The following is a 66,617-nucleotide window of genomic DNA, read 5'->3' as shown; positions in this document are numbered from 1 at the left end:
AACCTAGTTTGCTAACATTAAGAATAGGCTTTAATTTTGAAAAGACATTAACACAATAGTTTAAGTTATAGATACAATGGATAAGAGTTGATTCATGAAAAACAAACCATTCGCCCTCCGGCTCATGGTTTCTTTTTCAAGAATCAACGCTTATCCATTGTATCTATATAACATAACTTACAGGTTAAATTGTTTATGTATTTAAAATATCGCTTGTAGAATTATAAAGAACAATAGCATATATACTTGCAAAATTGTGTGTTGGTAAATAAGAAATTAAAAAAATAGACACATTTAATAACATTTAATACAAAAGAACACTTTTGAGTACTTGCAAAATTTTATTGTTCTAATTATGAAATACATGTAACATACTTAGGATGATCTAAAAAAAAAAATAAAGGAAAACCCCATTTATTTGATCATTTTTCTTGTTGAAAAAGATGTGTTCACTTGTTGACATGTTGCTGAGCCTTGGGCTAGATAGTAATCCAAATCTGATTCACTTTCTATAGTAAATGTTAACATTGCTTCATCGTTTTTTTGTAATAATGTATATATGTGAATGCTGGCTTTTTACTATTTGTTACAGAGCTAGAGGGTATTTCTCTTATTTACAATTTATACGTAGAATCATATTCAAAACAGTGTAGCTGTGGCCATTGATTGACAACCTTAAATTATCCCATTGACTGGGGCAGATTATGTGAAAGTTTGTCTGTAATGACCACGGCTCACTACTTACTTATTATAGAATTTAAGCTGTGGGTCACCAAAGGTCCTTAACGCCTTTAATATTAGAATAATTCGAAAAATTATTCAGGAATAACTTAATGTTTTGATTTATATTATTGATGCAAATCAAAACATCGTGTTATTCCTGATTAGTTTTTCTAATTACTTTATTTAGGTGTTGAGAACCTTTTGTGACCCCACAGTTTAAGTGTCTTTAACAAGTACATAGTGAGCAGCGAGCGTTACAGACAAACATTCACCTAATCTGCCCCAGTCAATGGGATAAATTAAGGTCGTCAATCAATGGCCACAGCTACACTGTTTTGAATATGATTCTATTAGAAACATATTAAACACTTTGTTGAAATTGACAATAATTCAGAAAAAAAATGATACACATATTATGTTTATTTCTTAGGTCAGATATTAAAATTGTACTTTCCAGAATAAGAGATATTCGTAACAAATAATATATCCGTTTATAATATGTGCGTTGATCTCTTCGGCTAACATATAATACGTTGTTCGGCTGTGTCTTTGTTATATGCTGATTTGGGTTGTTTTACGTATTCGTTTTTATTCTGTAGTTAGTCACCACTTCGGTGTTAACATGTATATCTATTATATAGTCATTTTTATAAATTGACTGTTTGCAAAAGTATGAATTATTCTAAATACTAAGGATTTTTTTTTATCCCTGGCACATGACCTTAATGTATTGGGCACAACTTTTTGGAACTTTTGGTCCTCAATGCTCTTTAACTTTGTACTTGTTTTGGCTTTCGGACTTTTTTTTATCTAAGCGTCACTGATGAGTCTTATGTAGAAGAAACGCGCGTCTGGCGTATTAAATTATAAGCCTGGTACCTTTTGATCGCTATTATTTGCGCGTGTCTCCGTCTTGTATGTTCTCCCATTTATTTATTTTTTAGTCCTGTCATGTAATGTTGTTATTTTAATGTCATATTTAACATTTCTATAAAAGCGGGAGGTTTGGCTAGCCACAAAACCAGGTTCAACCCACCATTTTTTCTTAAAATGTCCTGTACCAAGTCAGGAAAATGGCCATTGTTATATTATAGTTCGTTTATGTGTGTCTTGCATTTTAGTATTGTGTTTCTGTTGTGTCGTTGTTATCCTCTTATATTTGATGTGTTTCCATCAGTTTTAGTTTGTAACCCGGATTTCTTTTTCCTCAATCGATTTATGAATTCCGAACAGCGGTATACTGCTGTTGCCTTTAATTTTCAGATTATATATGAAAATACAGGAGGTTTAAGTAATAGATCAATTCACAATAAGTTCACAGTATTTAAAAAAAACTTTTCACTTCAGCAGGAGATTAGCATCGAATTAATTAACTTACCTTCCCTTCATGTTTCTAAACACCTGTAATAAAGATAGTTTTGGGTATACAGAAAATATTGAAATACATAATATACCATTCAACATGATAGTGCTATCAGATGCTCTAGAAGGGTAAGCATATCCTGATTCCATTAAAAAAAATTAGTCATATTGGCTTTCAGACGAAAAAAAATATACATCAACTGCGCTAAGTCCTAATAGACTTTTAAAAAGAGGAAAATTATATTCTTTCCCATGTTCAGTTTTTCTACAAGTAGTTTGATCAAAATCAAGATATTTTTTTTGCATTTTGAGATGATTAGATGGCTGAAATTCGTGTATAATAAAGTTTTTTTTCGACCACATTTGATTGGGAAATCTCATCGACAAAATGGGAAATATTTATTTTTTTAATTCCAAATTCTTGAATTTCAAAAGAACGTCTGGAATATTTTGATTTTCATCTCATAATATTTAGACGGAGGTAAACAAAATCTCTCAATTTTGGGGGTAAATAAACAGATTTATAACACTAGCCGAAATATTTAAAGTTTCAATATATCTACAAAAAAGAAGCGAAAGATACCAAAGTATCAACTCATAAGTCGAAAATATAACTAACAATGCCATGGTTTGAATCGAATAGACTAGAAGTACACAAAAAAAAAAAAACATAGAAAATTAAAGACAGAGCAACACATACCCCAAAAACTGGGGATGAGTTCATCCGATCTACCAGCACTCTCATGTTTCTTTTGGTGTCTTTCACCTCTGCTAACATTTGAAAATAAATATTAAACATATGCCAAAAAACAGTTCACAATAGGTGTTGCTAAGACAATTAAGAATACATTACCGATGAAATACAGTCCGGTTTTATAAGCATTTAAAACAACTACTCCAGCCAGACCTGTAAAATTAAAAGAATTATTACATACTTGCAAATTAGGTTTGGGTAAATATGACGTTTAAAATATAAACCCAAACAATACAAAAGAACACTTTTAAATACTTGCAAACTTTTTGTGATCTCAATATGAAATAACATGCTTAGAATGATCTAAAAAAAGGGAGGGAAAACCCCATTGTTTTTAATAATTTCTATATGTACAAGATGTTTTAACTTGTTGACATGTTGTGGAGCCTTGAGCTAGGTAGTAATCCAAATCTGATTCACTTTCTTCATTAAATGTTAACGTTACTTCATCATTTTTTGTAATACTACATATATATGCATGTTGGCTTTTTATTATGTGTTACAGAGCTAAAGGGTATGTCTTTAATTTACGTACACGTAGAACGATTTCTACGTATTAGAAACATATTAAACACTGTTGAAATTGACAATATTTAAGACAGAAAAATAATGGTATACAATTATATTTCAAAAAAATGGTCCAGAGGTCCACTCAACATATATCCTGAATTAAAATATGCAAAAGACGAATGAGTCTAAATATAGTCGTTTAATGTATATAATATGTATGTTTGTGCATATGTCAGACCCCTTCAGAAATTTTCAAATCTTGAAAGGTCAGATATGACTATTTTATTTTCCAGAATATGAGATATGCATAACAAATAATACATCCGTTTATCAGAGTATACATATGTTTTATATGAAAATACAGGTGGTTTGAGTAATATACCAATTCACAAAAAAAAACAAAAAAAAAACAAACAGTTTTCCTACAGCAGGAGAACAACATCAAATCAACTTGCATTTATTTGTCTTACTAGTACCTGTAATAAAGATAGTTTTGAATATACTTTAACGCTTAGTTTAAACTGGTTATGAATTTTGTTGGCCTCTAATTACTTATGTAATTACAACACAAAATCTGTTATATTCACTTAACCTGTTAGAACGCATCCAATTTCCAACCTAAATCTGAAAATATTGGCATATGTTGAATGGACCTTTCTTGCTACAGATAAATGTGGACCAATACATTCCAAGAGACAATATACAATTGAAACATATACAGACTACAAAGTAAAATACATGTATACAGACATTAAGATCTTTTCGGAATACGCAATATAGCATTCAATATGGTAGGACTAGCAGATGTTGTAGAAGGGTGAACATATCCTGATTCCATTCAAAAAAGTCGTATTGCCTAATGACGAAACAAAATTATACATTCAATTCATTAAGGACCAATATTGTTAAAAGAACAAATTATTCCATATTGTCCTTATATAGACTTTTTGAAAAAGTGAATATAACAACACTCCCCCCCCCCCCCCCCCCCCCCCCCCCATGTTCAGCCTTTCTACAAGAAAAAAAAAATGCATTTAGAGATGATTTATTTAGATAGCTGAAAATCGTGTATAATAAATTTCAATTAAGCAGTTTGTTTTTAAACCAATTTTGATTGGGAAATGTCTCCCTAACGAGATGGGTAAAAGGAACTTAATGATATAGTGCTAATGGGTGACTCAGAAATCGAAATATTGTAACATTTTATAGTTTTCCTACCAGCAGTAAATTCTTGGCAAAGGGGAGCATCCGTTTTGATTATGTTGGATGCATAAATACACTGCTACGTCCTGTCAGAATGGGCACATGAAGTACAACACCTCGTGTAGAGATAGTGATTCGATCTCGTCATGTTAAGAACCTTTTGCTGCAACTTTTTAAATGGTCCGTATAGATGATGTAATTTTTGTCCATCTGATGAGTTAAGCCTTTTTCAACTGATTTTTATAGTTCGTCCTTATGTTGAACTGTGATACCACTGTCCCAGGTTAGGGGAGAGGGTTGGGATCCCGCTAACATGTTTAACCCCGCCACATTATTTATGTATGTGCCTGTCCCAAGTCAGGAGTCTGTAATCCAGTGGTTGTCGTTTGTTTATGTGATACAAATTTGTTTTTCGTTCATTTTTTTTTTAAATAAATAGGGCCGTTAGTTTTCTCGTTTGAATTGTTTTACATTGTCTTATCGGGGCCTTTTATGCCTGACTATGCGGTATGGGCTTTGCTCATTGTTGAAGGCAGTACGGTGACCTATAGTTGTTAATGTCTGTGTCATTTTGGTATTTTGTGGATAGTTGTCTCATTGGCAATCATACTACATCTTTTTTTTTATATGTTGCAAAATTGTGACTCGTCCAATATAGTCTTGATTTCTGCTATAGTCCATATCCCTCCGTTATCTAAGTCGTTTCTTTTTGCATTATTGGGAACATGTTCTGAACATGCATGAAATATTTTCCCACTGCACGTTAAGCAAACACAAATAAATCTTAATTACATTACAATTTTATATTATTCAAATGTATATTTGCTTCTCTATTCAATGTATTTGTTTTACCAGAATCTTGTTATTTTGATAACAATACCGGACAAAAGTGAACGATATCATATGAGCCAAAAAATGTTCTTTGGAACCATATTATTTGTTTAAACAGTTTTGATGCTTTATCAAACTCCAATGCTTATGTATATTTCCTTTGACAAAATATATTTTAGAATTTTGTTCTAAAAGTTTGAAACACAGAAGGATTCTTATTTTTTGCAAAATAAACAGAATTTTTTTTTCTATGTATTATTGGCAATATTCAAATTGTCAATATTCAAGACAACATGACAATGTTGAAATCTGCCTTGAGATCCCTTTTTTATCAAATGATTTTTTTTTTCTCTCTACAATTTTTTATCAAGTCGCAATTAAATGTGTATTGTTTAATTGTTAACTTTACATCTAATCTTGAATATGTATGAAATATAAAACTTTAAAGTATTAAACAAAACCTAAAAAAAACTACGTCTTGTCGTACAACTTTAAAAAAATTTTGAGAAATATTTACATGTGTTTGTAATATGACTAATATCCGTCATTAATTCACGTACTTGGATCTCAATGAGACACAAGTCCTTAAATGCAAATGAGCAACAACAAAAAGTATATCAAAAGCCAAAATAATTCCATTTGTAGATAAAATTAATTTCTTTTCCTTTTTTAGACAAGTTTGTCCAAATTACTCTGTCAAAAAAAGAAATTAATAAACAATAATAAAGACAATATGAATTTGACACAATCTTGTCGCATTGCCTGGGGGTAAATGTAAAAGGTGCATCAATCTTATGTTCTTACATCTGATAGGACGGGATAGTGTTAAAGTTAGTACACGATAAGACGTCTGTGACATAATTTGAGAGGAAATCTGAGAACTTTATCTTATATTAATGAAGATGGTGGTGATATGAAAACACCTAACGGTAAGATTGATATTTAATTAACTTTATTTGATCTTGGCTTATCATGTAACAATCAAACTAAGTATTGGCAAATGTTGAGCAGCTTCAAATTTGGCCATACACAGTGTGGCAAGGTTTGTAGCAAACGCCGGTATTGATCATAATTAAAAATACAAACATTTTGCTGAAATCTCAGTTTATGAAATTTCCCATTGAAAAAACGATTTCACGCTGAAAAAAAATCCGGCAGAGTCGTCCAAAGATAGCTCTGACCTTAATCGTTTTACTTAAAGCCATTTTGAAAGGCCTATATGTATCTGCTCTCTAAACTCCACTTCAGTTTAAGCGTGCTCGTTTGATCGGATTTGTTGAAAGAAGCATTTAGAAGGAACCAATTGCAATTGCGATATCTGTCTTTTCATAAGAATTCTATTAACAATAAATACGATCACATTATTTATTTGAGGAAGCATGGATGGTAGAAGCATATTTGCCATGCAATATGGCGTGCAATTTTAGACAATAACTATAAATATCGTTTTTAATGATTTTTGGAGTAGCTGTAGGTTTTGCTTTTATGCACCTTTATTCCACTAATCCAGTAAAATAAGGGGGGGATTGGTTCTCCAAATTTTAGTTTAACAACGCCATTTATGAATGTGTCTGTCCTTCATATATCAGACACCTCGTTAGTGGTTGTCCTATGACATATCTCAATGATTTTCGTTATTAAGAGTTTCGTGTTGGTTGCGAATAAATGATAGCATCCATAATTGTACAAACAACTTTATACTTTAAAAGATTACAGGTTGCCCTATTAATGCTTTTTGTTACTTCTGTCGTGCGTATTATTTAGATTTCGACAGTGAACCAAGGTAAAACGTTTCCTGTTGTTGCGTTTAATGGAATTCCTATATTTGCGTAACAAGCAAGACTTAGAGTGCAAATGGAATTACCACAGTTAATGAAGTTTGTGCGTCCGAAGAACATTTTTGTATTAACGTTACTTCATTACAAAAGCTCAAAAACACAACAACAAAAAACACAATGATGTAAACTAGTCAAGAGCTTTGTTACCAAAAACGACAGAACTAAATATAGTTACCTTTGCCTGGGGGATTTTGAACCCTAACTAATTTTGTAATTTGTCAACGGAGAATTTATGAAAAATTTTTATTAATCATATCAGCACAGAAGTACTAAGATAACCTCGGGGACTACCAGTCCGCCAGCAGTGGTTGGAGGGGTTTTATGTTCTTAAATATAAATCGAACTTAGCAAATCGTGATTTATGCCGAATAATAGTTAAAGAGCAGATAATACGTATGGGACTGTCTGTCAAACAGCTGTTTTATCAGCTCAATACAGAACATCATTATAAAAGATACAGAACATGGTCGCAATAAGTTTTAACTAATCCCCAAAACAGATTCTACTAAACAGGGGGTATATATTATGTCTCCAAGTCCTGTGTCGGAGAGAGATCCTAGAAAGCAGGATTCGAAATATAATACTCTTACGTTGTTCAACTACTATGCTCAATTCGATTACAATATTGGAAACAAATACATACTCCTTCGTTATGCTCCATCCATATAAGTACTGTTATTTGTTAATAATCTTAAATCAACCAAAAATGGATCAAAAACTGTTTTTAGTGTCCCTTATCTGTCGTATGCCTCTTTTTAAATACCCATTTAAAGTGCCTCAAAATTGAAACAAAAATGGACACCTAAAAAACTTGAATGTATTTAAAGCATACCAATACATGCTTGGATAAGACAACATAATATATCAAAAAACCGTTGTCTTTGACATCCGAGTGACATTTGAATTGTTTACAGTCAGTACTTAATCCATCATATAACTTCATTGTATTGTTAAGTCATGTACATCATACATGTCATTTGGGAAAAACACATGTCGAGGACATCTCCAAAAAGACTTTTTACTACCATTTAACAAAATGGTTTCAATTACACCGTTATCTCACAAGGTAAATGGGTTGATTCCATACCACGTCTCTGTGTTTTATTGACCATTTCTTGTTATATTTGACATAATGTTCTTTGGAAATAGATATTTTTTCTGTTTTGAAAACTCTAACGGTAGTTTGTTTCTACCGAAATAAAAACGGAGGTTAAAGGTGTGTAGGGATCTAAATATTGATATCCCAAAAGACAAAAATAAGTGTAAATAATGGCGTTCTAACTTACATTTATGTGTAGAACATACTGATTCATTGTTCTTTATGATTTTAATGAATTCACTTTCTAATCGTATTACCTAGTTTATTTGATGTAGTATTTAAAGTATCTTAAAAGTAATTTTCAAAATACCCAGTCTTTTTTATTGAACATTGCCTTTTATTTTTTACGCATTCTATTCCTGTTCTTTATATAAAAGCGAGCAACTGTGAAATAAATTTCGATCGGTTTTAACAAGAAAGTATAATACCAAATTAAATGTCTCAGATTTATCATTCTTTAATCAAAGATTCAAACTGGCTGTCATGAGACCTCACTGTGACTTTGAGATGAGGAACAGCTATATAAGCACTGTTCCTTTGCTTTTAGTTTTAGCATGTGTGTGTGGGACGTTTATCATGAATTGAATACACAATGTTCTTTATTTTCCATGACGCAGATGTTTCATGTACGAAAGCCTATATCCAGGCTTTACTTTTAATTACTTTTGTATCGTCAAAGGGAAAAAAAGTTTATGGAAGGATATTACAGTATGAATTTTTGTATAGACGAATAAACCACTGCATCACTATTTTTGGCAACTGCTGTGTAATTGATTTGCGATAAAAGCTACTTTTTTCTAAGTTCATTGCAAAATAGAGGTATCATATTAAAAATAAGCTCATTGTTTGACACCATTTTTTAAGCAAAATACACACAACATGAGTACAACCAAATCCTTCCAAATGTTTAGTATGCCTGACAGCACTGTAAATATATGTGTATGGAGAAGATATGATCAGGTCAATGTTGTTGTCCCTTTAATTCAGTATCATCAAAAGGAAGTATGAGTCACTTGATACCAATGTTTTGTACATATCTTAGTCCCTTTTGGTTTTTGCCTCTAAAGAAAAGCAACTAAAAAGAAGTCTAAAATAACCTTTTTAAAGACCATGATTGTCTTTAGCTTTAATTGAAATATCGTTGAATTCCGTGTCTATCTTTTAGATTTTGCTACATATGAGGACTAAAATTTACACTTTTGCGAAATTTGTAGTTTCTTTCAGTTCGAATTCCATTTCTCAAGTGAGTTAATTTATTTTTAAACCATTTGTGATTAAAGAGGCCACAAATCTCTAAAGGAGTAGTAGGTCCGGTAAGGGTCGATTATGGCCTCAAATTTCAGGTTCATCTAATGAAAGATTTTGGACACTTTTTAAACACTTGAGTGTCTATTTCAATTGATTCAATTAGTGTATGTGAAAGATTTTAACTGATTAAGTCATTAAAAACGCTCCGATTCAAGCTTAAAAATGAAAAATCTATCAAATATGCAAAAAATCGTCACTTTTCAGATTGTTTTTGTCAAAAATGAAAGTGGCCGCATCCGTGTTCATCCTCAACCTTTATATAGGTTATGTATTATCATCAAATACAACTTACATTCCAATATTATGAATGAACACGAATGCGACCACTTTCATTTAAGACGGAAACCGTCTAAAATTAACCTAAAATGCGAAAATTGTGAAGATTTCAGTAATTTAGCACGACTTAACCCTTTAACATTCAAGGATTTTTTACCTTTTCTTCCCGAATAAAGGATAAATGTTTTCAGTCAATTGCACATTTCGATAAAAAGCTCACTCAAAGGACAAGTGAGACTCATCTGATAGATAATTGACCAAGGTTTCAGGAAAACTTGATTTGGGGAAAATAATTTCTTACTTTGGTCACGTGATATCCCTCAAAAGTCACGTGACATGCTGAATCAAAGTGACAAATATGTACAATTCAAGCGGAAAAGCGGTTTTACAGACATTTAGTGACAAAAATAGAACATAATTTTAGTGTTGAATTAATGCATGAAGACTTTCGGAAACATTATCGGTGAAAACTTTATACAGAAAGATGCAAAACTTGTCTGATTGGTAGAAATATCAAGACTCGAAACACCGAAAAATAGTGGATTTTTTGAGAATTTTTGTCATAGTCAAATAAATGGCCCCAGTTTATGTTAAAGATGTACTATTCATAACTGCTTACAGAATAAGCCTTTAGGACAGAATTTTGAGTAAATATTGAATGAAAATCTGGTATTTTTTGAGCGTCCAGGCTAAGAATGTAACAAAAACAGAGAGAGGGGAGAAAAAAAAGGGGGGGGGGGGGGGTAATTTTTCTCTTTGATGTAAATCATGTATTTCAGTTGTCTTAATTGAAATTGAAAGTAAAGTTAAGTTAAGTTACATTTAATATAGGAATTTATTTTAAGTTAAGTTAAGTTAAGTTAAGTTACATTTAATATAGGAATTTATTTTAAGTTAAGTTACATTAAAGTTAAGTTAAGTTAAGTTACATTTAATATAGGAATTTATTTTAAGTTAAGTTACATTTAATATAGGAATTTATTTTTTCGTCCTCCGGCAGTGAGGTTTGAACACGCGATCATCCGGGTGTAAGACTGTGCATCTTTCCACTGAGCCACAGAAACCATTGGAAAACTTATGAAATTTAAGCATATAAGTCACCTTCTCTGTAAGACTAGAAATTAATTTTGGGAGAACATAATCAAACTTCGTTTTCTTAAGAAGCTATTTTTTGAAAATTATTATTTTTTGAAGCAAATTTGTAAGAAAGTTATTCAGAAATGTTCGTTTTTTCGTCTATATGTCACTTTTTCTATACCTTAGCGATACGATATCCAACACCCTAATAACCAGACACTAAAGAAACAAAGATTTGTTATTGCTATTCCGACTTGGCTAACAATTTTTAACACATTTTAGATGTTCTCATCTCTTTTGGTATAAAAACTGACAAAACAAAACATGAAAACTCCTTGTAATTTGAGTTTGTTTCAGTGTTGATACTCTATGAATCAGATTTTTTGTATGTGTATGAGTTTTACTTACAGTTTTGATAGTATTCTTGTAAATGATCACGGCACAGTTATCAAAATTTTCATTTTAAAACAAAAAACAGCAACAATTTGTCTTGTGACATTTTGTGAAAATATTCTATTTAAAAATAGAAATAAAACAGTTTCCCCCCCCCCCCCCCAAAAAAATCTTGTCAATATAGGGCAAATTGACATAATGCATTGCATTTTATTGGTTTCAAACACCAAAAATCAAGTTGGTGGTATACTGATCTTCAATTTGAGCCCACAACCACATATGTACGTCAAAAATTGTCAACGATACAAAACTTCATGCAAACGACTCCGCCACAAATTTTGCTTAACGGTAAAATTGACCGGTAGGAACGTTAAAGGGTTAATGATGTAAGTACTCGATATATGTGCATATTGTATTGTCAAAAACAGTCCATATTTGTGTGGCAGAGCTACTTTCCAATAAATAGCTAAAAGATTACATTTTCACAATTTTCTAAAACTGCTATATTTTGGGGCCAAAAAGGGGTCTTACTGAACCTACTCCTTTTACTTCTTGTTATTTGGAGCAAATATTATTTGCATAAGACTTTATAATTTTTATTAACATTTGCAAAACTCTTCAGATGAGTAGGGTCAATGTAGTTAAAAAATAAATTTGCTTGCATGTCCATCAGGTCCATCGTTTTAAAAGATGTATTAAATAGGGCTTTGTTTACATGATTTGTCCTACAGCAAAAATGTGTCGTTGAACTGTCAGTTTTAAAGGTCGGGCCGATTAAAATAGTATGTACAACTTGAATAATAACCTAATTGTTCCCTTACAGTTATATTCTGCATTAGATATTTGAGTCGATTAAATAAAAACTCGAAACTGATACTATGTGGCTTTCATACACAGAAGATGACTATAGTCCAAAAGTTTTGTGTAATAACAGAATTTCACAAAATTCTCACGGTCAATTCCTTTTGGCATTGCTTTTGAATATAACGAGATGTACATTACACCAAAAAGAAAACTCTAACTCAACTATAAAAAAATGCATAATTCCAGCAACAACATATTCTTAATGAACAATAAGCATACAACCCAGAGACTGACAACAACTTACTTTTTCTGACACAGGAAACCTAGTCTCCTTACGACAGACAGCTAAATATTGGCAGATTTAAACCATTTTTCGGAATCCTCATTGTTCCTCTTGGATATTTTTTTTTAAATAATTCATATTAATAGCCAATAGAAAAAAAATCAGTCATCTCAATATACTGTATTTATCTGCTGACAACATAACTACGCCGTAGGATGCCTATGCCTCTGAAGTCCTCGATATATTATCGAAAACGGAGTCGATATCTATAGACTAATATAATGTTAAATTTGATCTCTTTGTCAAAGCATGGAAGTAAAGTGAAACAATAAAATATGTCTATGGTAAGAATAAACTAATGTGTTGTCGGTTATTTAACATCCAGCGGCAAATACTACATAAGCATCTTAAAATATACAAGAAATTAATTAGGAGAAATTTAACTGCAACTAGACAATGAAGGAATACTTTAAAAGGTCGAACATTGTGTGCTTGGCCGTAAGAGACACTCGAATAAAGAAATATTAAAAGGTTTCTTCAAATTGCAGAGAGCGTGGTTTTCTCTAAACACATACATGTAGCATCAATGCAAATGTCTGGTATCCATAAGAACGTGCATGTGTATTTTCAGGTGGTACCAAACACTACAGGGAGATAACTCTGTAAAAATTAACGTTTTAATCACGTTGTATTATAAAAGCAATATTAAGCTTCTCAATATGATCAAAATAAGTGCTTGTCAAACTGCTGATAAAGTGACTAGTCAAAACATTTACTAAATTTTATCATCGGTATAAGGACATCATTCGTAAATATAGCTCAACATGCAGACTTCTTATACGTTCAGGTATTTCACATCCAATTTTTTATGGAAATATTCTTTATAAAGCACAAAGGTGTCAGTATTCACCTCAAAAACTAACAAAACCTTTGAATAGACTCATTAAGAAGGGATATAGTTACGATACTGTTGTCAGGTCATTAAAGATTGCATATTTTGGCGTTAATATTGATTCACTTATAGGGTCTTTGCATCGGAACTAAACACATTTAATCAAAAACCAGTTGTTGGCATGACACGGGTTATGTTTTTCTCATATATGTTATGATGGTATGATACTAAACCCCTAACGGGAAGGATTGTGCCTGATGTGCATATGATGAAATCATGATATTTTAGTCAATTTAATTGAAGTCTGGAGCTGGCATGTCAGTTAACTGCTAGTAGTCTGTTGTTATTTATGTATTATTGTCATTTTGTTTATTTTCTTTGGTTACATCTTCTGACATCAGACTCGGACTTCTCTTGAACTGAATTTTAATGTGCGTATTGTTATGCGTTTACTATTCTACATTGGCTAGAGGTATAGGGGGAGGGTTCAGATCTCACAAACATGTTTAACCCCGCCGCATTTTTGCGCCTGTCCCAAGTCAGGAGCCTCTGGCCTTTGTTAGTCTTGTATTATTTTAATTTTAGTTTCTTGTGTACAATTTTGAAATTAGTATGGCGTTCATTATCACTGAACCAGTATATATTTGTTTAGGGGCCAGCTGAAGGACGCCTCCGGGTGCGGGAATTTCTCGCTACATTGAAGACCTGTTGGTGACCTTCTGCTGTTGTTTTTTTCTATGGTCGGGTTGTTGTCTCTTTGGCACATTCCCCATTTCCATTCTCAATTTTATTGGTTCAAATTTTCTGAAATTTTATTTTCATTTTTTTTGTCAAAGGGTCAAAGTAAACATTTTGTCAAAATTTTGTGAAAATTAAAAGAGACAAATTAATATTTGTCATGGTGCTGGGTACCACCTTAGAACGTTAAAATGAAAACATGGAAAATGTTTGTTGTCCATATAGAATGAAATTCAAAACAGTGTGGCTGTGGCCATTGATGGACACATTTAATTCATCCATTGACTGGGACAATTTACGTGAACGTTTGTCTGTAACGACCACTGTTCACGACGTACCTACGATAGACATTTAAACTGTGGGGTCGCTAAAGGTTTCTTAACGCCTTTAATTATAAAATAATTCGAAAAATTAATCAGGAATAACCTTTATGTTTTGATTTATATAATTGATATAAATCAAAACATTGTGTTATTTCTGATTAATTTTTCGAATAACTTTATTAAGGTGTTGAGAACGTTTGGTGACCCCATAGTTTAAGTGTCTTCAAAAAGTACATAGTGAGCAGTGGTCGTTACATACAAACGTTCACTTAAATTGTCCCAGTCAATGGATGAATTTAATGGGTCAATCAATGGCCACAGCCACACTGTTTTGAATTTAATTCTAACTAAGATAGTTTTGTGACACAAAATATTGTCTGAAATCTAGTGTAGACTAACAGGTACAAAAAGTAACATTTGTGTGTATACAATCTTATTTGGTAAATGTGATTATTTCTGTTGATGAAATTGAATAATATTCTAGGTACATGTTAACTCCGTAATTATTTAGATAGAAAACATATCGATCACTAAGATAAATATCATCGCTTCTTATCTTCTCATATCGATCACTAAGATAAATATCATCGCTTCTTATCTTCTCATATCGATCACTAAGATAAATATCATCGCTTCTTATCTTCTAACAACTTAATTTATATGTATAACGATAGTATTGTCATATTTGAATAACTTTATTTATCATTAAATTCAAACATGATTTTAACAGGATGGAAATATATGATCTACAATTCAGCGTCCACATAACAATAACTTGGCAGGCATGTAACAAGGAAAATATATGCAAATTACAATCGACCATAAATCATGCCTCCTTGTTGCATCCCACGCAAACTAAAACCAAGCATACATTTATTCATACTTCCACGTGCAAAACAAACAAAAAATAAAGTTGGCAGCATCCCACGTAAATTACAATCGGCCAAACATTCATACTTCCACGTGGAAAACAACGAGTACACATTACTGCATCCCACGCAAATTACAATCAGCAGTACATTCATACTTCCACGTGCAAAACAACGAGTACACATTGCTGCATCCAACGCAAATTACAATCAGCCAAACATTCAAACATCCACGTGCAAACAATGAAAGAATATTGCAGCATCCCACGGAAATTACAATCAACCAAACATTCAAACTTCCACTTTAAAACAATTCAAGTGAAGATTGCAGCATCACATGTAAATAACAATCAATAATATACATTCATACTTCCACGTGCAAAACAAGAAGTATACAGATTGCAGCATCCCATTATTTATTTGTGCTTTCAACCCTTTTGGAAAAAAGAAAAATTTCACATGAATGCAAGAGATTCGTAGAATGAAACAAAATTTACAGTAAGATGTACATTTCATTGTTTGCACATCTGAATAAATTATTTCAAAATATAATTTTAATCACTTTAAAGTATAGCATTGCCAATCATTAGATAATATATGTAACTTATATTTAATGTTTTGATATACAAGGGGGAAAACTGACAATGAATTAGTTAACATAATTTTATAGTTATTCGTCCGTTTTTTTCTTAATCTTCTTTTTTATAACATTTTAACATTTATTAATTGTTCGCCTAATGAATTACGTCATACTGCTTTTTTTTGTGCAGTACACTAATTGACGAAATCTGTATATTACAAGTGAGAGACAAGGTGCATCCTGCTGTACACGTTTAATTACCTCGTATTATACTTGTAGAAAAAAACCAAGACAAGAATAACACAAGCATACATGTAATTAAAAGTACAATTTGATAAAAACAGTAATCGTATCCCTTTTTGTTAACAACGTTTTCTACTCACGAAAAAATCAGTGTGTTGAAGATATTGCAAACATTTGATTATCAGTAAACCAAACACATGGTTCTCTCACTTAGAATTATATATACATTTGTATAACCAGATTTATATTATAAAGGAGAACGATCAAAGTAAAAAAAGTTTGCATCCATTGGCACCGCTCAATAAATCACTTATACACACATTCCATGTTTCTTTCAGATCATAGTGCATTCATGTCTCGTACACACATTAATACAAATTATCGAAAATCAAATGAAAAAAAAGTGTTCATAGGATAAATAGATTTGATCTTTTTTAAAATGAATTTTCCTAAGGTGTATGGCCAACATTAAGGATATTTCTTCAGAAATATTCCAAAGACGTTTTGGTTGTCAGAACATTTAACACATCAACTATAGATAAGAATCAAACTTCTCACACATCCAGAACACAGTCTAATGAGTATATAACAAAACAAAATTGATCACTTAAACAACAATCCATAATATTTATATCTTTAATAAACAAATAGCAGACCAGCTGCTAGCATAACAAATCAATACCAACTTGTTCACTTTAAAACATGGAAAAACTATTGACTAGTATAATATTGTACGGTATACAATTGTATAATTAGGGAAGAAACCACTAATTTGAATGTTGTGTTAATTTTCATACCTTTTGAATTATTTGTACTGGAATTTGAAGTGTCATTCCGTACAGTAGGCATTCATGCATATTTACATATCCACTGGAGAAAGTCAACTACTAGATGATTTTACATAATCTGAATTGGAAAAAGCTATTCCCTTTTTTCATTAAGGAAATGCTATAGAAAAAAGCTTTTAAATTATTCTTTATACTACCAACATGATCGGTGAAAAAAACAATTCTCAAAGAATTTCAAAAACAATGTATTGCTTGGAGCTCGATAATGCAAAATGTGCGTTTAAAAGTCCATTTAGATTACTGTCGAGAAAAAATCACCATCTTGACATCGCAGAATTTAATCGTTCAAATATATCAGTGCCGATCCAAAATTTCGTGGATGAAAAAGTTACAATCTACACTCAAAGTTACATCACTACTGTTTGTGAATTAATATACAAGATGTCATGCACATATGATGGCCCATTTGAATAGTGCACCAAGTAACATAAGACACATGAAGTCACGAATCTCATTGAACTTTGATATTTCGTTTTCAGATATTTTTTTAGATTTTTATTCGTAAATGATTATTTGATCAATCAATGACATTTAAATATTACTTTTTTTATTTTTACATGTATGACAGGCAATATACACTGAATGATCTCATTTTCTATAAACTGCAAGGTCTCACTTAGAAAAATGATTAACGTGAAATTCAAGTCCAAACAAAAACAATAACTTATTGTCAGAATAAAGAAAATTGACCTTCATATACGATAATAACAAAATTGAAGAGCGGTTAAATGTTTTGTATGCATAACAAAAGTCTTATTTTATCTCCTTTTAAAATAATTTAACTTAAATGTTATTGTGATTTATGCATTCAAATTTAACATTTATGGTCACAAATAACATTATCAAGAGAGTGAAAATCTTAAATGGGGATCTTTGTATATATGTCTTGATTTGACATGGCCTATCAACGAGCTTGGAATCAGTTTTCGTATATAGCAGAGCTAAGCTATTATACAAAATAATATAAGTAATATTTAAAAGGGTTCGAATCTTGGAACAAGCTTAAGAACGAGGACCGAAACTTATCATACTTCTAGCGTAATGTAGTGGCCTCAGTTTTACAGTTAGTTTCTTTAAAATCACTCTTATGTAATACAACTATTCCTTATAAATGTCGTATTGCATTAACATGTTCTCGCCCTTAATATGCATTTAATTTGCCGCTGGACGTTATACAGCCATCAATCATCACCATCCACCAATTCAAGTCGTACAATTTTGGTAAAAACCAGTCCAAAATTTAAAGGAGAAAACTTGCTAACAATAAACCATTGGATTTCTGAGAAAAACTAGCTAACATTTTTATCGTTTGTTTTCAACAAATTAACATACTTATATTATAAATTTCTTTATATACATATACATCTCATTTATCATAATTAAAGTAAACAAGTCAACATCAAAACATAATCATGAATATATATGTAAAATATGACATGTTTTTTTAAAGTATTTAATTTCATATAAAAATATTTTTATGTAGGCCAACAATTGTTAAGTTGTGACTCCAGATTCCCGTCCTTTTTCTGCAAAATGATAGCTCAATACGCTGCACAGTAGATCGAAGATTCCCTACGCAAGATAAGGACAACTATCATACAAATATACGACGTGCTTTTAATTCGTTAAAATTGGTTGACATTTACCATTCTCAACAAATAATAAAATCGCAAAAATCGATGAGAATAACAAAAAGAATGTAAAATTTTTGAATATCAAGGTGATAACTATATTGGCTGATCGATCTGTGTTTCTTACAATTATCATGAAACTATCGTCTATAGACGAACTTCAGAGCAATTGTATTGTTGTAGTATTTTTCGCTAGCAAGATTTCAGGCCGATCAATTACCATACAGATAATTCGGTTGCAAGGAAAGATATAATCACTGATAAGAAGTAGACAATCATGCATCTCTTATAAGAAGAATAATTCTATGCAAGCTTCCTTCCAATATGGAATATCCAGAAACACAACCGTGCATTCTGTTACTGACAAGTTTTAGCATCATCACTTATGGGAAATACGTTTTGTTTATCACGCAGCTTATCTTTAAACTGAAGTTTTGTCTCGTTCACCTTTTAAACGTAATGCATAAAAATAATCTATCTCAGTTAAATTTACCTTGGTGCTTGAAGCTATTAATCTTAATTTAACGTACTTAGTATCATTGACATATGTAATATATATTGTAAATACATTATACATGTAACAATGAAGTTTTTAACACATTACATCGTTTCATTTTGGATTTCAACGAGATTTTTTTATATCAAGAAAGAAAAAAGAAAAATTTTCTACATAAAATTTCAATATGAAATTAAGTAAAAAAATGAACTATTTTTAGTAGACTAGAATAGTGCCAAATAGTATTTCAAAATAAAACAGCATGACGACTCTTCAAAATCGAACAACACAACAAGAACTCACACAAATAATGTGGAGACAATTTTGATCAAATGTGGCATTTAAGAAAAATCTTGAAAAATAAATGTAAGCAACAACAACAAAAAAAGAATAAGTAGATATAAATAAAACTCAAAAAGTACAGTAATACAAATATTACCCGAAATACAAGTGGTACATTCAAGCAAAATATATTGAATGATATTGCAATGTTTGTTTATTTTTAGTACATACACAATTACCCGTGACGGAACACGGCAATTCTTTCTCCCTGAGGTTTGCAACTAATGTTATAAAGCATAGATTTTCTGAAAATCCTTTAACTTCACCTAAAATCTCGTTTTCGTCTCTATTGCTGAAATAACTTGGCTATGATTGACTGTTTCGTTGTTTTCAACCATTTTTACACCAGGTACCAAATCAATTCTAGTCTTTCGAAACCGTCGTATTTTTCGCAGTCGCCTTCTATTATAATATAACACTATTAATACTGGTATGGATATCATTGGTACTAGAATCAGTATAATACCAGCTGATAGTACCCCATAGTCCTTGTTATTTATTGAGTATAACGACAACAGTATACCTACAAATTAAATCAATTATAGTAATAATATCATGAATATATGTATCAACTTATTATCTTTTAAGCATCGATCGTAAAGGTTTTACATTGTGTATCGATGAATGCGTTTTTTTTTTAAATTTCATGCATCTAGGTTTCTTATGCCACAAAAAAATATAATCCTGTTTCCTGTTTTCCTGCTGGTTCAAAATCTTAATACTAAGCCTAACAAATTAAATGGACATTTTTTATTCAGCACCTTTAAAGTACAGAACATCTGTATAAAATTACTTTACCTATATACAGCAGACAGGAATTGAAAACATTTTTATTTTTATCGTATCGCCATCCGAGTATGAAATTGTATATACCGCTGGAAATTAAAATGTTAATGCTTTCATCGATCTCTTGTATTGTTAATATTATTTCATAACGGTTGAATATTTTCCTTTTTGATAGAGATTCCAGATTTTCGTATCTTTTTTCAAATATAATACAATAAGTACATATTTAATTCTAGATAGAGATATAATGAAGAGAAATGATTAGTGCAGTTCAAATAGACTTGAAATACTTTAAAAGTTTGTTCTATGTTGTCACTTTACAACTTGAGTTTTGTTAAGAAAGTGACTGATAAAAAGTTTTATTACAGAAAATAATTTAAACTTTACATCTGTGTTTGTGTACTCATAAATATTAAGTATAATTGGTAATATTCAAATATTTGGTCATCTCTTTTGAACTGTCTCAAATCACGTGATGGTAATTTCAAACTCACATTGTACATATTGTATTGACCATTGACCATTATGTGAATAGGATACTTATTGTTCGGATGATGTCACATTAACGTTAATAGCACATCTCCTTTAGTTACATTAAAACATGTGTGTCTGTTGTTGGAAACCATCTCATGACCTCTGAATATCTTGTTTGGTTAACTTGTTATTATGTTTCTGTACTATTGATGTTGGTCCCATATATTCTTCTATTTAAATTGTTTTAAAAATACTTGAAGTGCATTTAAATGTTTATATCTTTTAATATGCTTAGTTTGATTAGTGTGCTTATTTTACATACCAGCTGGCAGCACTACTATAAACAGTAGTCCTAACGAACATCCTGTCAAACAGCCGGACATACAACATAGTCCCATAGGCTCGTCATCTGTAACCAGATCGAAAAAACTTTATTATACCCCCAAAAAATGTCATCTATTGACAGATAATTTGAAGAATATACAAAAAAAAAAAGAACAGCTCGTTAAAACAAGTTTGTGGTTTTTCATGAACGGAATATTTGAATTAAACTACACATGGAGATAATAACTGAAGGTCCCAAAAGAAAGTAAAAATATTTGAATCCATACATCACTAAAAATTAATTGAGAGCAAGTTTAAAATCTACAAACTAATTAAAATCAATACAGTGTGCTGCTTATAACAAATTAACACAAGAGTTTTTTTCTATACCAGTAATAAATGAAATATATATCGGGCTTAACTGTATTCTACTGTCGAAGCATAGTATGTATATTTCTCTCGGGATTACAATTTGAGATTAAATATATTAACAATGCGTTGCTCCATTTGTGTCATATGAAATAAATATCTCGCCTTAAGTAATTGTTAACAGTTTCCAATTAATTATACTTTATTATCAACAAAACAATCTAAATGGTTTGCATCAAATGCAATCAGATATTGCATTTTCAATATAAAACTGTTGAGGTACCTACATAATATTGGCAACAACACATGCTTTGGACTGGTAGAATGTGTAATTTCATTCTTGCCGTTTCATGTAGAGTTTTAAAATAGTACTGAAAAGTAATCAGTCGCCTTTTTAAGAAAGTTATGTTTTGTGAAATATGTTTTTTTTTTTTTTTTGTATAATTCTTTTCCTCCTAACTCTGGGCGATTAAGAGTACACATAACGTTCTACTGGTACGAATTGATCTAATGAAAATTACAGAAGGTAAACAGATCGGGAAAAACAGAAAAGCTTTTATTAGCTTGCAAACTGTTTAATTTTTTGAACACATGCAGCGTTACATGTATGGAAAAAGATACAAAAAGATAACATCTTTATGAAGGACTAAAACTGAAACGATATGAACATCACCTCGTGATATAATGATTGTTTCAAATAGGAATGGAAATGTGGAATGTGTCAAAGAGACAACTCGACGAAAGAGTAAAAAAAATACAGCTGAAGGCTACCAATGGGTCTTCAACACAGCTGGCCATTATACAAAAATGAGTACTATTTTCGTGAAAATGGACGGCATTAGCCGCATATTAAACTCCTATACATTTAAATAAACTAGAATTAAAAGCATACAAGACTAACAAAGAATAGCATGCAGCTCCTGTCTTGAAACAGGCGCAAAAATACGGCGAGGTTGAACATGTTTCGTGAGAATATAACCCCCCCCCCCTTTTATATCTCTAACCTATGCAGACAAAACAAACAAACAACAATACGCCGGTAAGTGAATAAATGAAGCAAACAGATACCCACACTAACGTATTAACGTAGTCTATATAGTAAGGATATTGGCAAAGTATGCTATAGCTTTGAAATTAGTATGACCGAAGCACTAGCTACCTCACTTCCCCATTTGCTCTCAAATATAGACATTTTAAAACAAGTTGAATGTTTCAACAATTGTAACAGTTTTACAGAGAATAACTATTTTACCCAGTTTGTGAAAGGAAAAGCATCTATATATATATAAAACAAAATGTCTTAACTGAAAATACATTGTAAATTTATAACAATTATAACGAAATGGTTGGAAATATTTTAGTGGCAGGTGCTTTGTGTTGTATACCATCTTTTATTTAAGTTTCTACTTTTATTATTATTATTTTCTTTGCATTCTCATCTCAAAACCACCTGCACCTTTGTTTTAATTATTTAGTATGTTTGTCTCTGTTCCATTGTCCCAACAATGGTTCAATCAAAATGAAACATATATCAAAATATCAATGAATAATATATTGAATAGATATATTAGTCAATAAGGCTTTGAAAGACTTGTTTAAAACCATGATAAATCTATATAGTTTGAAATCAAAGACGGGTATTTATTTTGAAATAGACGTATTAATGTCTGATATTGACACCAATAGCAAACAAATCTAAACAAAGCATTTGTTTAAATAGTGATATGGAAAGTTAAATCCTAAGTGAAACGTCTGAATAAATATACGTAATACTAGAATTACAATAGTATGCTTATCTATAAAAAGATAATACGTCACAGTATTGTTCAAATATGGGTTATCAATAATTCGTACGGTGTATTACCTCGACTAAAAACCATACATATGAATATACTTCTTTTCTTACCCTAATGTATCTCTTTTTAAATGGTTAGACGTTTTAACTACGACGTAGTATCATTTTAAAATTAAACTTGTATCCTAACAGAAAATTCGCAGCGTTTATGTTCTTCCTCGCTTAGCATAGAAAATGTTCACAGCCATTCGTATGTTTTACCGTTAGTTAAAACCAACTCTGTAGGAGAAAGAAAGGCACACGATAGAGCAATGGCTTTACTAAAGCTTAAAAAGAAAAGATAAAAAAAAACTTAACATTGTTTTTTCTTATACACTTTTATTTCCCAATTCACTAAGTGGCTTAAAATAGATAGGAAAAGCAACTATGATCTAATTGTACAAGATCAAAATGTGTACTATCTGTTACTAGTATATCTTCATCTTCACTTATTATCGCCTCTAATTATGCTGGTATGGCTTTGAGGCTGTAATGTGTTATCCTGTAGACATTTTATCATCATGATCCACTAAGCAATGTTGCTTTGATTAGCTCTGTCTGTAGGCAGTGGTTACAGTTACGATATAACCTTCTGTTAGCTTTCCCCTCAAGTCTAAATATACAAACTTCACTGATTGATTCGATCTTTAAACAAATAAATAGTACGTTGTGTTCGTATTTTGATATAATCAAGTGAAATCTGTTATGAAAATAGGCTTTAAAAACTACTAGGGAAGCATATTTTGCAATCGGAATGTACCTGTAACACTTAATACAAAGGGTTGCCTCAATGTTGATGTAAAATAAATTCTCTAAAATTGCACTGTTTTGACTTGTCTGTATTTATTGTGTTGCATTATTTTCTCGACAAAAGAACAACGGGCTCTGTTTGCAATAGAACAGTTGCTTCTCTGGACTTCATCATGTTCATGTTTGTCCATGGAGGTTTTTCCTTTCAAACATCTATTGACATTGAAAATACAACATTATGTCCAGCTGTTTATGTGGTATCCCTTGTAAAAGTCTCTATCCTTAATTGAACTTTAAACACAATATTAACACGTCATAAATTGTGTACCTGGATTTAAAGAAAGAATATATCCCATGAATATGTACAAAGATTTACAACCATTTCATAACTTAAAAGTTGAAACCTACCTTCGTCTTCGTAATCCAAATCTTCATCAAGATCTTTTTCTTTGTATATGGAATCTTCACAATGTGCCAAGACCATACTGACAATGCATTCGGGTTTCCTTGAATATTTTACATCCTGTTTCTTGTTCACAGATCATTCATTTTCCATTATAAACTAATTAATCTTGGTTAATTGTTGAAAAACTACTTATTTTATAACATTTGGTTCTTGGAATTAGTATATATCTTTCCTTAGGAACTAAGTTTCGAATTTATCGAACAATGATTTTTGATATATCAATCCAATTGTTTAACCATTGATCTCTACCTAATAGACGTTTAACACAGGTGAACGGTCCATGCCGAGATAACTACTTTTACCTGAATTCGTGACTCCTCGGGACTTAATGCAATAACTCCATGACTACCAATAAATAGATGAATAATTTATTGTTCAGTGGCTCAATCAATTTCTAACAAATAAATCGTATATGAAATACAATTCAACATTTTAATTTTATGATCTCATATTATTTATCCACATCGGTGTTTTTGATAAACATCATGATGCATTAACAATAAATAACTTATTGTAAATATGTATTTATAGGCAATCTTTTAATCGGATAAAAATAATTTGAACGCTTGTAATTTCATCCTTGTTTTAATAATCGTCATTTTCTCTTAAAATTATTAGATTTTTTTCCAAATAAGGAATTAACTGTTATCTTTTAAATTATCATAATACAGATAGTATTAAAAGATAATGTCACATTTTTTGAAAGTTTTTTATCATTACCAATGGCTTAATTTAATTAAATTTTGTTGTACTATGCAGAAACATAATTTAATAAATGAATACTTTTTTTTTATTGTGACTCAATTAACTTGACAGCATTGACTTCACGGTTTAATTATCAAAATATGTAATTGCTTTTATTAATATATGAAATCAATTAGTCACTTGAAACTGGACACTTTCAGACTGTAATCGATACAAATTATACAATAATTAATTGTTCTTACACATATATGGTTAATAACATCAGAAAGACATTATAATATGAAAACAAACACGAATTAATAAATCGATAAAATAATAATAATTCAATCTCATCTAAAATAAATGAATACACAAGGGAGCATCGACTTTTCAATGTCACTGTACTTATTGAACATGGATGTTTCTTGCTTAACGTGTAGTAGCAAATATATCATGCAAATAACCAATTAATACACAGGTTCTGAAACGCAGGTCAAATGAAATGAAGGCGGAATATTTATCATTAAAAAGGATGTGTGAAAAAATGTTATTTCAAAAAGCTAGATATGGAACTCTCCGAGATTTTGCAAGGTGTTCTTTTATGTGAAGAGAGATGAGTACTTGTTCTGTATTTCTGAGGAGGCATCAAATTTAACGTCTCGTATGCGACCGCAGGTGACTGCAAATTTCTATATCCAATACGCTTAAAATGGGTCCTGAATAAGTGAAGGTTCTGGAATAATTGAAGCAAGCAACGTGATGAATGCTCTTTATATAATACGTGATAATTGATTGCTTAACTTCTGGTGAAAACTGGTTCACTCATAACCAGAACAATTTGAATTTGAAGTATACTATTATGAACCTATACACTGAGACTGATTCTTAACACTAAATTGCTTACATAGTAAGCGTACGTAGGAAGACATATCAAATGAACCTAACTACGAGCCCATCAGTCTTTGTTCCTCTTCAAACCTGATTCAGAGTTAATATGCAAAAAGCTAATACAATGCTTTTGTTTAATAAAGTTAGATATCCAGTGTACTTTCGAGGCTACCACAGAGGCTAATTGTTTGGTGTATTTATCTTGAATTGACATTGGGTTTTGTAACCTTCGCGCGAATTTTGTATTTAGCGAATTTTGTAGTTATCTATTCTGTCGACAGGTTTTGACACTGTGTTTTCGTTCTTGTCTGTATCCTTTGCAGATCGTTTGATAAATTTGGTTGATTTTGATCCGTCAAAACTACCATACAGAACTATTACTTTTGAACATATAACTCACGTCCACTTGTATATTTGTCCATCTGATGAGTTAAGCCATTTTCGATTGGTTTTTATAGTTCGTTGTTGTGTTGTGCTGTTGTGCCGCTGTCCCAGGTTGGTGGGAGGGTTGGGATCCCGCAAGCATGTTTGGCCCTGCCACATTATTTGTGTGTGTGCCTGTCCCGGGTCAGGAGCCTGTAGTTCAGTGGTTGACGTTTGTTTGTGTATTGCATGTTTGTTTTTCGTTCTTTTTTACATAGATGGGGCCGTTGGTTTTCTCGTTTGAATTGTTTTGCATTGTCTTGTCGGGACCTTTTATGACTGACTATGCGGTATGGGCTTTGCTCATTGTTGAAGGCCGTACGGTGACCTATAGTTGTTAATGTCTGTGTCATTTTGGTCTTTTGTGGATAGTTGTCTCATTGGTAATAATACCACATCTTCTTTTTTATATTAAATGTTACTTGGTTGCAACTGGCTCGTACGCGGAATTACTTTTAAATATCTATGTAATTAGAACTATGAAATATTTGTTTAGCAATTATCAAGCGCGGAGCAATCAGTTCTCGACACATATAGAAAGACATATAACTTTGTTGCATATTTTTAATTCTGTGTTGCTTCCGACTTCCGCTGCATTTGTTTGCACTTGTCTAGCTAAGTCAGGAATCTGATGTACAGTGGTTGTCGTTTGTGGATGTGGCTCATAAGTGTATCTTGTTTCTCTTTCTGTAAATAGATGAGGTTATTGGTTTTCCTGTTCAAACTGTTTTACACAGGTCATTTTTTGGCTCTTTATAGCTTGCTGTTCGGTGTGAGCAAAGGGTCCGTGTTTAGGACCATACTTTGACCTTTAATGGTTTACTTTTACAAATTGTGACTTGGATGGAGAGTTGTTTTATTGGCACAAGTACCACATCTTCTTATATCTATGATTAACTAAAAAAGAGGGAAATCCAATGTCCGTGCTCTTAACACATTTTTCCGAAATAATCTTCAGCAAAATGTCTCTTCACAAAAATCTTGGAAGGCAAAAACTATAAACCATTTGATGTCATAACAACAAGTAAAGCATGTACGTCTTTCTTAATTTGCGTTTCAGAATCTTACATATTATAGGTAAAATTTTCAAAAGCGTATACCTAAACGATGTCATTGACAAACACCGTCCTAACAAAAAAAAACATAAACATGTGCTTTTCATTTTAGGGTGCTTCCTTTGAAAAATTCAACAATAATTCTTTAGCTTCTGACATTGCGAATTGCTAACCACCGATCTAAATAAGAGATAAAGTTCTAATTGTGCCTTATTCGTTTGCACTGTATCATGTGAATGGTATTTAATTGCAATACTCATAGAAGAAGACCCTATATCAATACTGAACGAATAACAATGAGATGAAGAACAACGATCAAGAGTTGTTGACGTATTTCTAAACTATGTTGAAGTCCTTCCTTTAATCACAAAGTGATTAAAAATTCATCTAGAGTTGTCTCTCTTTATCAGTTGTTACAGTAATTCACAAATACCAAAATTAACATTATACAGACTTTCTGTATATTATACTCATTTGTGTAGAGGTTCCATCCTCTGTTTTTCATTTATAACTTTTACAACTAATACAAAAACAAACCTTTGAATTAAACATACATTTTATTACACCAACTTGTATTTACATTTTCATGAGGGTATAGAATATACATTTTTACTTTGTGGCATTACTTTGGCTACAAAGTATTTTATTTAATGAATGGCTATTATCTATTTTGAATTTATTGAACCATAAAACTAATTTTTGACTCTTCACATTGAATAATCCGCGAAGCGGATTATGTAAAATGTGAAGAGTCAAAAATTAGTTTTATGGTTCAATAAAATCAAAATAAATTATTGCCATTCATTATAAATAAATTTCTATAAAAAATAAGACTCAAAGAACTTTTTATATTATTTATATTAACAATAACAACGTACACACATGTTGGCGTATGAATACACAACGTCAGAGTGGGCGTGTCGCCATCAAAATTGACAACATTGAAAATAAAACTAATGATTTTAACCAATCAGAAGACAGTAAATACACCAAATTTATTTATAATATTTTGTTGAGGCGCCAGGGTGACTACCGATTACCTATACACAATGGCTATCAGCTGACCTATGTTGACATAGTGTCATAAAACCCCTGGTAGTTAAACATGGTTACACCACCACCTACCATGGGGAGTGATCAGTGAAAACACTCGTATTACCAATGCTCCAGTTATTAGTGCCCCACCTGTTGGCAGGTGTAGGCCTCCCCTCTAGAATGAAATTCAAAACAGTGTGGCTGTGGCCATTGATTGACACATTAAATTCATCCATTGACTGGGACAATTTACGTGAACGTTTGTCTGTAACGACCACTGTTCACGACGTACCTACGATAGACATTTATACTATGGGGTCACCAAAGGTTTCTTAACGCCTTTAATTATAAAATAATTCGAAAAATTAATCAGGAATAACCTTTATGTTTTGATTTATATAATTGATATAAATCAAAACATCGTGTTATTTCTGATTAATTTTTCGAATTACTTTATTAAGGTGTTGAGAACCTTTGGTGACCCCATAGTTTAAGTGTCTTTAAAAAATACATAGTGAGCAGTGGTCGTTACATACAAACGTTCACCTAAATTGTCCCAGTCAATGGATGAATTTAATGTGTCAATCAATGGCCACAGCCACACTGTTTTGAATTTCATTCTATAAGATGAGGTGGAGGAGGTCCCAGAGTTACCAATCTGTAGACCCCACCGTTACCACTAACCACATTTTCCAAACCTGCAAATTGTAGAACTTGTCAGGCCCAGAGCAAGGGCCGAGTGAAATAACCCCCCAATCACTACCAGTCTCCCTGGACCGCCACATGAGAGCCCCAGTCAGCTACCAAATCTGACTGGGGTTCTCACCTCGACAAAATTTTCATTATTGAATCATTGGAAAAGTTGATTTTGTTGTGCGTAGGAAAGACTCAACCCCCCTTGTATATTATTTAAGAAAACCTGATTTCCAGTTTGTGACAAATGAGTTCCATCTGTTCTGTATAAAGACACTTCACTTGCCCTAATGTTCTCATGTAATATAGCTTTTCCCCCGTTTTCTATTACAAAGTTTTGACCACTGAATTCACTCTTTTTCTCTTCTGTTCGATTATTGCACCCGCATTCAAGGGGACAAAATTCCAGTACCTGCACTGTAGCATTGAAGACCATATTATAATAACATTTTTAAATAAAGCCTTGTAACGTAGGATAGACCATTTTACATTTTCGATTAAACCCTTCCATATCAATTCTAGATCTGTCAAATCATTAGCTCCACAGTGAATTATTATAAAATGAGGAGAAGGTAAAAAAAATTTTTTTGCGTCCAGTAGGGAGTCCAAATCTTTAATCTGTAAACTAGGTTGCCCAATCCAGTTTGTTGTTACACCTTTTGGCCCCAGTCCAAGGTTGTTCCTACCATATTTCTTCGCCTCTACGTTGGTCCAATGAACAAGGGAACTTCCAACAATCCATAAAATCTTGGGACCTGTGAAAACCTGTAGCTTGTTAGCCTTTTGAAACTAGAAAAATTGTAACCTAATATAGTGAGAATAAGCATGCGATTTCCATCTGCCTAATCTCATAATTACCTCCCCTGAGATCCCCTGCCTGGCTAGTTCCGTGGCTCCCCCAATTCTAAAACTATGTGACCTAAAACGACCTTTACTAAGATGAAGAAAATGTAAAGCTTTTTCCAGTATACTACTGAATTGGTATCTAGTTAAAGGCATACCAGCATAATGGATAAACAAATCTGTATTGTTACAGGTAGGTCGTACCTTTAAACATTCGTTAATGAGTCGTGCCGGACAGTAGTATTTTTCGTTCTCAGGTATCAACAAAGTAACAGACTTTCCCTTTTGGTCAGTTTTTGACCACCTTACTCTTAGCTCCAGGACTTTTCTCCTAACTAAAATATCAGAAATTGTTAAGTTGGAGCCATTTATAACAGACTTGGATTTTGAAGTAGTGATTTCTCCTACTCTTAGCAAACCAAAGAAGGCAACAGAAAAAACTGCTGAAAATAAAGCAGCTTCATATTTATTCTTACATACTTTATCTAAACAACTAATCATATCTGATAACAATTGCACTGTAATTGGTGCTCTAATGTCTTTACGTTTTCCCCCTTTAATTCTTTTTATTCCTTCTAATGCCTTTCCAATTATAAAGAATTTTGTAGTATCCTGTATCCCTTGAATTTTATGATGGTATGATATATAAGATGATATGGTCCCCCCGAAAGACCCTGTACTGACAAAAAAGCTATAAAATTTAACAAATCATTGACTGGCACCGGCCAATCCTGTTTTAATTTATAAGATGATCTAAAAGTACAAAGTTTTGACAGAGCCAAATTGTATGATTTTTGTGTATTTTTGGACACACCTTGATTGACAATATAATCAGCCACCTGACTTAAATGTTCCAGATCTGTGTTGGAATTTTGGTTGGCCACTGGTCTGCTTCTGGAGCTAGGCTTCTGAACTTCCCCCACTGAGAACGAGAAAGACAATCAGCAATTTGGTTTTGTTTTGAAGGGATATGAATTGCCTTAACTAATGTATTATTTTTTAAGTTCATTAAAACTATCTGTCGTACTAAAGTCATAACTCTACTTGATTTGCTAGTTTTTATAATAATGATTTGAACAACCGCCTGATTATCAACATGAAAAATAACTTTTTTGTTAACAAAATAGGATTACCAGGACATAAGAGCAGCTACAACTGGAAACAACTCTAACAATGTCATATCTCTGGTGATTCCAGTCTCAACCCAATGTTTTGGCAATATGCCTTGGGCCCACTGACCTGCAAAATAGATCCCATACCCGCCTTTGGACCCCCTGCACTATCAGTGAACAACTCTAATTTTTCATTTGAAACCCATACATTGTCTGTTATTACAGTGACACCATTGTATTGTTTTAAAAAGTGTAACCAAACTTCTAAATCTGCTTTCATCTGCTTGTTTACTTGAATTCTGTAATACGATTTTCTTACCCCGATTGTTGAATTTATGAGTCTGCGACAGAAGGTGCGGCCTGGAGCAACTACCCTACAAGCAAAATTCAGGAGCCCAAGAAGGGATTGCATATCTTTAAGAGTTATTTTAGAACTGTCCAAGGTATCTCTGATTTTTTGTGAGAGTTTGACAAGTTTTTCATTTGGAAGTCGCATGATTAAATTCTGTGTATCAAATTCTATACCCAAAAACATAAGTAATGTAGTCGGCAAAGTAGTCTTGTCACTAGCAAGAGGAATACCTATTTTGTTGCATACCTCTTGGAATAACTTCAAAGTATTGCCAACTTTTGATGTTTGGCTCGACTCGACAAAAAGAAAATCATCTAAATAATGGAGGATATCATCATTTCCGCTTTTTAGCTGTATTATCCAATGCAAAGCTTTTGCAAATTTCTCCCACAGGGCACAATTTATTGAGGCCCCCATAGGGAGCATTTTATTAAGATAATATTCACCCTGAAATTGTATCCCCAACAAATCAAAATCGTGCGGGGCAATTGGCAACAAACGAAAAGCCGCTTTTACGTCACACTGACTTAATCGGGCAAATGTTTTGTGTCTACTAATCAAACATGCTGCTTCGTCCACTGAACTGTACTGCACTGAACAATGATCTTTATCAATAAAATCGTTTATTGAATTATTCTCAGGATAGGATAAATGTTGAATAAGTCTGAAATCCCCATCCTTTTTTTGGCACTAGCCCCATTGGTGATACCTGAAGTGTGGGAAAAGGTGGGTATCTGAAAGGACCAGCAATGCGACCAAGTTTAACATTCTTCATTAATTTTTCTTTAAAAATTTTGGGTAGCTGTAATGCACTTTTTAAATTAGAACTCTCCCTTGGTTCCCTAGAGCCAAAATATTTTAATGAAAAACCGTATTTGAAACCAGATATAATTTCATGTGCTACATTGTTAAGTGGGTAGAATTCTAAACAATTTTCCAAGACTGATACTTTTATAGGAGTATTTCCCAATGAATAAAAATTAATACTTTTTGTTACTTCTTCCTTGGGCCCGGTTATTACATTGGGCCTTTCTGTGTTTGCCACTGCATATTTCACATATGTGTTTAAATCTACAACGAGAGAAGTAGGGACAGTCATTACCATTATTATAGTATTTACATGACATATTTACACTCCCACTAGTTTTCTGTGATTGTTGATGTGTTCTATTGTTTGAAAGTGTAGCTGCATTTGAGTTATAATTACCACGATTTTGTGTATTTGTTCTATAACCCTGTGATTGCACTGACACACTGTTATGTACTGTGGGAGATGTGATGTGTAATAGCCAATATTCACCGTGTATATTTCCCCAAGATACATTTGGATTCTTTTCTATTTTTTAGCCTAAATTTCTCGTCATAGGTGGCCCAGTTTTCTGACCTTGTTGCCGCTAATCTTATATCGCGCATATATTTTAACAATTCCTGTGCCCGTGTGCTGTATTTCTCAATGTAGACACTCATAAAAATCATGAATGCTGAAGTCCATTCATTTATTGACCACTAAACCCCCGACGATCTTTTTTCAATGCAAATTTTTCCCCTTTTTAATTTTAAATTGCCCTCGTCAACCTCTTCCATTTCTTTTTGCGTTCTCAAACGAGAATAAAGCTCTAAAAACTTTCCCTCCCAAATCTTTCTTTAATTTTAAAAGACACGTGTTCCCCCACTGTGTCATGAATGCTAGATTCTTGTGACGGAGTGAAATCAATGGAATTATTTGCAATTTCGTGCCTTAAAGAGGGGAATGCCCGTGCATCCTCCTCCGACTCATTACCTGATGAGATATCAGTAGTTTCCTCAGGTACTTCTGCCACCACATGTCCGACCTCTTTTGTTTTCTTGGCAGGTCTTGGCCAGCTCCGTCTTTCTTTTGGGCAATTTCTTCGGGCTGCACTTTCTTTCCTCCTGTCCTGCTGGTCGTACTTCTTTTCTTCCCCATGGCCCTTGATGGCGACCCTACGGCATTTCTCTTGTTAGGCATCTTCTTTTTGGATATTTTAACTTATTTGCGTAACACTTGCTTTCTTGTCGACAGCAAATTAACAAGTGCCCGATACGGGAATTCCAAAGTTCTGATTCATGCTGCGAGCGCCGCTATGGCCATGCCAAATATGGCATTGAGCTACAGGCTGCAACACCCACGCACCCACACGAATATTTGATTGAATTAAACCAGATTATTGAAAATTTTTATAATCTCAATTATTGATTTTTTTTTATATTTTCATTTACAGAAGTAAAACATGGACAATGAGAGTTTTGAAAACATAGATTCCGGTCACGAGACAGAAAATACAAAGTGCAATACTGATGAAGGTTTCGATAATGTAGATAAGAGATTTCGCAATGTTCGCAATATTGATACACATAGTTTAGGCAATAGAATAGACCCTACAAACGAAGCCTTTGAACAGGATGACGAACTTAAAAGCGACAAAAATAAAAAACAAGACGTTAACACAGACGATAACGATAATCGGCGAGAGTTCGTACAAGAAGAAGATAAGGTAAACAATAACGAGGATAAAACTACAGCTGATTCAGTCGAGAAACGCTCAACACATGTAAATGGAAATTCAAATAAAACTGATTTCACTTCAAACCATACAGATGAGAATTTAGAATTACCGGAAGATACTGTAAATCATACAGGAGATGAACTAAAAGAATCCGAAAATAATTTCAACAATGTCGATTCTGAAAATCATAACAGGAAGTCATCTGATGAAAGTTTGGAAACCGATGAAGAAGAAATTTTACAAAAGACAAAATTTGTAGATTCCGAAGTACCTAGACGTCCTTCTAGATCTCGCCGTTCAGGTGTGGTGAATGATACAACTTTCATAGAACGTTTATTGTCTACAGAAAGTTCAACAGAAGATGCATCTAATGATGATATACTAGATTTAATTCAGAAAGAGGCTGACATTAACAACAGCGTTAATGACGAAGATTCAAAACAAGCGGATTTCTTTATCGGCACTCCATCGCCAACAAAAACAACAGTTGATCCTTTGGAGAAAGAAAATACGTCAAATGAAAACGAGGCAACAGATGAAAACGAGGCAACATATAAACCACTTGAAGCTGCACCAGATGTATATTACGAGGAGGGACCAAAACGACTGAAAAGACATACCATAGAAAAAGAAGACTTTTCAGGTGCTAAGACATTTCAAGATAAGAATAAACTTATTGTTAAGTATCCAAATAGAAAAGTCAGTTTTGAACACCGTCTTTTACATGTTCCCGATCCACATGATAAAACAATATCACCATTATCAATAGACGTTGACTCTGCATCTCCGAAACCTATTCTTAAAACACCAACACGACGAACTAGTTTTGAGTCGCATATGGTTAGACATATACAACCGACGGGACATTTAAATTATGGTTATCTCCATGATGAGTTTAAAGATAAACTTGAAAAGAGAAAAGTAAGCTTAGAAACAAGACATTTCTATAAACAGGAATCAGAATTATATGATGACAATGAGTATGAAAATTATACAGACGGACACTCGAAACCTGGAATTGAAACAGGACAATTTGTTAAACGGGAAAAGGAAAACGGCGTGAGCTTTCAAAATGGTACATGTGAAAGATCAAATTCAGATGAAGACTTTTCAAATGGCGAAATAAGAAGTTTTTCTAAGCGACCAAGTCTTATATTTGACGACGACTGTGATATCATAAATAAAAACTTTTCTGCACATCTAAGGAAAGATTCCATTGCTCTGACTAGTGAGAAACTTCACCAGCTTGAAAGTATTCATCGACATTATAATTCCTGTGATTATGATATGAAAGAATCGGTAAGAGTATATGTATATATATTTGAAAGGACAAAAATAGAAAAATTCTTTCAAACATCCCAATGATATATATACGAATAATTTAAGTGATAGAAATTGGTATAGGTTGGTATCTTTTCACAACGTTTTTGGTAACAGTTAACATGAGAACCAACACTACACCAAAAGTAAGTACTATACCTATCAACTCTTTTGTATAACATATCAAGTAACCAAATTATTTTTGACTGTTGGTAATATCTAGTTATTTCTGACCACAACCCAAAGAGAGGCTATGTTTAAACAGTCATTTTTCAAATGCAGTAGCGTGAAGGACTATGGCAAATATTTAAGACAAAGTTAAAACACATAAATGAAATGTTATTATATCTCATAATCTGCCAGACTATTTTTATATATAGCTTTGAACTAGCTTTCATTACATCTATATCGGATTTTTGTGTCTTTTGTCCTTAAGTTGAATGGTTTGTTTTAGCTTTCTGTCAATTTGATTAGTCAATCCAGTTTCTATATTATGCTTTTACTACTCTGTCGTAGGCTATGGAGAAGGATGAGCGCTCAATTGTATGTTGAATTGCGAAATACCCTGTTTGTGTCTGTTTTAAGTCAGTGGTTTTCGTTGATGGTTGTTTGCCATTTTTCCCGTTTGTTGTTTTGTCATAAATCCAACGATTGACTTTCTTGTTTCAATTGTTGCACCTTTCATCATGTCAGGGTTTTGAATAGTATATCATTTGTACTTACTAGATAGATGAGTTGTCGCAGGGACAATCATACCACATCTACATATTTTTATAACGTCTTGTGAACATATGCAGGATGTTTTTTTTTTTCAATTCAAAAACTGTTGGAACCAAACAAAAACAGCATTTTGTCTATATGTAAGCTTGACATTCCTTTAGTCATGTGAAACTTACTTTAATTAATTAGGTGTTAGTATATGTGATTACGTATATGATTTTTTTCATTACTAGATACAACTAGTATACAATGTTTAAATGTGTGATTTCTATTTCTGTTAATTAATTTTTAATTTTTTATTCTGTTTTAAAAAAAAGTGTGTTTTTGTTTTGTTTAATTTAATATTTGGCTTCTAAAACAATTCAATTTATGATAGACATATTATCATTTTTTTCAGAAATGGAAGAAAGCGTTGTCGAATTGGAAGAAGTTCCAGCTACATCTGTGCGTAATCATCATATTTATTGCACTATTGGCAATCGTCATTGTAGGATGGCATTTTCATCATAGAAGTAGTAAAATAGAGAAAATTGGCAAGCGAATATTTTTTGACCCAGCAACACATGAAATTTATTTATCAAACCCAGGAGACACACACAGATTAAATGGTGAGATAGGTATTAATGTGCCAACGTGGCAATTACCGTTCCATTGCCATACGGAGGCTGAAAAAGCCACGTATACCTGTTTAAGATGGAAACATGGTGCCATTCTCCGAATATCTTACTTTGAAAGACCCGATGTCAATTGTTATAACATCTCATGGGAACAATTGAAGCATGATCTTATACCATTTGACTGTTTTGATCTCGGAGCAGATCACTGGTACGGACCAGGTAATCAGTCAAGCCCTTTTTGGCCTTTGAAGTCCGAGTCGTTTGAATTTAGTGCATCCATGTCCAGACATTTTGATGCTGGTACGTTTAGTTCTGCGATTGATTACCACTGGATTTCCTCTGGAGGGTCCGCTATTTTTGTTCCAAATGATGTGCCTTTAGAAGTTAATTGGAACAAACGGAAGGGTCAAATGTGCTTGATTGCTAAATATTCTGGTGATTTCTATGGAGGACACACTTTAGAAAACGCTCGCTTGAATTACACCGTTTGCAGTGGGAAAGATGCTGTTACAACCTACAAATATACAAGAACACTAATGGGTAAATTACCCAAAATATTACCGTCGAAATCAGTTCTTGAAAAACCAATCTGGTCGGCTCGAATTAATAGTACTATTGATACAGACAAGGAAAAGATAACAACCGTACTGCAGAAACTCAAAGATGAAAATCTGAAATGCAGCGTGTTTGAAATAGCTGGACAGTGGCAAAAACGGTTTGGGGATTTGGAATTTAATAACAATACAGTGAACAATATTTTCAATGTAAGCGACTTAGCTACAAGTAGGGATTGTACACTTTCAGTAGAAATTAATCCTTACTTTGATGTTTTGTCTTCCAATTTCAAAGAAGGCATTAAAAAAGGATATTTTATTAAAGATTCGGGAAAACATGCCCCTGGTATTGTAAATTTTCGACATGAAATAAATGCAATGCTGGATGTATCTGAAACGGAGGCAAGTAATTGGATGAAATATAAATTAGGACAGCTGAAAGAACGATACAATATTCAAAGTTTTTCGGTTATATATGGGGAACCCTATTGGATACCATATAATCCGTCGTTTTATGCATCAAATCTTAATCCAAGTACACTTCGTGAAAAGTTTTCTGAAATGTTTTCTTCTGTCGTTTCAACTTCAGATTCAGATATAATTCAAGGAACGTCAAACTCGCAGAATATTCCGCACCTTATACCAGTTCCAGCAAAAATCGCGATGCGTAAGGGAAAACTATGTTTAACTGGTGTGATAGAAAGAACATTAGCTTTGGGTATCAAAGGATATCCATTCGTTGTCTCGGATCTGTTTCCAGATGGCTCAAATAAAAGGAGGAGACTACCCTCTAAGGATCTGTATATAAAATGGATCCAGCTATCTGCCTTCTTTCCAGCAATGCGGTACAGTATAATGCCGTGGGAATATGATCAATCAGTTATCGAAATTGCAAAAAATATGACAAAGATACACAAATTGTATGTCACAGGGACCGTTTTATCTCTGAAGGGGGACATCCAAGCTGGTTTACCGATAATAAGACCAATATGGTGGGTATTTCCGGACGATGAAGAAGCATTCAAAGTTTCAGATGAGTTCTTGGTAGGAGATAACATATTAGTTGCCCCCGTTCTGTGTGAAGATGTAACTCAAATAAAGATATATTTTCCTGAAGGTATGTGGAGTGATAAATCTAATGGTCATTTGATACAAGGTAAAAGTTGGATTACCTATGAAGTGAACAAGAATGACATACCCTACTTTTTTAGGGTAAAAGTTCTTTCTAACGAGGTGGCTCTGGATTAATCATAGATCTACAAAAATGTACTGGTGAACCATATAAATATGTATGGATAATTCTTTTGTTAGATTTTCAACAGAAATAAGTTGCTCTCTTGTCAAACTTTCAAAAAAATAATCACAGTAACTGGAATTTCATATATGCATTAAGGTTACAATATTATCCTGTAAGATGTCAAAGACATATTTAAAGACAGGTCACAATTGTGTACAAAGCAACGGAACCAATTAGTTTGTTTTGTCTGTAAATATCATTGCAACCTAATAAACAAACGTATAGGAGTTTACGTTTTCCCTTTTTACAACAGGGGAAAATGTCCAGAATGTCATGTGGAATCAAAATATATCGTTAAGATGGATTTTCTTTGAGAATGTGGAACTCGATTATAAATCGAAAATAGCTTTGTGAAATATTTTAAACTGTGCAGTGTTTAAACATTTCCAATCAGAGTTTTATAATTTGGAAATAGTGCTTATCATGTAATATATTAATTGGAATCATTAGTTGCGTGTGAGAGAGACTATAATGTTTGGATGAAAATGAGGAATAATAGTTATGGTTGTGAAATATTCATTTCGAGTGTGCTAATCTAGTCATGTATAAAATATTTGAATTGTATCATATATTGAATGGTTGTCAAAATTTCAACTCGAGTGTACTAATCTAGTCAAGTATAACATGTTTGTTATGAAACAACAAATATCTCATGGACACTTCCTGAATAAGTTACAATAGGAATATTTATTGTTTACATAATATGCATTTCAATTTAAAATTTGAATGATTGTATAGACACAATACTTGTATTTAATTGTTTTATTTTTCTTCTGTTAAATATTCGTAAAATAGTCTCCGTACGTGTATTACTCAATAAGTGAGCAAAATGGGACCGATTATTGCTGTTTATGCCATTTGTAAATATTTATAGTTTTAAATGATCAAGTCATTAATAGTTATCCCACGAGGACGCGGTGTGTCAGTTTAAGATCACCAGAGGGTGATCAAACACTGACACACCAAGTCCGAGTGGGATAACTATTTTACATCCCAGCAGTTTTAGATTAGACGAAAACCCATTTACAATTCATAAAATCTCGTTTAGAACGCCACACAACAAATATAATGTACTTTATATATAACTATATGAGTTATATCTTTTGTGACCCCGAACACGATGAGTAGATATCAAACAATGTCAACTCGCCCCACTGGCCAATCGGCCCACACTATATCGCCATTTTATAAAAAAAAAATCGCCCCACTCTTGTTTACCGACTCGCCCCACTGTTGAAAAAGTGTAAAATCAAAATAAACAATCAGTCTGACAACTCACTTATTAACGAAAAGGGTTTAAACCTCAATGACTAAAGGTCTGCCAACTCGCCCCACTTATAAAACTATCTTGCTTACTTTAAGTATGTTAAATTACTGATAGTTAGTATCAGTCGTCCTGGTATAGTGCTATATGTCGCGGCTTAATATGCTAAAGGTCTTGAGTTCGAATCCCAGCACATTCTTAGGATATTTTCTACATCAATTTTGATAGATAGTCCGTAAAATTGTATATTTAATCATAAGTGTTATAGTGGATTTGACATTCCCGACAAAATTTTACAGAACAAAGGAAAGCATGCATAACAAAGAAACTGAAACTGGGGTGATTTGGTAGGGGTGATCCGGCTCAGATCACCCCTGTTAGAACAAAGGAGCTGGGATGTAACTCTTTTTAAAGCAGAAACTGAAGTTTATTTTCACAAATATAAAGTTATCTCCTGGTGATTGAAATAAATGGTATTCATCTCAATATACTTGACAGATGAAAGTTTGAATCTCTATACTACCCTTTCATTATTTGTCTTTGTATTGGAATAATAGACAATTCAGGACAATATCATTGCTAATCATACAATAGTTTATTTTTTCTTATCACAAGGTTCTTATGTAATTAAAATTTTTCTATCCGACATTTCCATTTTCCTTGACATTCTCTTTTCGATAACTTAAAGACAGTAATTGTGTGCTCGAAAGTCTTAATGACATTAATAGCAACATTAAGACGTGTCAATTTTTTATTACCAATACAGCAAACATCGTTCTAAGTTTGCATACTAAACACCCCTCTTTAGATAAATTGGAAAATTGAACAGCTTTCTTCAAACGCTTTGATGAGAAGTGACAACAAATAGGCTGCGATGAAAGAGAAATAAAGTTTATGCTACTTGAGAACCCTTCTGGCTTGAATAATTGTTCCTATGTCCTACTTTTCTTTACGTTCAACTTAGGTTGTATCTTAATAGACCAAATGATAGGAAATAAACTCATCATAGATACCAGAATTGAAATTTTAGACGCGCGTTTTGTCTACAAAAGACAAATTGAAAGGAAAGGAATGTTATATTCTTCTTCATGCATTGGAATGATATAATGTTAAATAGATATGATAAAATATATCATAGGTTTCATATTGTAGTACACCAGACGCGTGTTTCTTTTACACAAAGCCCATAAACTGTGCTCAAATGAAAACATTTTAAAATGTATTCAATTAAGAAATAGAGTAGCACTGAAGCAAACAATTTTACATCTTCAAAATCTTGAAACAGTGTTTGTAACCAAGGGTAGACAATTTTTGGTGAGAACTAAACAGGTAGATCGTTTTACCAGTATGAGTTTCACTTACCAGTATGTGTTTTCACAATTTAAATGTATGCAAATCAATAGTGTGATCGGTTCAAAGACATAACACCATTTATCCATACTTGTCGTTTTGAATATGGATGACATATTTGTCACTGGAGTCAACCAATCAATCGAGAATAAAACGCATAGAACGTTTTTGGTTTGCATTTCTGTATAGTAGCATTTGTATTTCAATTTCCGTCGAAGAAAATATAATATATTCTATAAATAAAATTTTCGAGAAACTGTCTGCAAATAATGTATATATTTATGTGAAGTGTACAAAACGTATTTTCAATGTATTAATAAAGAATTGTTTTGTGTGTTTTATTTTGAAAATCTTATTCTTAAAAACATCATGAACAGGTTAGCATTTGAGCTTTATCGGTGATAAACAGTATAGGAGATATCAAGAAAGACAAACAACACGTTGACCAAAGAAAAAAAGCCAGAACAGACAATCAACTTTAAAACATACATAGAAACTAATAATTGGGTAGCATGGACCAGGTTGATAAAGAATATCCGCTTTTCTTGTATCAACTGTAGCGTTGCTCATATATGCTTAACTCCGTCGTCATCAAGTTGCATTCGATAAAGTAGTTTGAAAACATAATAAAGTAGTCCGTGGTCATCTGCAACACAAATATACGACAGCGATCAATAATTACATTTCAAGTTTTCTCTAGTGTTTTGTGGCAGGACTAATGTCTTTTTTGCGTTTTTCCCTTTTGTAAATGGTTTTGTCAAATTCTTTTCAACTTTTTTTGTATTTGAATGACCCATTTGTATATTTTCCTTCTTGTATTTAGCAGAAACACTGTGGCAAGAAAATCATGATATAAAATACAAGCCATGGAATGTAGTATCAATTAAGTGGTATATACTCTGTTGCGTGTGTTTCTCAAATGTTTCCACAAAAAAAAAATGAGTGCATGGGAAAACTAAATCACCTATATTGTCATCAACTTTAATCCTCAACGTCTTCGATATAAGTCAAATTGTGACGCAGACCAAATTATATTTTCATTTAATATAAGTTCAATGAAGGGACAACACCATTATAGCGGAACGTGAATTTAATGTATAAATATTACCTTTTCGTGTAGAACTGCTCCATACAACAACAAAATGACATGCATATAAACGGAATATATAATCAATCAAAGCAAATGGTATAAAACAAATAACATAACAAAAAAAACCTTATATGTGGGAAAGACAGCTAAACGTCCATCGAATCAAATTTTATAGACTCTGTTATAAAGTATCAAAAGTTCGCGTGTAGCACTGAATGAATAAAGGCAACAATAGTATACCGCTGTTCAAAATTCATAAATCGATAGAGAAAAAACAAAACCGGGGTACAAACTAAAACTGAGGGAAACGTATCAAATATAAGAGAACTACGACACACAGAGACACAACAGCGAAATGTAACAACCACAGAAACGAACTATAATGTAACAATGGCCATTTTCCTGACTTGGTACAGGGCATTTTATGAAAAAAATGATGGGTTTGAATGAAAGACTTGTTTTAAAACATTACATATATTCATTGAACCGTTCGCAATTATTTTTAAGACGTTTATATGTTCGCATTCTAGATGAATTATAAAACATGTTGATTTTATACTCGTGAGTGAATCAAACACACTGGCCAGGAGTTTCAACTGCCAGCTTACAAAGTAGTAAGATGTATGAAGACATGTCACCCAGGTCATTGCTTTTTATCTCTGAGGCTATTAAGAACGAATAAGTCATATTTGTTGAAGCGTTGTTGTAGCGGTGAGTTACAGCAATTGCCTGTATAACAAAGCTTTGACATGAAAAGAAATAAATGAGCGGCTACAATATTTTACTGATTTTCGAATGTCAAAACTGATGGAATTGCATGAACTTGACACAGAGCAACATCTGGTGTATCCACATGGTATGTGTCTCCTACCGTAAATGCATCACTCGGCATGCAAATCCAGATTCAGTCAACACTAGAAAATATCTCTAGTTGAATGAGACACAGACACATCGTTTTGTGATTGTGACCGTAACATTCGTGAAATATCGCCGATACCATTTTTTATTCCTCAACAACACCTACTAATATTTGCGTTACGAGCAAATCCATGTTAATTAAATCCGTAAAGTGTGCTATGAGCATGTAACGTATCAAATGAAATATGTTCACAAACTACGATAGAGGGTATTTTACCACGGGTTAAGGGAAACTGAAATCGTTACGTTTGCCATATACATGTATAGTCTAGTTTCATGTCACCCGTCTATGTTATTTCAAAATGTCCAGAATTGAAACATCCCCTTTAGTTTTAGTGTGATTATTTTCAAGTTCACTAGGATATTTGGGTCAATGAGTTACAGGACATCATAACTTTAACCAGTTTACAGAACCTGACAGGTTGCTTATAAACTAAACATACCAATTTCGGTATCTATGACACATGTTTCCTGATAAAACTTCAACTTTTCTCATAGTTCCTAGTTTGAAGTCGCCTTTCTGTGTCAGTGTCAAGTATAGATCAAGATAAGAAAAAGACCAGTCAGTTTTATCATTTATTTCATGTTCAGGGAGATGGCATCTTTCTTACGAAAGATGTGCTTATTTTCGTTTATATCATTAGATGTCAATATTGTTGACTGATCTGTGAATTTACCAATTAGTAAGATATATACCAAAAGTTCGGGATAAGACAACGAATTCTAAATATCAATAGTTTAAAAGCAAAGGATATCTAGGTAGCAATTTAACAGATAGAAATAGTAATTGTGGTGAGACGTGACTGCATCAATGTTTCCTAAGTTTTTTTTATAAAATTATGTAATGAATACATAAAGGTATAACTCTTAGTATGGATATGTGATTTTCATGTTTTGTCAAAAGTTGAAGAATGTCTTTTGCGAAATAAAAATATAGTTGAACTGTGTCTTTACATATACTAGTACTTCAGATTTCATATATAGAATGTTCGGTTGTAATTAAGTCAGAAATCAAAAGATCTCTCAATAAAAAATATTTAGTTTTTTTTATATGTGGAAATGATTACTTGACGGTACTATGCTATATAACGTTTGTTATGAAACTGTACAAACCATAACTTATTATTTGGTGCATTATTCTGTGTTAACCATTTACATTTAACGCTTACACATTAATTTTTCACAAAAGATTTACAATATCTGATTATTACATAATGGTGTTCATAACAGATAAATGATCAGTCTTAGGTCGTGAAATCAGCCCAAAGAGCCAAAGGCCCGAGGGCTGATCATACATCTGATTAAAATGTCAATGTTATCATATTTCTATCATATGCTTTTACTTCAAAATATACCGTTGTATTAAAAAAATTTAAGTAAAAACAAATCAGCATCAACTACTTTATTTACAATGCAAGAAAACAACAGATGACAGAATTTAATTGCTGAAATAGTATAAACTTGCGACACTGTCACATGCGATTACGAAAGTTTTATAAACTTTAAAACAGTATATATATTGTATTATTTGCTTTGCATTATTATTTATATATTTTCAATTTCCTGATGTTTGTCATTCATCCTCTTGTGATGCCATTTTCACTGTTGGTGTATATATGACTGAATTTACCGAACTGTTATACGTTAACGTAAAAAACATGCGATAAAAAGCAGATAATTTTTGGTTCAAAGTAAGATGATTTATTGTATTTCAATGTAACTTGTACTAGTACATTTATACATTTTTGATAAAATTACATGCATTTAGGATAACATTTGTAACATACAGAGATCATGTCTAGTTGCTGAACATATTGGACCAATACGCATAGAACATTACTAGTTTGTATAGAAGCATTTGTATTCCGATGTTCGTCAAAGAAAAAATTAAATAAAATACAAAAAAAAAAAAAAAAATAATAATCCAGAGGCAGTCTGCAAATACTGTATATTCTCTGTAAATTCTGAGAGGTGTATAAATGTAAAACCAATATATTAACGAAGAATTATCTTGTGTTTTATTTTGAAATTCACAATTTAATCTTAGAAACATCATGATCATTTTCACGTTTAAGCATTATCAGATAGAATATAGAATATACTGAATGAAAAAGAAGGGGTGGGGGTGTCAATGAAAAGCAAATGTCAAAGAATGACTAATCACACTTTGGTCGAAAGAAAAAAAGGATAGACATAAGACATTCTACAAAAAACATACATAGAAAACTATTAATTTGGCAACAAAAACCTCAGCAATAACCATTTCTGATTCATTCCATCAATCATAACGTGTCCCATTAAAGCTTATATCCGGCAATAAGCCGCATTTGGTAATATCATTAGAATGTCATTACAACACATATATTCCAGAATACCAAATTAAATCAATTTAATAAAATATAAGGAGTAGTGGTATGATTGCTAAGAGACAATTATCCACATGAGTTCAAATCAGTAATAATAAAAAGTTAAATAACAAAAATATCGTACTCCAGGGAAAATTCAAATCGAAAAGTCACCGATATTCAAATCTCGTTAATCTATTTTGAATATATATTCGCAATTTTACGTTCAGATTTTCAGATTTTAAATTGGGGTTCAACATATCACCAGATGATGATGATGAGGAGGAGGAGGGTGCAAAGCTGATCAGTATTTTCTCTTACTCCTTAATGGCATGTGTCTTTCGGAGAATAACAAATACCAATTTTAACGTCAATGGTTTGACCCTGCCGTAGATCGAACCCTCGACCTCCCGTATACGAGGCGAGGACGCAACCACGAGACCACACAGGCGGTTCAGGATAAAAGCTTTAAGTTTTAGTTTTGTTTTTAGATTGAGCAACATCCTGTAGTATAAAACTTTTCAGATGAATACAAATATTTACATTAAAAATAAGAATAAAAGCAACATTAGTTTCACAATATTCAAATCTCGTTAATCTATTTCGAATGTGCATTTGAACATAAATAAAAAAAGCTGAGCGAATGACACTTATTTCAAACAGATGAAGACCGGGGGAATCGACACGATATGGGTCTCTTACTATGCATGTATCACTCGCTTTGTATATCTAGATTAAATCAAGATGCAACGATAAAGGTAATATCAAACAGCCAAAAAATTATAGACAAGGGAACTTTATTCTAAGGATACAAGGCCATGAGAAGATATCTCTCATAAAGATGGGACACAAACACATGTTTTCAGCCAACCAACTTGTGAGTGCGACCGTAAAATGTGAGTAACGGCAATTTTTTTTTCGATACTTTTATAACCCTAGCCTCCTTACTAATGTTTTGCGTTAGGAGCATATTAAACTTCTGTTAATAAAGTCCTTATAATATTTTATCACTGGCATGGTTTTTCATAAGTTTTTCTTAAGTAGCCCTGCTGTGTACAGTTCAAAATATTCAGTTATGAAATAGACCAACCTTTCAAATTCACTGGGATAATTCGGTTATTGAGTGACAGGACATTAGCAATATAACTGAACAAAAAATAAAAGAACAGATTACAAAGTAAAATATATAAAATATCGAATTCCGAGGAAAATCCCTAATCAAATGACAAAATCAAAAGCTAAAAACCCCTCAAACAATTGTCATATTCCTTACATGGAACAATCATTTTCTTATGAAGAAAATGTTGGATTCATCTTGATTTTATAGCTAGCTAAACCCCTCATTTGTTAGACAGTCGCATAAAATTTCAATAAATTAACAACGATGTGCGAACAAAACAAACAGACAAAATAGATAAAAATGTCGAAATAGGGGTACAGCAGTCAGCACTGTGTTATCACTATAAATACAAACAAATATGTCATCAAAGAAAAATGACATATAAATAAAGCATATTAGCATAAACGAAAAACAATTTCCAATAGCACAATAACACAATGACGGGATGTATTGAGCCATGTCAAATAGGTTTTACCAAAAATAGCTTCACAGTACAAGCAATTATTTACAAATAAAAGAATACTATATCACGTCCAGTTGCTTATAACTGCAGTATGTTATATATATATATATATATATATATATATATATATATATATATATATATATATATATATATATATATATATATATATATATATATGGTACATGTTTCTTTTAGTGAACTTAATTCGTCAGAAATAAAGCAAATAGTCTAGCCAGCTGCGTCTTTAATTTCTAGTATATGTTTACTGATCTGTACATTATTCGATTGATTATGCCGATACCAAAAGTTCGGGTCTCGGTTCGGGAGGCCAAATAAATGATTACGTTATCATTTTGCAAGTTAAGTTTATCGAGTTAGATATAATAGTAATTGTGTCAAGACATGACCAACATTATGTAATAAATACATTATCAGTGATTTAGCAGTATTCATAATGATGGTTAAAGATGTAATTTTCATTGTGCATATGTAATTTACATGTTTTGTTAAAAGTAAAAGAATATCGTTTAAATGAGAAAAATATAGTTTAACAGTGTCTGTTCATGTACATTCTGATATTTTTTATAGAATGTATGGTTTTTGTGACCAGAGACATCTATCAAAATATTTCTCAATAAACTTCTCATTATTTGTTATTCATTTTGTCGGAATTTTCACTTTACTGTGATATGATATAGTAAAAGTGGAGACATTATTTTAGACCATACTTTCATGATATCTCTCAAACATTTCAAACAGTAAACAGCATTACTTTTTGCTTTGTACATAACTTTAAATTTGGCATTTGTAAATTGCGTTTACACATTTATTTTCGTACAAAAGATGTATATTGCAAGATTGTTATATTTCATATCAGGTGTATGATCAGATCTATGTCATGATATCAGTTCAAGAGCAAAAGGATCGAGGGCTGATCATACATCTGATATGCAAATGTCATGTTATGACCTTTTAATCATATACTTCAAAGTGGAACAATATCATTGCATAAATCTGTTTTCGTAAAACATTAACAGCCTTTTCTACTTTCTGCAGTTGAATTTATTTACTTGTATTAAAGTTCACTTATATAGCATATCAATCATAATAGAAAAATGATTTGGGCATCTCCATAAATCTAAGGTATTGAATAAAATCATATCGGATACAATACAAAATAATTGAATGGCTTTGAATCTTCTCATCTAAAAAACCGAGTCAGATGGCCTAAATATACGATCTTCTGCTTGATATTTAGATATCTAGCAGCAAAATTCAGGACGTTTATATTTTAAGAAATGAATATACACAGCTGTTTGTCATCTGCTCAGTATAATTTTTGACGTTTTATCCAAAAAGGTAACACGTTTTTTTTTCAAATGAGAAGAAATTATGTAGTCTTCAAATAGACCAAGCAAAAAAACCTTAACACTCGTAATTAATCATGAAGAAAGTTTCTTATTTTCATACATACATTCTACATGTACATAGATTGATTTTTTTCTCGTGTTCTTTTATTGCAGTATACTAACTTCATTATCTTTATCATATTCATCGGAGATTTTAAGGGAACATGTTTCTATATTTTCTCGTAACTAATATTGTAGGTGTATGCATATTAAGACCAAATTAAAGATTAAAAAAACAGTTCTGGATAGTAGATAACCAGGAAAATTGGCAATTGATTTTTAACTGCAACTAAAAAGAAAAGGAATACAACATGTGCTTGGCAAAACAAGTGTGCCTAATGTTTAAAAGGGCCTTTAAATAGAATGACTTTCAGACAATTTAAACAAACATAGTGTATAATATATATAAAAAGAAGCTGTGCATGATTGCTAATGAGGCAACTCTCTACAAGAGACTTAAGGAAGAAATAAAAAGATATATGTCACTGTACAGCCTAAAAATTAGCAAAGCCCATACCATAATCAGTATGCAATGTCATTTTGTAATTTAAGATTGTAAGAAGAAAATTTTCGGAATTTTTTATGTGTGGTGAACATTTTCAATGATCTATGGACCAGGTTAGCTGAGAGGATTGGTTATAAAAATGGATGACAATAATGTAAGCCATGTAATGATGTACTTTGTAAATATACATGACAATTTAATTCAACAAAATGAATATCACATGATGTATATGTTCCTTGTTTAACCTTCACTACCTTGCATTTATTTTACATTCTGTTATTAAAAATATGGGCCATGACATATTTTAATTTGACTATTTATAATGTAGCACATACAAAAACAGACAAGATATTAGCTCATTATAGTACATTTCGACAAATATAGGACTTTTTACATAATATAGCATTTAGAAAATGTATGATTCACTCAATGAGGAAACTAAAAAATACAAAACAAAATAATAAGATGTAAACAAAATGCAGATCACAGCAAGATCTTTGATGGTGAAACAAGAATGTGTCCAAAGTACACGGATGCCCCACTCGCACTATCCTTTTCCATGTTCCATGGACCGTGAAATTGGGTAATTATCTAATTTGGCATTAAAATTAGAAAGATCATAAGCAACCAGGTGCTCCGCAGGGCGCAGCTTTATACGACCGCAGAGGTCGAACCCTGAACAGTTGGGGCAAGTATGGACAAAACATTCAAGCGTGATACAGCTCTGAATTTGGATTGTGATCAAATTTTTGACATTACATGGTTTTTTTTTTACACAAAACAAATGTCAAGATTTTACAAATCAATTAAAGATTTCTTCTTCAAACTTTTTAAATCTAAAATTAAATAGTTGACACAGCATAGGTTTCTGACACAGAATGAATGTGGTCTAATGAACTTTTTTTTTTTTTGCCTTTGAGCAATTCACTATGCTGTTGAATATTAATCCTCTCAAAAAAATGTTTGAAGAAATTTTCTTTTTATTTATGAAATCTGAAATGAGAAAAATTTAAACCCCCCCCCCTTTTTTTTCACATCCCTGTTTCCCTTTTTCCAAAACTGATATCAATTCAAATTTCTAATGGAGTTTGCAACAATAACTACTCTTTTAAATACATCATAAAATATTAAAATGTAAAATAAAGTGCTTGTTATCACTGAATGGTAAAGATCGGTTGGTAGTAAAAGTGAATATACATTGTTTATTGTATAAAACAATAAAAAAAACTTCATCAGCAACATTTTATATTGGCAAATTTCCAATGAAGTTATTTACATAAAGTTATTGGCAAATAAAAATAGAAAATGACATCATAGTCATGTCTGGCAAATGTCCAATGAAGTTATTTACATAAAGTTATTGGCAAATAAAAATAGAAAATGACATCATAGTCATGTCTAGCAAATTTCCAACATATATTATCAACTACTATTCTATACAAAGAAAGATAACTCCAATTGAAAATTAATTGCTATTGCACAATATTGTGCAATTAGATATTTCTTGCTATTGTGCAATACTGTGCAATTGAAAATTTCTTGCTATTGCACAATACTTGATATGGAATCCTGATTTGGACCAACTTGAAAACTGGGCCCATAATCAAAAATCAAAGTACATATTTAGATAAAGCATATCAAATAAGCCCAAGAATTCAATTTTTGTTAAAATCAAACTTAGTTTAATTTTGGACGCTTTGGACCTTAATGTAGACCAATTTGAAAACTGGACCAAAAATTAAGAATCTACATACACAGTTAGATTTGGCATATCAAAGAACCCATTTATTCAATTTTTGATGAAATCAAACAAAGTTTAATTTTGGACCCCCATTTGGACCAACTTGAAAACTAGGCCAATAATTAAAAATCTAAGTACATTTTTAAATTCAGCATATCAAAGAACCCCAAGGATTCAATTTTTGTTAAAATCAAACTAAGTTTAATTTTGGACCCTTTGGACCTTAATGTAGACCAATTTGAAAACGGGACCAAAAATTAAGAATCTACATACATAGTTAGATTCGGCATATCAAAAAACCCCAATTATTCAATTTTTGATGAAATCACACAAAGTTCAATTTTAGACCCTTTGGGCCCCTTATTCCTAAACTGTTAGGACCAAAACTCCCAAAATCAAACCCAACCTTCCTTTTATGGTCATAAACCTTGTGTTTAAATTTCATAGATTTCTATTTACTTATACTAAAGTTATGGTGCAAAAACCAAAAATAATGCTTATTTGGGCCCCTTTTTGGCCCCTAATTCATAAACTGTTGTGACCTCAACTCCAAAAATCAATCCCAACCTTCCTTTTGTGGTCATAAACCTTGTGTTAAAATTTCATTGATTTCTATTTACTTATACTAAAGTTATTGTGCGAAAACCAAGAATAATGCTTATTTGGGCCCTTTTTTGGCCCTTAATTCCTAAACTGTTGGAACCAAAACTCCCAAAATCAATCCCAACCTTCCTTTTGTGGTCATAAACCTTGTGTCAAAATTTCATAGATTTCTATTCACTTAAACTAAAGTTATAGTGAGAAAACCAAGAAAATGCTTATTTGGGCCCTTTTTGGCCCCTAATTCCTAAAATGTTGGGACCAAAACTCCCAACATCGATCCCAACCTTCCTTTTGTGGTCATAAACCTTGTGTTAAAATTTCATTGATTTCTATTCACTTTTACTAAAGTTAGAGTGCGAAAACTAAAAGTATTCAGACGACGACGACGACGACGCAGACGACGACGCCAACGTGATAGCAATATACGACCAAAAAATTAAAATTTTTGCGGTCGTATAACAAGTGTACTAAGTTTCAAGTTGATTGGACTTCAGCTTCATCAAAAACTACCTTGACCAAAAACTTTAACCTGAAACTCCCACTTTCATTTTCTATGTTCAGTGGACCGTGAAATTGGGGTCAAAAGTCTAATTTGGCTTAAAAATTAGAAAGATCATCACACCAAAAACTTTAACCTGGACGGACGGACAGACGGACGGACGAACGGAGCCACAGACCAGAAAACATAATGCCCTTCTACTATCGTAGGTGGGGCATAATAAAAACTTTCTGTATAGCTAGCTATATATAAAAGCCAAACGAACAGCAAAATGTGAAACAAATCAAAAGAACAAATTAGTGGCAATGTTTAAGATAATAACATCACATGAAAGACAAATATTAGCAAATTAAAACCACACTGCCAGACAGACTTGTACAATTTACAATAATTCAATGCACTAAACCTAGTTGACCTACTGCTGAAAGTATCTGGAAAAAACTTGATAAATGCCAGACAATAACTTTGTACCTTAAGGCATATAAATATATAAGAGGTATGAAGCATCAAGGTTTTCTACCTTCTTAAACATTCAGCTTTATACAAAAAGTTAATGTCATTGAAGAAGCTGTGCATAGATCAAGCATACCTTTGTCTTGCATCCTTCATTGAAATCAAGACAAAAATGCTAAAATTTTTGAAAAAGTCATTACAGGGCAACAACTTCTGCATAAGTCAAGAAATGGTTTAAAAATTCATTTAGTAATTAGTAAAATCTTTATTTTGCTGAAATTATTTGCTATTTACTGTTTCTATCTATTTTTTTTTTAAATAATAGGACAAAATAGTTTATTTAACTCTTTACCAGTATTTTCAAGAATTGAGATAGGATATAGCTTCATTGAGCATCATATATACTTAAAACTTAAAAAAGAAAGATGTTACTAACCACAGACAAGGTCAAATCCATCATGATAGTCTAAGTCAGATTGTTAAAATTGAAAAATTCAGAGGTCAATGCTTTCCCATTCTTTAAATGGAAGACTTATGTTTTCGAAATACTTTTTGTTGCCTATTGAAGTCTGTAGAAATCTTTTTTTATTGTCTGCAGACAAGATATTATGTTAATCATTTCAGGTTGGACACAAGAATACACAACAAATTTTAATTATAGTATAGACTTTTATATATAACAATATAGTATAACACAAACAAAATATGTTATAACTTAACAATCTTCCAAGTTCAATAAAATACATCTATAAGGTGAATAATCAAACGTGTTCATAAAGTCACCTTTAGGACCAGAATAAATTGACAACAAGATAGAGGTGCCCATTGAAATTAGGTTTACAATGCATAGTTATTGGTACACAAGACAATAGTAGGGTGGCCTGACAAGACAAGTTTTAAAACCAAATAGGTGACCTTATGGCAGGTGTGACTACATTTAGCATTTTTTATATTACAAAATATGACAAATAAATTAGACTTATGCAAAGGTAAACATGTCCATAAAGCATAAAAAGCCCACATTTTTTTAAAAGAACAATGTTTGTCTGTCTCTAGTCATAGGTAAATAAGATCAATCTCACCAATAAATAACAATTTCAGTATAAAGTTGTCCATAATAAATGACAGAAATCTCTGTATTCCTCCATTAAATATCTTTTATTTGTCCATATTTCCATCATATCATGATTACATTGGTGGTGGTGGCGGTGGGGGTGGGGGAGGAGGGGGAGGAGGAGGAGGAGGTGGTGGGGGTGCACCACCTGGAGGAGGAGGAGGGGGAGGAGCTGGTACACCTGGAACTTCTGGTGGAGGCGGTGGAGGCCCCGTTGAACTTGTCTGGTCACCACCTGTAAAAAAAAATAGGAATAAATTATTGTATTTAATCATGCAAAATTCAGATTAAATCAATACCAAATCAGTGAAGGTTAAAAAAAAATTCTAACACTTGGGAGAAGCTCAACAGATACAAGTTATAATAGAAAATTCTATTAGTAAAATAAAAAAAAAATGCTTTGCATTTCATCAATTTTAATGATACTAAATGTAATTAAAGAGTCCACAATCAGGACCATTTCAAGAAAAAAATGATTTTTATGCAAGATAGCTCAAATAAAACTGTCTCCAGTCAACCTTGTTTGAGGGAATTGCAATCTTAATTGAGCTCAAACTCAATAGTTCTATAAACAGGAAATTTGCCATTACAAAATGTAGCATTTAAATTTTGTCAATACTGATGATCTTAGATATCAAATAATATGTACGACTGAAACATTTAGAAAACAGCCAACAAATTTATTGCCAATATCTGTTAATCTTCAAATTCAATTCCCAATTGCATACATTGTATGTCATGGCGCAAATAAAGCATATACATTGTATTATAGAAAAAACAGGACAAGAGCATCCAGAGACCAGTATTTTATTGCTTATTTGGTCCAAAGCTAATTAAAGAATAACTAAACAGACTCAAGGTATCCTCTAAAATTAATGGCTTGTAATGATAAATAAAAAGAAGATTTTTGCAACAGCCTTATCCAAAAGATGACTGTGAAGTTTGTCAATAATGTGTTCTCAAATGTGACAATGCAAAAACATTCTTAGTTTCCAAAAGAGAAACTGAAGGCCAGTGGCCAAAGCGTCTAAACAATGGATTATTTACTACAATAATATTATAAAATGGACTATTAAAATATTACTATGGATTTATTGTTTTTTTTATGGATACCAATTTTTGTTTGTTTCGTGAAACAAGTGAACCACAAAATTCAAATGTCCAACTGTAATTTTCTATAGGCTTTGTATGTAGAGATTGACAAAACCATGAAATCAAATATCCTTGAAATTGAAGTTTTCATCAATCCACAAAAATTGATACCCACTAAAAATAAATGAATACACAGTATAGCTCAAAACCAAATAATTCGATTTTCAGATTAGAAGCCTAGATCTCTGCTCTATTCTAATACACTTTTTGCAGTACTTAGCTCTTTACCTATGTATAATAAATTTACAAATGTACTACATTAGCTCTAATATTATAATCAGATTTTCAAAAGCTCTATATTTTACACTGACAAACTGCAGCTATATACTAGCTCACTGATTTACAGTAGATATTCATTAATTTGTAAGAGCTCTATTTTAATAAACTGATATATTGTATCTATATATACTAACTCATAAATATGCTACACACCGAAGAACTGATTTTCATCAGCTGTACACTACTGTAGAATTTTAATAAAATGCTTTATGATTTGGATTATAAGAAAGAAAGCTATCACCAAAGTTAAATTTCAATCTCCTTTTATCTAAGTTTTCAAAAATTAGAAAAGTGCTAATATATAATTTGAATGAAAAGTCAGTCAATGATTAATCTTGTTTTTAACTCTGGAAAATAAACCTAAAGTCTCCTAATTCCCCATCTTAAAAAATAAATAAATAACTAAAATGAAAAAAAACATAAATAAATAACAACATTACTTTTCAGCAAATTATAAAAAAAATAGTAAGAATCAAACATTTTTTAGACACAGGTAACAGGTCATTTTAATGGGACTTCATGTTTTAGACACAGGTAACAGGTCATTTTAATGGGACTTCATGTTTTAGACACAGGTAACAGGTCATTTTAATGGGACTTCATGTTTTAGACACAGGTAACAGGTCATTTTAATGGCACTTCATGTTGCAAGGTTTAAATTGACCATGTTGGATTCATAGAATAGAAGTGTAATATTTCAATATACAACCAAGGCTTGGGTTGAAAAGAACCACATTTACAGGAACCAAATGCTGATGATCTATGAAAGTATATGAAATGTGTATTAACATTACTTGTAGTTACTGAAAAAGTATCTTCAAATTATATTAAATGAAAACTGTATCACCTGACATAGTTGTTGATCGAAAAAGACAAATTTGTGACGTCAAAGCGAAAAGTAAAACCGAAAAGTTTGTGAATAACTTCACTAAGCATTCAAATATTCAATGAGATTCAAAGATCTAGATATTCAACCTAGACAGGCTATTCACCATAATATATATATATAAAGCTTGTTTTGTAATTCATGCAACTATTACCAATTCATAAGCAGAAAATTTGGCAGTGTAATATATTAGCCTATATAATCACTATAACCGACTGTGTATTATTACAAGGTCTTTCAATGAAGATTGAAATGGCATGGTATGAATGTCTCTTATACATTAAAAGAGTCAACTCACAAATTTAGACTATAACTATATACAGCTAATAACAGTATGTATAAATATTCTTATTTTATACAATTGTTACATTAATGTTTAGTAATCTTCATGCATTTTTTTAGTAATATAAATTTAACTGTGGTGAAAGCAGAGCTAAGAAATACAATGCTTTATAGACTACATAAATGCATAAAAATATATACATGCATACAATAGAAATAAAACTTACTAGTCCTTCATGGTCAGGCTTTCAAAAGTAATATTAGTTTTTTATTGTTTGTTTGTCTATTTCAGTATGTGATAGAAATCAATTGAATGAAAAGTTATTATACTTACAAAATATGAAAAAAAGTTTAACGTAACGGTACCCAAATTGCACCGAGTACCCAAATTGCACCTATTCAGCAAAACTAGCAGCGAAAATCTTACAAGATTTCATAGAGACTAAACAATTTGTATTTTTATGATTTGGTACTAAGCAGATCTTTCAACATAGGTAAAACTATTTAGATATGCACAAAACGTTCACAGTATTTATCAACAGATGAAGTATTTTATACTGAAAAAGCAAAATGTACTGAAACGTCGCCATGCGACGTCATCAAAACGTCATCTTTTCAAAATGAGCAAATACAATATGTTACAAGTATCCATTTAAAAAATAATGAAGAGTAAGCATGGACTAATATCCAATTGTTCAAAATATTTGAAACAATTAAACAAAAGCTCTGTTATTAGACTTTTGACGATGTGAATTTAAGCATGGATGCAATTTGGGTAGTCCTCATTCCAGAATCATTGATGGTTTGGAGGTCAGTTTAGACCAATTTTTCTATGATTCCATATGGAAGAAAAATCAAATTGGTGCACACTGAATAACGCGCGAAGCAGGTTATTTAACAGTGTGCACCACATTTTTTATGTTATTTCGAATAGATAGAAAAAATATTACAGTCATTTCTTATAATTTAATTCTGAATTCCATTTTAAACTGTAGAAAACCATGAAAAAACGTTGATGACGTCACGGTCACATGACTAAATTATGTCTATGGGCTGATAACAAAATAATGTCAGCCAATCAGAAGACATGTAACATCCAAAATTAAATTATTCAGCAATATTTTAAGAAAATTCTGAATTCATTTAAAAAAAAAGATCCATGAGACTGAAATCTTATGCATTGATGTTGAAACTGACCTTGACCTATTGTATACACACAGGTCTCACATTGAAGACCATTTGTTGCTAACTTCATTTCTGATTTTTAAGTGTTTGCTACCACATTGACATAAGTTTATATCCATATTTTTTTGTTCTTTATACTAAAATTCTTTTGTGTCAATAACGTGTTATAGAAGGATCTAAATGAATTATATGTCTCATTGGCAATCACACCACATCTTCTTTTTTATGAAGAAAGATAATGAAGAAATATATAAAGGTTTTTGTTTGCTGAAGCATACCTGTAGAACTTTGAGTACTTGAGGAGGAATCTGCTGGTGCAGTACTGCTAGATACATCTGTAAATAAAAAGACATGTCTGTAAATCTATATATTGAAACTTAGATAAATGACAATAATAAATAAGTCTTTTTTCAAATGTCAGACTATGGAACATGTGCTTTAAGAATGCATAAATATCAGGTCTATGCTTTCATTCAAACATACTAACTTAGTTTTAATTCAGGTTATTTTGAGTTTATACTTATAAAAACCAACCACCAAAAATAGCGTCAGGGTGCTGAAAGGGGTTAACCATCAATCAATTAATCAATAAGTAGTTTTATTCTCTTTTGAAAATATAGGTAAAAAGAAAAATTTAACAAGTGCTTTACTAGCAGATTACTGGTGAAGTTGAAATTATCCCTTCGTAAATTTTATGAACTCCATTCAAGTTGGTTGACCTTTATGGAATAACCGTTTCACAAATGATATTGGATATGTTCCTTCATCGTAACTACAATCCCTTTCCCTTTCATGAATGTGACCTACCGAATTAGACTATTTACTGGATTTGTTATAACATGAGCAACAGGACGGGTGCCACAAGTGGAGTAGGATCTGCTTACCTTTCCGGAGTACCTGAGATCACCCCTAGTTTTTTGGTGGGGTTCATGTTGTTTATTCTTTAGTTTTCTATGTTGTGTCATATGTGCTGTTGTTTGTTTGTCTTTTTCATTTTTAGCCATGGCATTGTCAGTTTATTTTCGATTTATGAGTTTGACTGTTCCTCTGGTACCTTTCGTCCCTCTCTTACTGATTAAGGAATTTTTTTCTCTGCCATCAAGGATTGAGAAAGCTATTCATTCCTTGCACACAATCACTTAAAAATCTTCAATTAAATAATTAAATAGTGTTTTACATTACCTTTTCCCAAAACATTTGATTGATAATACTAATGTTCCTACCTTTTTCTTTTTCTTCACTTTCCTCTGCAGCAGTCTTGTCTGCTCTAAAGAATATTCTGGCACTACTGAGTGAGTAATAAAATAAATCGTACTCCTGAAATTAAAGAGATAATAATAGTTAAGCTGTGTAATGGTACTGCTATTTGAAAAGTACAGTAAAACTTGTAACAGATTCTTTCATTTTTTTTATAAAAGTTTTTTAGAAATACTTGTTTCTCTGTTTGGTCTTTCATAAATATTCTAACACATAAAAATTTATTTTTTAAAATATTTTTATCATTAGCTCAAGGGCGAAAATGTTATGTTATATAATTAAAGAACTTGTAAACTTATTCATTCAAAAAATGAGAAGAGACAGCATTTTTTTTTCAACTTCAATTTTATTACCAACGGTCATTGATTTTCCCTTGGGACTTAAGCTTACCCAAGCAATCAAAACTGACTGCATGAAATAGTACAATACTCTTGAAAGTGGCATTTAACACCAATCAATCAAACTTTTAGTTTTTACAAGTCAATACTGATCGTACCCGTATATATTGGTCTAATCTTTTGATTGTTAGTGTCATAGTCTACTGATCGTACCCGTATATATTGGTCTAATCTTTTGATTGTTAGAGTCATAGTCTACTGATCGTACCTGTATATATTGGTCTAATCTTTTGATTGTTAGAGTCATAGTCTACTGATCGTACCCATATATATTTGTCTAATCTTTTGATTGTTAGTGTCATAGTCTACTGATCGTACCTGTATATATTGGTCTAATCTTTTGATTGTTAGTGTCATAGTCTACTGATCGTACCTGTATATATTGGTCTAATCTTTTGATTGTTAGTGTCATAATCTACTGATCGTACCCGTATATATTGGTCTAATCTTTTGATTGTTAGTGTCATAGTCTACTGATCGTACCTGTATATATTGGTCTAATCTTTTGATTGTTAGTGTCATAGTCTACTGATCGTACCTGTATATATTGGTCTAATCTTTTGATTGTTAGTGTCATAGTCTACTGATCGTACCTGTATATATTGGTCTAATCTTTTGATTGTTAGTGTCATAGTCTACTGATCATACCTGTATGTATTGGTCTAATCTTTTGATTGTTAGTGTCATAGTCTACTGATCGTACCTGTATATATTGGTCTAATCTTTTGATTGATAGTGTCATAGTCTACTGATCGTACCTGTATATATTGGTCTAATCTTTTGATTGTTAGTGTCATAGTCTACTGATCGTACCTGTATATATTGGTCTAATCTTTTGATTGATAGTGTCATAGTCTACTGATCGTACCTGTATATATTGGTCTAATCTTTTGATTGTTAGAGTCATAGTCTACTGATCGTACCTGTATATATTGGTCTAATCTTTTGATTGTTAGAGTCATAGTCTACTGATCGTACCTGTATATATTGGTCTAATCTTTTGATTGTTAGTGTCATAGTCTACTGATCGTACCCATATATATTGGTCTAATCTTTTCATTGTTAGAGTCAAAGTCTACTGATCGTACCTGTATATATTGGTCTAATCTTTTGATTGTTAGAGTCATAGTCTACTGATCGTACCTGTATATATTGGTCTAATCTTTTGATTGTTAGAGTCATAGTCTACTGATCGTACCTGTATATATTGGTCTAATCTTTTGATTGTTAGTGTCATAGTCTACTGATCGTACCCATATATATTGGTCTAATCTTTTCATTGTTAGAGTCAAAGTCTACTGATCGTACCTGTATATATTGGTCTAATCTTTTGATTGTTAGAGTCATAGTCTACTGATCGTACCTGTATATATTGGTCTAATCTTTTCATTGTTAGTGTCATAGTCTACTGATCATACCTGTATATATTGATCTAATCTTTTGATTGTTAGTGTCATAGTCTACTGATCGTACCTGTATATATTGGTCTAATCTTTTGATTGTTAGTGTCATAGTCTACTGATCATACCTGTATATATTGATAATCATACCTGTATATATTGATCTAATCTTTTGATTGTTAGTGTCATAGTCTGCTGATCCTACCTGTATATATTGGTCTAATCTTTTGATTGTTAGTGTCATAGTCTACTGATCATACCTGTATATATTGGTCTAATCTTTTGATTGTTAGTGTCATAGTCTACTGATCATACCTGTATGTATTGATGATCATACCTGTATATATTGGTCTAATCTTTTGATTGTTAGTGTCATAGTCTACTGATCGTACCTGTATATATTGATCTAATCTTTTGATTGTTAGTGTCATAGTCTACTGATCATACCTGTATATATTGATAATCATACCTGTATATATTGGTCTAATCTTTTGATTGTTAGTGTCATAGTCTACTGATCATACCTGTATATATTGATCTAATCTTTTGATTGTTAGTGTCATAGTCTGCTGATCGTACCTGTATATATTGATTTAATTTTTTGATTGTTAGTGTCATAGTCTACTGATCATACCTGTATGTATTGATGATCATACCTGTATATATTGGTCTAATCTTTTGATTGTTAGTGTCATAGTCTACTGATCATACCTGTATATATTGGTCTAATCTTTTGATTGTTAGTGTCATAGTCTATTGATCGTACCTGTATATATTGATCTAATCTTTTGATTGTTAGTGTCATAGTCTACTGATCGTACCTGTATATATTGGTCTAATCTTTTGATTGTTAGTGTCATAGTCTACTGATCATACCTGTATGTACTGATGATCATACCTGTATATATTGATCTAATCTTTTGATTGTTAGTGTCATAGTCTGCTGATCCTACCTGTATATATTGGTCTAATCTTTTGATTGCTAGTGTCATAGTCTACTGATCATATCTGTATATATTGATCTAATCTTTTGATTGTTAGTGTCATAGTCTACTGATCATACCTGTATATTTGATGATCATACCTGTATATATTGGTCTAATATGTTGATTGATAGTGTCATAGTCTACTGATCGTACCTGTATATATTGGTCTAATCTTTTGATTGTTAGTGTCATAGTCTACTGATCGTACCTGTATATATTGGTCTAATATTTTGATTGTTAGTGTCATAGTCTACTGATCGTACCTGTATATATTGGTCTAATCTTTTGATTGTAAGTGTCATAGTCTGCTGCAGTTTCTCATCAGGACGTCCTGACATAGCTTGCTGCTGCTTCGCTACTTGTTCCTGTTATAAAAAGATATAAATACTACTCAAATATAACCAGCATACAATGTCAAAACACTGCTTGGGCCCTAGAATTTGAAAACTACAAAGTTATAATATATTTATCAGCTTAACATCTTTAGAATTTTCACTACACATTTGTCTGCCTGATACCATTAACAACAAACTGAACTGTGAACTATTGTCAGAATGGATACCCATTGCTATATGTATATGGTTATAGGAAATTGAAAAGCAAAGGATGTGCATATAAATTACTTAAAAAGGATGCTAACATTTAATATAAATGCAAAAATTGAAGATAAATAAAAAGTACCTTTTCTTTCCTGAATCTATCTTTGACAGACTGGAACCAATGTAGAGAGTCAAATTCATGATACTGGTCTAATAACTTCAATATGTAGGCAATACCTGGAAATATTAAATTCATAATACATAAAAAATGGAATGTAGATATGACATTAAAAAATTTATTAATTTTGTTCATAAAAATGTGTTGCTCTAAAGTGTCAATCTTGAAAAAACAAAATAAAATGTGATTATTTCCTGTCTAATAAACAGAACAACAGATATTAAAAACAAGAACATTTTCTGTACCTTTGTAAGTATCAATTGCAAAGAGGTAACAATTTTAACAAAAACAGACCAAATCAATTCAATCTATGGTACAAATGCAGGTGCATGTTTCCCTAATGAGAGGCACTGCTATAATTTTAAATGATATTCTTAAAAGTAATAAACTGATAATACACCTTATCGCTATTTGTCCACCAATGGTGGATATCACACAGGTTCCTGTAAAATTTTGATGTCATAAAACAAAATATCTGATGCCACAATGGAAAAGTGATTGTTGTATGAAGCCAAAGTTCATGCAGCCGGGTCAACTTGGAATAGCCATAAGGTGTATCAGCTCTGGGCAAGAACCTTCTTTGACATGAAATAAGTGTCTTAATAACATACACATTTTTTGGGCCCCTTTTAGCATGCTGTTCGGTGTGAGCCAAAGTTCCATGTTGACGACTGTACTTTGACCTATAATTGTTTAGTTTTACAAATTGTAACTTGGGTGGAGAGGTTTCTCATTAGCACTCATACCACATCTTCTTATTTGCATTGTATCTGTATCTGTATTTTCTATTCATATTTTAACAATATAATTTCATCTATACTTTACCCATAGCAAGTCCATCATCAGTGAATGCAGCACCAACTTTGTTCTTTCTGTTCATTTTCTCTTTACAACTTATGGAATGTTCAACAAAGTTAACAGTCTGTAAAAGTACATAAATATTTGTTAATTAAGCATCAATAGGAATTATTTCTTATTTAAACTGATCAAGAAGAACTTGCTGTATTTTAAAATCAACTAGCCATACATCGTTACAAATTTGAATATTTTGGTTGGAAGGAAAAATTAAACCAAGTTAAAGTTAAGTTCCCAAGCTGGGAAGAATGTAATTTTTTTTTTACTACACTGAAATCTTTTTTTTTGCACATGTATATTATGAATGGACACATTTTCTTTAAAAGTTACCTTCCCAACTGGAAATAACAAAGTGACATATTAATGTTTATCATTATGAACAACACTGTTAATAATTTTAAGGTACTTGTATGTACTCTGTTCCTCCCATTGCACTAACAATTTTTTTTCAAAATATGCAAATTTGTAACAACATTACATTATTTGAAAACTGATTTGATTGAACAGTTCATAAGTATTTGCACTAAAACTGTAGGCAGCTGCCCTTCTGTCTGTCTGCCCAACAAACTGCATGAATTTTATATCAGGATTTTTCCTTGGGAAAACCTTGATTTAAAAAATAATAATGATCTTAGGCCTAATGATTTAATAAGCACACAAAACTTACCAATGGTGGAAGTATGACAAAAAAGTTTCTAAGATGCATGTTCTTTGTATTTCTGAATTCTGGTGCGAAAACATCTACTAACATCTACAAGGTAAATATGGGCATGGTTAGTTAAAATCAGTACAGATTATAAAGTATCTCATTAATATCATTCTATATTTGAAGGTTGCAACAATATCATTACTTTAAGTGGAATCTGAACTTCTACCACTATTACACTATACTGGCTATCTACCTACCATGGTTTAACTTATTATCTTGGGATTGATAGCTGACTTGATAATCTCATGAAAGGGCAATTGGCATAAGAATAGGTCATGGATTCAATCCCTAGCTAAGTCAAAAGTGGATCAAATTATTTTATATAACTTTTAAGAAAGAAAATACAGTCCACTTACTTTAAAATATTCCGTTCCTTCAGCAAAATTCTGTACCAGATTATTAACAACATTATCTAAATTCCTGAGGAAAAACAAAAATAGAAATTTTTTACAACATATCTCAATCTAAAATGATCATATGTAAAAATATTATTAAAAAACTTCTTATTAATGATAAGGAGATTTGCAGTCAAATTTTAACTTTGATGTTTCATATATTAAGTTTTATATTTTTATAGTCTCAGACCTTAGATTTTTGCGGGTGGATATTAATTGTTTTATGTGTAAATATTCCAAATTTTGTAAATGTTTTATGACAATCCATATACATGGTACCTTTTAAAATAACTACAAATTTAATTAAAATAACCATAGTTACAACCTCAAGAATATGATGGTTTTTGAAGATTTTTTCTTGTTTATGATATACTGAAATAAATCAATAATTAATTGTTAATAATTAAATCAATTATGATTTGTTTAGATGACTATAATAACAATGTTAAAAGATCTAATAAAATTATATTTGTTTGTGAATTGAAGTTCAAAGGATATTGTTACAGTTAAACTTTCTCAAAATGATACCTTACAAACTCAGGCTTGGTATTGTCTTAGATGTTCTTCAAAGAAATTTTAGGGAAATTGGCTTGATGAGGTTTTAGTATTTGTAATACTTCAACTATTTTATGTGCTGATTCGTTAAAAAGTTCATTAAAGTACTGTAGCTTCAGTAAAACAAAAAGTAAATATTCAAACTTTGAATGTATATAAATTATATATAAATATACTAAATAAATAAATGATTTGGAAAATACATTGAAGGTATAAAAAGTCATGAGAATTCCGAATGCAATTATGTTATATCCGGGCACTCTGGTTCTAAACCTTGGTTCTATCTGGGTTTTCTGGTTCTGAACCTTGGTACTTTGATTCAACATCCGGGTTGTTTGGTTAAAGCAACCCAACTTCTTGGTTCCACCTGGGTTCTATTCTAGATCATTCTAATGTTCCCGTTGAAAATAACAGAAGATAACCGCAAGTTTCCGAATAAAAAGGTAAAGTAGGTCAAAGACGCTAAAATTATTTTATAACATTAAACATTTTAGCATCGACGGTAAAGGAAGCTATAACATGTATAAGGTATTTATCTTCTCATTTTAATTATTTTGATAAGGAAACTAGATAAAAATAAAGCATCGTATAGATTTTTAAAACAAATCGAAGTATATATACAGTACATCGAACATCCTTTTATTTAATTCAGTCGTTTTGTTTTCTTTTTTTCCCTTTACTCATCCCTTATTTTAAATTACGTAAATATGTCTAGACAGTGGCGGATCCAGATTTTGTCCTAAGGGGGCCTGCTCCAGTCATGCTTCAATGATTCCCTATATGATCAACCAAATTTTTCCAACCCCCCTGGATCTTCTTATGCTAGAACTTTTTAAACCACCCAATTGGGACATGTTGTTTATATGGCTAACGATATGTGCATCTAGCCACTTGACCAGTTGACGATTTGCATACATATTTGATTGCACATTTATTATCAAGTTCGACTGAATTTTATTTAATGGCTCCGGGCATGCTGGTTCTTAACCTTGGTTCCATCTGGGTTTTCTGGTTCTGAACCTTGGTTCTTTGGTTCGAAACCATGGTAACTGGTTCAACATCCGGGTTGTTTGGTTAAGGCAACCCAACTTCTTGGTTCCATCTGGGTTCTATTCTAGATAATTCTAATGTTCCCGTTAAACATAACAGAAGATAACCGCAAGTCTCCGAATAAAAAGGTAAAGTAGGTCAAAGACGCTAAAATTGTTTTATAACATTAAACATTTAAGCATCGACGGTAAAGGAAGCTATAACATGTATAAGGTATGTATCTTTTCATTTTAATTATTTTGATAAGTTAACTAGATAAAAATAAAGCATCGTATAGATTTTTAAAACAAACCGAAGTATACAGTACATCTCACATCCTTTAATTTAATTCAGTCGTTTTGTTTTGGTTTTTTTTCTTTTACTCATCCCTTATTTACGTAAATATGTCTAGACAGTGGCGGATCCATAACTTGTCCTAAGGGGGGCCTGCTCCAGTCATGCTTCAATGATTTTCAATGATTCCCTACATAATCAACCAATTTATTCAAACCAAAGGGGGGGGGGGGGGGCGCCCCCCCCTTGGATCCGCCTATGCTAGAAGTTTTAAAACCACCCAATTAGGACATGTTGTTTATATGGCTAACGATATGTGCATCTAGCCACTTGACCAGTTGACGACTGGCATATATATTTGATTACACATTTATTATCAAGTTCGACTGAATTTTATTTAATGGCTTTTTAATAATGTCAGATTTGAAAGAAATGCATGTGAAGTATATGTAACAAATCTTTTTGTTCAAAACAGAATGTTATAAAATATAATAAAATGTATAATTATGTACAATAAATTTGTCAAATTTTATACTCATTCAGTCATTGTGAAGGGCATGCATATAATCATTCGACCAAAAATAAAGAAATCAAAAATTAAGATTGAATATTTTATAATAAAATTATGTGTACATGTGTTAATGACAGTGCTAGTAGGATGTGTATCACCAGCACAATAGTCAGAACTTCTGTGTTGGCGCCATGATTTAGGGGCATAAAAAGTTATACTAGTCCGTCTGTCCCGAACGTCCCATAAAAACGGGTTCCGCTCTCCTAACTTTAGTTTGCCTCAACCAAATACTTCAAAACTTATACA

The 66,617-nt window shown here is 31.9% G+C and overlaps 2 protein-coding genes across 3 annotated transcripts in view; one reads left to right on the top strand and one right to left on the bottom strand.

Moving 5' to 3' along the window:
• The first annotated feature begins 6,195 nt into the window (after window positions 1–6,195).
• LOC143047000 (uncharacterized) lies at window positions 6,196–39,134 on the top strand. Its single transcript, XM_076220010.1, has 3 exons — window positions 6,196–6,312; window positions 33,752–35,335; window positions 36,474–39,134. The coding sequence occupies exons 2-3, from the start codon at window positions 33,761–33,763 to the stop codon at window positions 38,493–38,495; spliced, it is 3,597 nt and encodes a 1,198-aa protein (XP_076076125.1). The 5' UTR covers window positions 6,196–6,312; window positions 33,752–33,760; the 3' UTR covers window positions 38,496–39,134.
• Window positions 39,135–52,956: 13,822 nt separating this feature from the next.
• The window catches only part of LOC143046979 (WASH complex subunit 4-like), a 59,612-nt gene continuing 45,951 nt past the window's right edge, over window positions 52,957–66,617 (bottom strand). Inside the window, exons 28-36 of one of the 2 annotated variants that reach the window (XM_076220006.1) lie at window positions 63,884–63,947; window positions 63,486–63,569; window positions 62,789–62,885; window positions 61,928–62,022; window positions 61,510–61,611; window positions 58,429–58,522; window positions 57,484–57,540; window positions 56,248–56,265; window positions 53,521–53,656 (exon numbers count right to left, since the gene is read on the bottom strand). In XM_076220006.1, coding sequence (XP_076076121.1) covers window positions 56,261–56,265; window positions 57,484–57,540; window positions 58,429–58,522; window positions 61,510–61,611; window positions 61,928–62,022; window positions 62,789–62,885; window positions 63,486–63,569; window positions 63,884–63,947 — 598 coding nt within the window. In that variant the 3' untranslated portion in view covers window positions 53,521–53,656; window positions 56,248–56,260. Of the gene's footprint in view, window positions 53,657–56,247; window positions 56,266–57,483; window positions 57,541–58,428; window positions 58,523–61,509; window positions 61,612–61,927; window positions 62,023–62,788; window positions 62,886–63,485; window positions 63,570–63,883; window positions 63,948–66,617 lie in introns of both variants that reach the window. The other variant, XM_076220003.1, reaches the window with a different exon arrangement.

This window comes from Mytilus galloprovincialis, chromosome 1 (genome assembly GCF_965363235.1).
Source record: "Mytilus galloprovincialis chromosome 1, xbMytGall1.hap1.1, whole genome shotgun sequence".
Taxonomy (NCBI): Eukaryota; Metazoa; Mollusca; class Bivalvia; order Mytilida; family Mytilidae; genus Mytilus; species Mytilus galloprovincialis.
This window is presented reverse-complemented; position numbering and strand designations above follow the sequence as displayed.

What these genes read in the sequence shown, in the direction of transcription:
- LOC143047000 (XM_076220010.1), top strand. Translation starts at nt 33,761, where the DNA reads ATGGACAATGAGAGTTTTGAAAACATAGATTCCGGTCACGAGACAGAA. An exon ending in ATTATGATATGAAAGAATCG is followed by an intron (nt 35,336 to 36,473) that starts GTAAGAGTATAT and finishes CATTTTTTTCAG; the next exon opens with AAATGGAAGAAAGCGTTGTC.